The sequence below is a fragment of the Salmo salar genome, chromosome ssa26, assembly GCF_905237065.1.
Source record: "Salmo salar chromosome ssa26, Ssal_v3.1, whole genome shotgun sequence".
Taxonomy (NCBI): domain Eukaryota; kingdom Metazoa; phylum Chordata; class Actinopteri; order Salmoniformes; family Salmonidae; genus Salmo; species Salmo salar.
In genome coordinates, this window is record NC_059467.1 from 10,840,447 (window position 1) to 10,912,535 (window position 72,089).

Consider the following 72,089-nt stretch of genomic DNA (forward strand, 5'->3'; position numbering starts at 1 on the left):
GAAACTGAGCCAACTTTTTAGGGTTTTCTGATCATTGGGTGTGCTTGGTTAGGATAATTGAAAATATATAAAAGTTTGAAGATGTTTCAAAAACCCTAAATATTTCGTTTTGTTAAAGACTCCTACCTTCACCTGTTAAACTGAATTGATAGGGCACTTGGATAGGCGCACATGTCTTAAACCACAGTGTATAAATGGGATGTATAATTAGTTTTTTTATATATTTCAAAAGAGGAGTTCAGAGGAAAACCCTGCCATCAGATGGCACGCTCTTTGAAATGCGATTTGCCGCAATAAGCCACTGTGTGTAATGCTGTGTCATTTTATCCACGCTGCACTCTCTTGATTCACACAAGGCTGATACCTTGCCTCCCCCTTTCCTTTCCGGCTATTGTCACTGGAAGGTTCTTTTATATCTGTGGACGTTGTCGATCAGCGAAATCTCACGATAGGCTCCTTGTAGGATCCAGAAGTTTTTGCAGTCCTCTGTAGGGAGAGCAAAGGTGACGACAACGCCAGGACGAGACCACACTGTTGTCAACGCACCGGCTCTAATCGATGACCACGGCTTCACCAAATCACTTCAGATAAAGAGACTGCGGAGGAGCACTTCTACTTGCCAATGTTTCGTGGGCAGGATCATTGCGTTTTGCCGACACCACAGCAAAGGCAAACGCCAACTCTTTAATGGGACCCCGGATGCCATTTCTATCCATTCTTGCCAGAATCTTACGATATACAGCCATGCCACAATGGTTATAATTCAGCTCCTGTTGTTGCTGAGTTTCTTGGACCAAAGCAAGCAGGATTATCTGTCTCCGAGGCTTGCTAGGACTTCAGTGGCGCCTTGTGCCATTGGCCAGGCGTGTGACCCAAGACAGCGGAGAGATGCTGGGGGACGCGGTGGAGTCTACGAGCACCTCGGAGGAGCACCAAGATGCAGAAAACTTTACTGTGCAACTAAATATCATTTGCAAATACATCCAAGCGGGAAAATAGACGGTTCTCTTGAGGAAAACAACCAATTAAGTAAGTATAGGCTATAATTCATTTTGTATTTCCTTTATATATGTGTAGCCTACAAAAAGAGGTTATGGGTAGAACCAAACATGGTTATATGCTTGCTTCATATATGGCACCCCTTAAGGTTCTACCAAGAACCGAAATTGGTTCCATATAAAACCCTATGGAACCCAAGGGTTCTGATCAAAGAACCCTACAAAAGGGTTATATATATAACCTTGAGGGGTACCATAATACATGAAGCAAGCAATATAACCCTTTTTGGTTCTATCCAGAACCTTTTTTTCCTAAGAGTGTATATATTTTGTTTTATATTGAAGATCTCATGTGGTTAAAGAACAGTCTTTATACGCATTTGAATAACTTAATTATAAAGGAAATATCTGTTGAATTTAATAATGTATGTTTTAATTGTGTGGCGCTGGCAGCATCATTCCATGCGATTTGAACTAGATTTTCATTCATAGCTGTGTTAAGGTAGTAGCCTATAGCCTACATTTGGCTCCCACTTTTTTCATTAAAGATGTAGAAAAGTGTGTGTATATCTTAATACATATAGCTAAAGCTGTGACCGTAAAGTGTATATTTGCCTCTGTGGGACAACATTGGTTTAAAATAGGTTAGGCATGCTCTCTATAAAACAGTATTAGCCTATGGGGTACAGTAGATCATATAGACGACAACACCGGTAGGTAAGCTTGTGAAGCATACTTGTGAAGCAATCTTTACCAAACTGATCACTTCCCACTGTTCCCCACGTAAACTGCCTCCAGACTACTTCATCAGGGTCAAAATTACGGTGTTCACAGATAATTGGTATACTGAATGGGTTTCCTCTTTGACTTGGGCGGTGTAATCATGTTTGTAGATCTTTGAAAACGTGACCAGAGGACACTTGTTCTCTGTTTTATTTAAACACTTAGGCCTAGTCACTTATCAGACAACAGAGCGCCCATTAGCCAAACCCAAACACTAAAATGAGGCCTATTTCCATATGAACGTCAGAATTAACAGACTATGAGAGACACAATAGCTGGGTCGTAGCGGATGTATTTATCCAATCAATGACGATTATCCGAAACCACTAAATACCCTACATAGACTAATCAATGCATGAGGATAGAGCAAATAAACCCAAACGTAATATTTTTCAATCTTCTAAACATCCAATTGGCTTTTAATTTATCAAAATTATTTGCGCGCAAATTGACTTTTGATGACATTTCAACCAACAATTTAAAAAAAGATACACAGTACGGCCTATTTTATTAACATTTCATAGTCGTTGTATTTCTACATCCGACACTTAACCAAAACGCGTATTATCCAGATAAACCCAACGTTTTTCTGTGCGTAATGGGGCCCAAGAACTGCGAAGCCACTGCATGTCATCAAAATGATAGCGTCATGAAGGAGAGTACTACTACTCCTATAGTCTACTATAGCTGGATGTAAATATTCTTCAGAATGCATCAATGCATAACATTTGGTCTCATCTTCTCAGGCATCATGGAGATCACAGCAGTTGATGTTGGAGTGGTAGCGATAAAGGGGATATTTTCCGGGAGATATCTGGCCATGAATGATAAAGGACGTCTATACGCCTCGGTAAGTGTTATGTCACATTTGCCAAGATATCTAGATATGCATTTAGAGGATTCGGGTAACAAGGAGCGGTATTTGATTCCATCTAGCCACTGTGGTGTTTATCTTGCGTAAAACTGCACCAAACTGTAGGGATTTCCCTAAACAACCTCTCTTACCTGAGGCTTGTGCGACTGCTCCAACTAATTGGCCACTGCTCTAGTTCAAGAGTTTGAAGCAGCCCATCATCACTGCAAGGCAATATGATCAATCAAACGGAATGTGTTTGTGTGGGTGTTTGGTTTTACTATCTTTGTGGGGAACAGAAGTCCTCACAAGTGGGGACAAATCACTGGTCCCCACAAGGAAAAATACTTTTTTTATTTTAGGCTTAGGGGTTTGGGTTAGAATTAGGGTTAGGGAAAAATTGTATTTTGAATGGGAATCAATTGTTTGGTCCTCACAAGAATAGCAAAACAAACGCGTGTGTGTGTGTGTGTCAGTGAATCAAGGAGGCCTAATTGAATAGCTTTTGCAGTAATCATGTGAAATTGTGATTTCATAGATTCAGGTCTATTTGAGCATTGGTCCAGGGCCATAAATTAAGGATTAATGAAAGGACTGACTGACAATGATGAAAGGTTGACAATGATGAAAGGTTAATCCATTTTTTTTCTCTTTCAGGATGTGTTCAACCAGGAGTGTGAGTTCCTGGAGCGGATTCATGAGCTGGGCTACAACACCTATGCTTCTAGACACCACTCCACCCTGCAGCCCCCTGCAGGGGGTGGCAGTGGCAAACGACGAGCCAGTGCCAAGAGGCAGTGGTATGTGTCCATCAATGGGAAAGGCCGGCCAAGGAGGGGCTTTAAGACGCGCAGCACTGACAAAGCCTCCCTTTTCCTGCCTCGAGTGCTAGGCAATAAGGACCATGAGATGGTGCGAAAGCTCCGTGACAGCCAGAGGCACCCAACTGGACAGCAGAGTCCCCCTATGGGCCGGGCTGAGCACCGGAGACGGAGACACCGGGCCAGGGGAAGAAAGGGCAGAACCAAGAGGCCTGGTGACTGACTGACACTGGCCACTGTCTGAGAGCAGTAGGCCCCATTTCTCCGCTAAGGAACACTCGTTCACGGCACATGAAACTGACCAAAAACGAACTTACTGAAATATCTGCCTTAGATACTTGGATCAGTCAGTGGCAGCAAACTATACTTTGTTGTACAAGCTCCCGCCAAAATCCTTGCTTGGGATACATGCAACTCGAACCATCCCCCACAACTATTGCAATACCAACACAAGACTTGCCTGGGAATTCGAGTTAGGCACATATATCTGAGGTTAGAGCTACCACTACACAAGTATGAAAGGGATGATACGTTTTGTCTTTGTTTTGTACATACATGTGTGAATGCAACTAAAGTCAATACAGCTGGATATCTTCCTACTGTTGTATTACCTGGAAAAAGACAAGTTGTTTTTGTGTTCTTGTGGAACTTTTTAAAGATCATAAATACTGTATGTTTATATGTGTAGAGTTATTTTTAATATCAGTTTCATTTATCAGCAGCTTTAAATTTGGGAAAATGAGTGAGAGTAAGAACTGGACATCATTCAAGTGCTTACAGATACCAAGGAGGTGGTATGCTCCATCATTCAAGTGCTTACAGATACCAAGGAGGTGGTATGCTCCATCATTCAAGTGCTTACAGATACCAAGGAGGTGGTATGCTCCATCATTCAAGTGCTTACAGATACCAAGGAGGTGGTATGCTCCATCATTCAAGTGCTTACAGATACCAAGGAGGTGGTATGCTCCATCATTCAAGTGCTTACAGATACCAAGGAGGTGGTATGCTCCATCATTCAAGTGCTTACAGATACCAAGGAGGTGGTATGCTCCAGAGAAATAGAAATACAGCAAAGCACTTTTTCATACTAACATAAAAAGAAAAAAGTAAAAACATGAACACATTTATTTAGAAATGTACTTAGGATGTGATAGTCTACTGTCTGTAAACTGCGAGAAGTACTTTGTATATTACTAATGATATGAATATTTATTTGATACCTGTGTTTAAGTTATTGATGAGATTGTTTCTACATTTACCAATGTTATTATTTTTTACTTCGTTGTAACCAACCAGGCGTGCCCCTCACTCAAATGTATGCTAACAAGAGATATTGTCAAAACAAAAACGGTCAATCTGTCTTGTCAAAAATTACCTTGTTTTGTTAATTGGTGTAACTAGCTAGTACAACTGAACAGACAAAATACAATCAAATTTACTTACCGAATCCGCTCTGTCAATTTTTTGGGGGGCATGAGACCACACTCAGCAGACTCCGTTTGGTCCTGCCCATGACCATGTTTTGCACTTCACCCCAGGTTGGGTTCGTCTCTGTCAGTTCTGACCTCACTGTTCCTACACCAGGTAGGCCTAGCTTTGGCCTTCCATGTTACTCATAGATTGGCGTTCTGTTCAGAGCATGGGGGGTGATACAGCTTTGTTCCACTCCATGTTAACACAAATATGTCATTGTCATGATTTTTTCCCCACCACCAATCAATTATTTTATGGTGAATGTTGAGTCATGAGGCTATAGTGAACACTGTAACATGTAAACAATAAACTATTAAGTATTTGGATTAATGTCCTATGGAAATGTTTAACCTGTGAACATTGTGTTTAAAAGGGATTCTGGGGTTAAGAGGGAGGTCTAATTTTAGCATCTGAGTTACTTCTGTCAAGGTAAGGTGATTTTTACACAGTTTCAAAATAATATAGGCTACTGATGGCAACATGTACATTTTAAAAGCTGAATCGTTGTTTATTTTCAAGTACCAGGACCTTGTAGCTTGCCTTCATCAACCCAATAGTGTGATCCCACAGTCCTGAAGTAGAATGGCTCTCATGGCCTTCCAGCAGAATGGAACTCTCTCAGGGGAACCAATCCCTTCTCTGTGCTGTACCCTTCTCACTCATTCAGAGTGACTGCACCCGTTTTAACGAGAGAGAAAGTGTTAGGGATACAGTAAGATGTTTGTTTTTTTCTCCAAATTGAGCGTTTTTTTTTAACTGCAAGCACTGAATCTGGTCATTGAATGTTTAAAGTTTATATGAAAAACTGAACCTAGCAACCAACCACTGTGTGCTGCTAAATCTATAGGAGCATATAAAGAAGTGTTATCCTATACCTTGAGGTTCTGAAAGCTTCCTGAGCATGACAATAGAACGGCTCTGGGGGAACCTGGGAAGCTGTGTCGACCAAAGCCTCAGATCCAATAAACAAGGCAATCCCTCCTGAAAAAGAAACTGTGTGATAGAAAGTGTAACACGTTGCTATAGTTTGTTATGAATGCCAAACTCTAATATTACTTAACAGGAATGTGGGACTTCGGATAAGTGGAAGTACTTGAATTAGCCTTCGTCTTTCCCCGCCCGCTGTCTTATTTTAAACTCTCAGCTGCAGCTCGTCTAATCTGACGGGACAAATAAGCATATCTTCATCTCCACAGCCTAATGACTAGGGCCTAGGCTAAGCGGTCCCCCTACAAATATATGCATTTATTAGCCGGACAATAAAATCTACATTCTGATGTAGCCTAATATCCGCTGGCTGACGAAAATATATATTTCCCAGGAGAGCATTAGATGAGAATTATATATACACTGAACAAAAATATAAAAACGCAACATGCAACAATTTCAACAATTTTATTGAGTTACAGTTCATATAAGGAAATCAGTCAATTGTAATAAATTCATTAGGGCCTAATCTATGGATTTCACATGACTGGGCAGGGGAGCAACCATTGGCCCACCTAATTGGAAGCCAGGCCCACCTACTGGGGAGCCAGGCCCAGCCAATCAGAATTCGTTTTTCCCACAAAAGGGCTTAATGACAGACAAAAATACTCCTCAGTTTCACCAGCTGTCCAGGTGGTTGGTCTCAGACGATCCCACAGGTGAAGAAGCCTGATGTGGAAGTCCTGGGCTGAAATGGTTACATGTGGCCTGTGGTTGTGAGGCTGATTGGACGTACTGCCAAATTCTCTAAAATTACGTTGGAAGCGGCTTATGGTAGAGAAATGATCATTTCATTATCTGGCAACAGCTCTGGTGGACATTCCTGCAGTCAGCATGCCAATTGCATGCACCCTCAAAACTTGAGACGTCTGTGGCATTGTGTTGTGTGACAAAACTGCACATTTTAGAGTGGCCTTTTATTGTACCCAGCACAAGGTGCACCTGTGTAATCATGCTGTTAAATCAGCTTATTGATATGCCACACCTGTTAGGTGGATGGATTTTCTTGGCAAAGGAGAAATGCTCACTAACAGGGATGTATACAAATTTGTGCACAACATTTGAGAGAAGCAAGCTTTTTGTTCATATAGAAGATTTCTGGGATATTTTATTTCAGCTCATGAAACATGGGACCAACACTTTACATGTTGCGTTTATATTTTTGTTCAGTATAATTAACCCATCATAAATGTGTGACCCACTGGCATTTTTTAAGAGGAAAATAAAGTGACAGGATTAATTTAATTTTCATGTAAAGGTTGTAGCCTAGTCTGCCATGATAACTGCAACTGGGTTTTTCGCTAGGCCTATATTTTAGACCCACAATTACACCCGGCCCACAAACAAAGTACAACAATTAAAAATGAATGATTGATACCCTCCAATGAAATGTTGATTTTTCGCTAGGCCTATATTTTAGACCCACAATTACACCCGGCCCACAAACAAAGTACAAAAATTAAAAATGAATGATTGATACCCTCCAATGAAATGTTGATATCGGCTTTATGGGACATGTTCATTCAACTTAATAGGAAGCATACAGAAATCAGGAGTTAAAACTGATTTAGTTCAAACTGATTTAAATTGTAGAAATTGAGGCTACCATGCAGCTTGGCCCCTTCTGCATATTCCCACACAGATCATGTTTTTCTCCTGTTACCCTCCGTGCTCCCGCAGAACATCTATTCAGGCACATGGCGCTCTTATTAGTTCAGTGGCATTAAGCAAGTAAACAATAGCTCAGTAGTTAGTTTGCGTCTCGACCGGGTGACTTCTGTTGACCCGCGCAACACAATGATGTGTCTGGCTGTCGCCATGTCAAGGGGAGATGCTCATTAGCGCGCTAGCAAACTTTCCCTCCCACAGTCGACGCGGTAAAACCTGTAATGACACCCAGAGATTGAAGGCCTTTTATTCCACAACTACGGCGGGATAAGCCATGGGCTATCACAGGTAAGGAAGCACAGACTCCCTTTTCCCATGTATGGAAAGCATCTATTGTGTTAACTTGTAGACACTGCACCCTAGGGGTAGGACGTTAGGCTAGTGGTTTCCTAATAATACAAACGCTTTACAGAAAATTACAAAATATATATTTTTTGCAATTTTGCAATTCATTATTAGGCCAAACGTTTATAACGTGAAACATTAACATTAAACGTTTTACACTTTTCCGCCAAACAACGATTGTAAAAATGAAGCAATGCACATCAGTGTGGCACCAAGTTGGATTTTTCAGCAAATATGGAGTGCAAATACTTTTCCTTTGAAACGTCAAACGCTTATATACGCATATATGACACGAAATGTGACCTATATTAATCAATAATGAGCTTATGAGCAGCAAGTCATAATTTGAGCAAATTCAATATAATAACCAAGCAATCCTCAAAATAATGATAAAAAGAAGAGTGATGAAGATGCAAAGATGAAATCGAAGAATAAGCTACCATTATTGTCGCTGCTATTGTAGTTTGAACATGTAATTTTAACAAAATCAGTGAAAGATGTCCCACCAAATTAAAATATCAGGTATTCATTCTCTCTCCAACAGGAGACAGGCCCTCATGCCTGCCGAATTGGTGTGGCCAGGAATTCCGCCTTCACAGAACCTGTGGGAGGCTTTTGTCTCTGCCCTGTGCAGGCCGTCTGCACTGCTTACCATGACCTCTCAGCCAAAGAGACATTTCACTGTTTTGGTTTTCAAATATTTTATTTGTTGAGCATCTCTTCCCTTAGTGGTCAAATAACTTGACTGAGGAGTGGCATATTGACGTGAACTAAATTGTTCTTATATAAATATAGACCCAATTTCCAAATTGTGTGAGACTCCGTCTCAAATATTTATAAGATGCCGTGAAATAATGAGCAAAAGTTAAAATCACGACTTCTATCACACAAGAGTGATAGGCCTACTTCAAAGACCTATCGATCTATTCACTTTAAAATTCAAGTGACGTGGCCTACTTGGAAAACATCCACCCATGAGTCTATAGGAAAATTGTTATACATTTTTTTTTGGTAAATACATTTTACACAATTAGTGACATTCACTTTAAAATGTTCTTTCACCAGCAGAACTAAAACTATAAAGAAATGATAGTCACTGAAATGGCTAATTTGTTCACCTACTACCAGTTAGCGTGGCTGACGCAAACCCACGTGATATAGGAGGTCCTAGAGTTGGGTATCAGCAGTAACTGCCAGTAGTAAGCGTCAAAGAAGATCAAACCAGGATGATTTCTCCCTTTATAGGCAAAAAGATTGACACTGGCCAAATCAAACTTGAAAATCATCAAGTGGCTGGTATTCAAATTAACAAATGGGGGAAATGCTCAGTTTCAGCACTGAGGAAATATTAAACAAATCGAATACAGCTTTGAATGATTTTACTCATAAAATACATAGTCAAGTATGACTTTAGGTCATGTGCACTATGCAAAATGCATAATCCTAGACCTAGAGCATCTTAAAATGTTGTCATCATGTTCCTTTTAACAAAATAGATTTCAAACTGGGGTATTGCTTCTACGGTTTGTTTTACCACAAATGAGCAGTTATGGATACCAGCAACACCTAAACTCAAAACACAGTGTGACTATCACAGCTTATCAACGCATAGCCTACAATTTGAGTTTATAGATCACAGTTGCATGCAGTTGGGTCAATGTCCTTTAAAGCTCGCACATTTCTATTTATAAATGCCGATTACAACAAAAAGAAAAGCCTTAAAGTTGAGTGAATGGAACTGTGAACAGTTCCTTGCATAATACACACAAGGGGTGGGTTTTCACGTGCAGACTTGAGGGCAATTTAAGTTGACGGTGTCCTTCGAAATCGTCAGGTAAAAGGGCGAAAGCAGAGGACATCATAGACACTTGTCGATTGCCTTGCTGACCAGGAGAGATTGAGCGAAGAGAACAATACATTTGGACCAAAACAGGCTACAACCACCTGCCAATTGATGAAAGTGCTGTCAGATTCAAGGTCTGATGCAAACATCCTCTTTACAAATGAATGGTGTGCTTATTTCACACGTTTAAAAGACATGCTCAAAAGTTACAGGCTTAGATGTGGAGTAGCCTCAAGCTATGAAGACAGCAACGTCGAAACTGTGTTCAGTCAAATATCAGTAAAAAATAATAATATTGAGCAACCGAACAACTAACATTAAGACAGTTAATTAAAAAAAAGTCAAACAAAACGTTACCCTTTGATAGGGAATCCCTATGCAGCGCGATGTGTAGCCTACTTAAAAATGCCGATTCAAATTACAGTACCATGGAGAGCAGCACTACATGAAGGGAAAAACGTCACTTGAAGTATGGCAAATAACTTGCATCTTCAAAAGGACCGTTAGAAACCGTGTAAAGTCCATTATATTTGCTTGAAAAAGTCTGCAAGTTATTAAATCAATTATTAAAACATTTGTTTGGGTTGTCCGATTTTTGTCCAGAAAAGCTTTTTGATGTCTGCTTCATTTACACAATAGTGTATTTCCCATCACTTATAAGGAATTGATCCAAAACGAAACCAAGGGAAAGTATAGGCCTGAAGCTCAGCTGACATGGGGGGGGGGGGGGGAACCTCCAGAGTCGATGCGCAAACGTGTACAAACAGACCAAAGTTGTACTGGATGTGTACAATGGTAACGAGTCACAATCCATGGTGTACCTCAGTGATCGCTGCCAACGCAACAACAAAATGTCACTCCCGATCTTTTTGATGATCCATAAGGCAGAGAACAAACAGCCCACTTGTGAGACAAAGAAAAAGATCAAATGAACCGACTGAAATAGACGCGTCTTCTGTGTCATCAGCAGGCAGCGTATAGTGAACTAGCGAACCCAGGAGAGAGGGGTCGCCAAGCGAAAGGTTGAGCAACTCGGGGTACGGCTCCAAGATCTGACTGCATTCAAAGTTCCAATTTGCAGCATAGAGTGTGGGGGGGGGGAATGTTATTAGCCTATACATTGAGAATTACCCAACCGTGAACATGAGAAGTTTTCATGAGGATCATCAGCTTGTGACTGGGGGAGTTCAGGGTCCACAAGAGCGCCGGTAAACCCACCAACGATTTTCCAAGGGGTAGCCTGTTAGTTTCTTTCTCTAAGCATAGCGATCTCAGTGTGTTATTAGAGATACACGAAAAGGCAAAACATATATATATTTTTTATCAGAGATGAACGAGGGTACTTACTGTTCACAACCCTATTTGGCACCAGTGCGCACTCAAGATGAAACATATTTTACCTAACAGTTTTGACTAGCCTAATGAAAATGTTTCCCCCAATCCATTTCACCAACGTGTAGAGATGTAAGTAACTTATGTATTGTAGAACCAAAATGGGTGGCTTATAGTAGACAGACAGTTCATGCAGACTGCCACTGATGGAATTTGGGCATTATTTGGACACAGACGAACGCAGTAACCGAAAACAAGAAAAACACACTTTCACTGCTTTGGGACACCCTGATATTGGCTATGTAACACAAACCTTTTTCCCCCCCCAAAACATTTACTAAGCGTATGGACCACATGAAACGCGACCAAGCATTCTGCATTGTCCACATTCTCAAACTGATCTTTCTCCTGATGAAGCACCGGCACTGCAAATTAATTCGTAAATTGAATAATAATTGTTTTTATCATTATCAGCGATGTTACAGTCTACACTTTATTGATGTTATTATAACTATGACAGAGCTAGAGCCAGCAAATAGCCTAATGACTCGCATTGTCGCGATATCCTCCACAAGGCAGGCAAAGAAAACGGAATAAGTCGTGAATGGCTTTTCTGTGCCACTATTTTCACTGGGCAGATTATCAATCGGAGCATCTACTTATCATGCTTTTCATATTCTATTTAGTCTCACCATTGTTCTCTTTAAGAACCGGGGTCATTTTTTCCCTGCCAGGCTTAAATTAGTGTTTTCAATTCGTTGAATTCAACTTTTGTTTTTTCCTGTTATTGTTCATTTATAGAACTGTCTCCTGTCTGACACCGCAGTCAGTAAACTTGGCTGTTTCCTATTTTACATCCTCCCATAGATAAATTATTTCATTTCAGTCCGATAATGAAAGAAGCTTTACACAATGAAACCCTATTACAACGTCTTTATTCTAATTTTCAATATTAGATAAGGGCATTATTTGTGTAGACAACTTCCCGCAGTCTTGCTCTTTTCAATATGAGTGAACACTGGCAAATGTCGTTTTGTTATCTGGGCAAGTCTAGTTTTGACATTTGTTAAACGCCCCCCTCCCTCCCCACCCTTGGCACAGCATGTACATTATGAGGGATCCGTCTGTTTAGAGTCGCTTAGAATACTGTCCCGTGATGCAGTAGGTAGTGCGTGATGTAATTTCGCAGCAGATATAAATATCGTCGGCGAGGGAAAAGCGGCATGGCTGAGCCGCGCTTGCCTAGACGGCCAACACTTCCCAACTTCTACTTGGACAAGTTCGACTCGAATCTAGACACGTTACCTCCGAAAGGACAGTCATACCAAGCAATAATAGATGTCGCACCAACGGGAACTCATCTTTGTCTTGGAATGAGCGTCTTTCGTTGCTTTTTTTCATTCGTTCGTTTTTTCTTATTCGGAGTTCAACGTAAAGGCCGGCACTGGGGTGATATTTTTAGTCCCTTAAACTCCCTCAACAAACACTGTAGGCTACTGCAGTGTTGGCAAGGATGGCTTTTCAATCGGCCCTCTTACCAATATTGGTCTTGGGACTGATGACTAGTTTGGTGCGTTGTGCCCCGTTCCCAGGCAGGCTGAATGGCACAGTGGAACGACACTGGGAGACACTCTACTCGCGGTCCTTGGTTCGGATCCCCGGGGAGAAGAGAGAGATAAACCGAGACAGCGACTATCTTATGGGCATTAAACGGCTACGACGTCTTTATTGCAATGTAGGAATTGGTTTTCATATTCAAGTTTCACCCGATGGGAGAATAACAGGAGTGCACAGTGAAAACCGTTACAGTAAGTTCAACGTGATTATTTCGACTTTTTCACGCATTAGACTGCCTTCTCGCGTTCGTTGCATATGCCTCTTGTGCTGTCATTCCCAACCTGATCTCTGGCCTGCCTGGTCATTCCATGCACTTATAGCCCGTTCCCGTGCGAGCCATTGGTATTAGAATAGGCCTAGGCTATTCATAAAATGAAATGCAATATTTCATATAACATATTTCATGCAATCAATTATAAAAGAATATTAGTGACTGACGCCGCCAAAAATGATGTATAAAAACACACGTTTTTATGTGCCACTTGTGTATTCCAATTAGCCTATACTTATTTGAAGTGACTGCTAGATTGTGTCTTCATAAACATATTATCGCGATATGAATATATGGCATATTATGTGATAGTGTCAGTGTCGGGGCAGGGGTCTCTTGGCACGGTTTGAAATGCCTCACCAATGTGTTTAATTTGAAAGTGGAATAGATAGGACTTGATTGCAGGATTAGAATGTGATTCTTATTTCACTGCTGATGAAATATGTTGTCTGTGTGGCATCGGTGACATGCAGTGCTATGCTAGCAATCTAAAAAGCGATGCTCCTATTAAATACATAGGCCTAAGTGTCTTGTGTCAAAGGAGCGAATAAGGTGGGCATGCGTTGGAACATCTGGAGGCTAAAAATGACGTGTGGGTGCTTTCCACTCTGAAACCAGTGTCTGAAATCAGAGATTTCTAGGAACCAAGCCAAGATCCAATACGTCCTAAAGTTAGGACGGAGATAAACCCATATGTTACGGTAAATTAACCCCTTGCGTGTCAAATTAATGTCAGCTCGAGACAAAGTCATATTCGATTACATTTGCAGACACAAATAATAACAAACATTTAATTGTCTAACAGTTGTCATTGCAAATATGACCCTGTATCTTCTCAACGACATAATGTGACAAATACGCCCCTATATTGGTCTGCCTGTGAATTTAAAGGTTGTTTTGTGTTCCCTTGGCCTATTTTGAGACATGACACACAATTCAAGCGAGATACATTACATAGATTCTGTTTGAACTGTTCTAGTCGCCATGAAAACACATTTAAAAAAGGGAGTTAGACATCATTCTGGACTCAAAAGTGACATATGATGCTTCAGTTTGCACACTTTTAACAAAAAGGCACAAGAACAGAATCAGAGGTCCATAGGCGTGCTTGATTGACCTGATCTGTAACAAAAAAAAAAATTGTCAATGTTTGTTAATGCAATGTCAAACATTTCCTGTAAAATGTACAGTAACTTACTGGCAGCAATTGGCCAGTAGGTTACTCTAATTTATTTTACAGAACAGCTACTGTTATCATTTTATGGTACCAACATTTTTACTGTAATATACTTTACAGTATATTACTGGAAATACCCATGCAGCGACACATTACCCAGTATATTACTGGAAATACCCATGCAGCGACACATTACCCAGTGTTCTTTGCAAGTTTTCATTTTTACATTTACCTTTTGTTCATTCAACGGTGCCCTTGTCCTTAACAACTTAGTCAGTGCATTCAACCAAGGTTGATAGCAAGTAACAAGTCATAGCAAGTAAACATTTCTGTAACTGTTACTGAAAATTTTGTTGTAGTTGAGGATACATTGGTCTTCAAAATAATTGTAATTACAACAAGATATCTTGTCAATGCAATACTGAGATATTCATGGTAACTTGATGGCACAGCAATGAAATACAGTGCAAGACATTAAAAGTGACTATTAAACTGTAAGAAAATTATTTCTACAGTATTTTACTGTAATGTCAAGGGATTAGAGCAAGCAAGTTGGCTGTATGCATTAGGCATATTACAGCATATTAATGGTGCTTTCTATCACTTGCACTTCTAGAGACTGAAACAAAGTCTTCCAAACGGGCCGATTACAGGGCAAACGGACCTGGGTAAATATTCAACCATTAAAAGGTTTATAAGACTCGCTACCACTCTGATCTGTTCCCTATATACATTTAAATTGTCAGGGAACTACTACCACATATCAATTAAATTGGTACAGGACGTTCGCTACTGGATGCAACAAATATAGCCACTACAAGGTACACCTTAAAATATGTTAATGAGCCAGCGATTCCTTCTCCTCCCACAATATTTCCCCCACAACGCACAATAATTTACAGTATGCTGCAGCAAATACATAGCAAAACAGCAATACAGTACTTTATTGTTGAATTGCATTGAATATTTAATATTCACAATTGCTAATAGTGAATATTTCTTATATATTACACAATACCAACTGATATTTGGTGTTTATTATCACTTGCCTTTGTTAAGGCCTAAAGTGCTTCTAAATTGACAGTGACTACAAGCCTCTTTCTTGGAGGATGCATGCTTGCACAATTTGAAAAAGGTTTGTTTCTGTCTCCAGACATGAGTGAAATCAACTGATGACGTGATATGAAGTTAGTTGCTTGTGAACCACATACAAGACTATTTGTTTCCTTCTTTCCAGGTCTCCTTGAGATATCCCCAGTAGAGAGAGGAGTTGTGACAATCTTTGGCGTCCAAAGCAGTCTATTCGTGGCCATGAACAGCAAAGGGAAGCTGTACGGATCTGTGAGTGTACGAGATGATTTACGGTCGATTTCCGCCGGTAGATGTTATTATCGGTAGCCTACTCGATGACATGTCACCATTTGAGCTGTAGCAACCACTTCCTCTCCTACACCACAGCACCCCCCCGACAGCCCCTTTCCGCGTCACATTGTCGGACTGGGTTATGGCATGTTTCCAGTGCCTGGCCATGTTTTCATTGTGGGCCGGATAAACCCAGGAATGGTAGTGCAGTAGATCATTCAGACTGCGCATTCCATTCTTAGCATTGCCAGCCACCACATGCACCTACTGTCCTTCTCAGAGTAAAGATGAACTGGCCAAAAAGACCACCCACACACACACTGCCTTTAGACCCCACAACACATTCACGACTGCTCTTGATGGGATAGTTAAATAGTTGGATTGTGGCTCTTACAGAATCCGTTTTAAAATCACCTGACCCGGTTATCCCTACCAAACAAAAGCGTCAACGTCAAAGGCAAAACCAAGCAGTCAAATGGACTAACCTACCCCGCATGTCATTCATTAAAAGGATATGGAATATAACTGTTAGAAACACTATACAATATTTTTGTCAAGTTTCAATTTCCACAAAGTAGGTCACGTCTAGCTCTCGTCTATGCTATTATACTGCTCATACGACACCTATAGCCTATCATTTAAACATCTTTCTAATCTTCTCTGTTTTAGGTTCATTACAACAACGAGTGCAAATTCAAAGAAACTCTCCTGGCAAATAATTACAACGCTTACGAATCGGTGGCATACCCGACGATGTACATTGGACTAAGCAAGACCGGTAAAACAAAAAGAGGAAACCGAGTGTCACCAGCCATGACGGTGACGCATTTCTTGCCAAGAATCTGAGTCACTCAGAAATAGACTTAACCTCAATAAAAAGGTGGGGTGAGGGGGACTCAAAACGATGCACTTTTAACTGGAGTTTTATGCAAGACTAAGTGTATCATCCTGTTTAAAATGTTATGTATAAGTTTGTATATCAGTTTATTTATTATGTAAAACTAATTTTGTATTTGGGGGAAACGGGTCCTCACTTCAGGTGGAATTTCAGAAATCAACACATTTATTTATGTTTTTTTAATTTATCAGAAGTCTGCTGCTATTAAGTGTTTGGGTAAGTGAGATTCCTTTGTTTAATTATGGTTTTCTTTGCACTGTTTATAGACAAAATATTCTACAGCGACAGAGCAAAGGATACTTTTATATGACTTGTTTATCTTCCATGGAATTAACTTTTAAGTCTTAGACCGACGTTCAAACAAGTGAAATGATATCAAAATGATTGGTTTTAGATGCAGAAGCAATTGTCCAATGGAAGGACTCTTTGTAGGCATTGGAGTCTAATTGAAACAGTATCATCTTACTACTGGTTACAGAATGAGCCGCGTTGAAGTCCTATCCTCTCAAATCTGTTTTTAGCTCTGCCAGGGGGTTGAACTTTGAACTTTTCTGCAGTCAATCTTTGTCAGATCTATAAGACTCTGGATAGAGAGAGGCATCTTCTTGACACTGTATAAGCAGAGAATTTGAGAGTTTATAGGCAAGGTCAGCGTGCTGACACAAACGGCAGAAACCATAGCCATGACTCTATAACATACAGCTTTTATGACGGGAAGTAAAAAAAAAAAAAATCAAAGTCCTCAGCTGTGTAGAGGATATATCATCACAAGTTCAGCATCAGGGCTCCTCCCTGAGTGCAAAAAAAGAAGGCACGATTATGTAATGATTGTCACAGGTTGTTTTCCCCAAGTGTGTACACCGAAAAGCTATACATCATTTTTTTTGGGGGGGGGACGACATGCATTGCCTCCCATTGCCCCCACTGTCCTTGTTATCTATCCTCTACCTCACATAATCAACAAACCCCCTCAAAACGTTTCTAGAGTTCGCCCTGAAGTAATTCTGTTGAACCAGTTTGAGATTAGCCCTAATCTTCTCGGAGCACCATGCCATAGGCAGAAGTTCAGGCAGCCATTTTGTCCCAGTTGCGCCTTGTCACGTTTGAGCTATCTTTACCCTGTGATTTACTTTTAGAAAGGATGATCATGGTGGGAATATTTACAGACAGCTGTTAGACTGCACTATATGCTTAACCAGTAACCCTATATTTTTCTTTATATATTTTGTAAATATAACCCCTGGTAACTGGCGGAGCATAGTGTTGCTGCTTCAAAAAGTCTGTTATTCCTCCTTTGGGAACATTCATTCACAGACAAAGGGGGTTGACCAGGAGATAGATGGTCCATGCCAGAGGGTGTCTCTCTCTCTGTCTGTCTATAGTCCCAGTCGGCATTCACGTAATAATAAGTAATTCCCTCGACCACAAATTGGAGGAAACCAACATTCTTTCCTATTGACCCCCATTGTAAAAGAGGCAACTTCGTCGTCGTTTTTTTTTTTTTTACAATGTCGAAAAGCTGCTGTGTTCTTCAATGTAACCAGGTCCAAAAAAAACCTGACCTACGGTTCGCAATGCTCCCACGTAGGGAAATAGAGCCTGCGAGAAGACCCCTGTGTTGTGGCTTCAGGCTATTTGGCGTGGGAGAGCGGGAAATCTGGGGGCCTGGTGTCCAAGATAGGCTACACGTAGCTATGTGTGTGGAAAACATTTCATCACAGCTAAGACATTTAACTTGTTTAGTATAGTCCGTTTGTAACCCCACTCATCACTTGTAGCTGTATAGTCCGTTCGTGTTGTTGGTCTTGGCTAATGTAAGCTAGCTACCACTCACTCACGTTGCTGCTAGCACTGTCATGAAAAGGGGCATGAGGGAAGACCTACAACGTTACGGTTTTTTTCTAAGTAGTGAGAACACTAGGAAGCTGGCAATGTTGAAAAGTTATCTTTAGGCATGTTGTACTTTTCGTAAAATGTTGTTTTGTAATTGACTAAAACACGCAGACAACAAGAAAGTTGCATTTGAAAAAGGTAACGTTTTTACTCTGAGCCAATAGGGCAGCCTATGTAGCCACCGGTTGGTTTCCCCACAAGCGGGCAGGGCTGTAACGTTCTATCTAACACCGACTGGGACTATTAGAATAGTTCTAGATTGTACGGTGGTGTTCATTCTCTTCTGAGAGGGTTCCATCTCAGGTTCAACATTCCACATACCATGGCAGTTTACAATGTACAGTACTGATTTTAGACAACTCAAACTGGAAGCGAAAGGCCCATTGTTTTATATTCAATATGACAAAAGTAACAATAGCGTCCGAATCCTGAGAAATCTAATGAGGCGTAACTTTGACACAGCAAATAGCTTTTCTAAATGCAGCTCACTGGGTAGTAGTAAAAAATAGAATGGCTGAGGCTCCAGCAAATATCTCAGGGTGTTGTTGGTGAACTCTCGGTGTCCATTTCTAAAACACCTGCTGTAGAAGTCTAGGTCTCCCGTAAAACAATCCTAACCTGGATCCCGTTTTGCCCTTCAAAAAGACACGAGCACACGGCAGCCAAAATGAGTCAAGACTATGATGCTCTTGCATACCATCCAGCTCCTGAGACCAACTAGCCAGAGAGCTATCCATTGCTGTACCTAACTTAATATTGTCACATATGACCTGGATGCTCAAAACACCTGTTGGTAATATTATTTAGTCACCCGAGACATCAGTCTGCACTGCCAATCCCATAACTTTTTCCCCCTTTGCCACAGCTGTGCCAAACCTTCCCCAACAGACTGTTTTGCATGGCTCACCATAATGTTTACAAAAAGACAGAAGCCACTGGCAAATATTCTGTGACCTCTCCCATCGACCCCGTTCCAACCCCAGCAGTCACCTCATTTGCTTATACAGCAAGTGGACAAGCAACACAACGCAAGCAACACCAACACAATGATCTCAGAAGTGCACCGTGTAGACAAGACAGCTTGGAACAATCGTTCAGACATGTCATCTATCCCCGAATCTATCTGATGAGACGGCACGGAGACGAGAACTTCAAAACGCAGAATGACAAGCTATCCATTGTCTCCTACGGGTGCTTATTTCTTCCACTGCTGTGCTGTTTCTGCATCCATCGGAGCGCTTTGAGTCCCGTGGTCTTGTTACCCATCGTCCTTATTATCTGTAGTTTTATACAGGTCTTGTTAAAATATCTTGACGTATGTGCTGTGCACATGACTAATGCCTAACTTAAATGTGAAGTTAATAAAACTCACCAATGTTGTAATATGACTCCTTCCTGTCTGAACCCCTTGTTGGAACAAGTCTTCACAGACTAACACTTGTTTCTGACGACAACAGTTGTGCAATAATTTGACTGAACGGTTTTGGAAAGAATTGTGATAACGTAGGAGTTCAGAATTCCAAAATGGCCCTCGAACTCACAGAACTTCAAGTTAAAAGTTACATCAAATACTATTTTATCTATCGTACTACAATACACATTATTCAATGGCGAAACCAGAAATATATTTGTCAAACTGAGGAGAGGAAAGCAAGTTACGTCAATTCCAAGTTATTTCTTTGTTGAACTGTCCATTTTGATAAATGCCTCAAAGAAAAATAGCCTTGGAAGAGTGAGACAGGTGTGGCCACTCAATACACATGTATTTCTGTCCACTGGGTAGCTCGAGCTAAATGGAGCCTTGTCTTTGCCTGAAAGAATGACAGCTTTCTGCTCCAGTAAACTGAGGCTGCAATGTTTAAGGATTGTAAACAATCCCTAAAAATAGTGGCTACACTCCATCTATCTGCCTTGTCTCTATTGTCTGTCAACCAAATAAACATCCATCAACCCATGAGCCAACATGTCTTTCTATTTCAGATGTGCCTTTCAAGTTCTGTAAAACACAAAAAAAGACTTCACAGAGACAGCCAGGGAAACTTGCAACGATTTGTTCACTAACAGGGATGGGTAATTGAATGGTTGTCCGACGGTGCTATGTAAATAGGCAGTGGAGGATAGTGTTGGAGCATTCCAACAAGGTAGGATGAAGGCAGCCATCCTACATTTCCAATGTGATTTTGTCCCTCTGCCACACTGCCCTAACAGAGTTCAGTGAACACGAGGGGTTCGGCACTGGGGAACTGACAAGGCATGTGATGTGAGGTAGAGTATCAAAGTCTTTGTTAAATAAACGGTCAAACTAAAAATGTATTTAGCAACAAAAAAATACGCGAAATGAAAGTGATATTGCGGAATTGTGAACGGCACAAACAATCTCCACAAACTGTTTTTCACTGCCAAAAGCTATTTATGACTGACAACTGCACACATGCACCCCCAACATACACACAAATCAGTCTTTTTCACTCCAAGATCATCAACGGTGTCCAAAGCCATCCGTGTAGATGCCACTTGTGAAGAATGATTAAAGCATCATGCTGCAGCGGGTTGAGGCCAGGCGTGTTGCTGACTGGCAGGGGCACCTTGAGCACTTAGTTATCTAGGCCCCCTCACAGAGTCCCTGGATTCCATGGGTATCGCACCTCCTAATCCCCAGCTTATAGGGTTTTGCTGCTTTATCCAGCCGGCAAACACAAGCGAAGCCTGAGTCTTTAACGCCAGTGAGACTGGATCCTCTCTGGGGGGGGGCAATGAGAGGAGATGGATGAAACGGGACGGGGCTCAATTGTTCTCTACTGTCAAAACAAAATGAGATTGTGTGGGGCTACCTATCCCTCATAAGCGCAGCGGCAGAGAGCATCTAATGGAAATGTTTCTGGTGGTTGTGTTCATTTTTCTAAGGTTGCATTATTCCCTGCTATTCAACCACAATATAGATGCTTCAGATTTACTAACTTCTCTCAAGACATCGACGAGTGGAGTTTTGATCTATGGCACTATGGCACTATGGCACTGTTAATTGGCAAAATAAAACAGCGAGGCGCTGAAGCACATCAGCCAGGCGCAAGGACATTCAAATAGCCACACCTGGCCTAAACCACATGCAAACAACCGTTTGTGTTCATAAACACCTGGCGTACTATCAGGTGACTGGCTCCTCAGTGTAACCCCTTGGTTTAGCTTTATTCAGCCGTGATAATAGGCAGCCTGGCAGACCCGAGTGTGGTTGGCAGAACTTGGCACATAGGAGGGCATCAGAGCCAGGGTGTGTCACGCTGCTGCCCATTTCGTCACATAATGTTTCAGTGTAACACGGTAAAACCTTGATAGTGTCTCACTTGAATGTACTGCGACACTGAGGAATGGAAATTAGTATATTGTTGTTCTAAATGGCTAAATCTATGGATTGAATTAGCCAAAACTCGACTTGAAGTTTGGTAGCTTTCTTCAAGTCGAAATGCATTCCACCCATAATGTTTGCACCGCGGTGATGAGCGCGGGATATGGCTCGAAAACATACCTCAATCCAGGGATGGAAGATGTCACTGTACTCTTAATTATCCCATTATGCAAAATGACAAATCAAGAAGATTAAAATACTCCTTGTTTTTTTATTAAACTGCCTTTTTCGTCCTCGTGCTAGGCTAGCTTTAGCATTCACTAACGCGAGGACGAAAAAATGCCGATTCATAAAAAAAAACGAGCAGTATTTCAATCTTCTTGATTTGTCATTTCGGATAAAGGGATAATTGGATTGAGGTACGTTTTCGAGCCGCATCCCACGCTCGTCACTGCGGTGCAAACATTCTGGGTGGTGTGTGTTTCGACCTGATAGGAATCAGATGTATTTACTGTTGATCCTCAGGTCGGCTAGGATATCGGCTAGGATTAACAGTCCCACAGTATTCCACCTGAAGATAAAACTCAAAACATTACAGAGAAAAACAACCCAACAGGCTTTGGGTCAGAATGCAAAACACCAAATGCATGCATCCCTACCAGAATCTTAACATGTGTGCTTAAAATATGTATGAGAGAAAGAGAGAAAGAAGGGGGTGTCTGTTTGAGATCCTCCAGATGTTTGCCTATGAAGACAAGGTACTTCAAAAGTTGCTGAAAAGACTCTCCCCTCTTTCACTTCCATGCTGTGTAATGCTTTCTGTCCTGGGGAATTTAGGAAATGACGTGGACCTGTAATCATGGTGCCGATGGTCACCATTTCAGCAGAAACAGTGGAGGCCATGGGCCACTTCCCTTATTTCATGCACAAACCAATTTCATTGGAGCTTTAGAAGATGGTTAAGCCTACTTCCTTGGAACTAGAACATGACTCTACGTAACACATGCGTATTATGCAGCCAATGACATCACTCTGTGTGTCAACTTGTTTGCAGTTTTCCCAATGCACTACAATAGCTGTGAACGCTATGCACAAAATCCATCTGCAGTTTATAGAGGGACGATGGTATCCTTTATATGCTCTACTCTTTTCTCTCAGAATATTTATATTGTACGACAGTATTTTTCAATGAGCCCCAAAAGGAGTGGCCTCAATAAATCTTGGGCAACAGGATTAACGCCACATTACACTATGTTACCCTATGTTACAATAAAACTACAATATATGTACAATAACTGATGGAAGTTGCCTGCCAGTGAGTGCATTAGCAGAGGAATCAACTCTCATTTGATGGGGAATCAGGATAACCACATAGGTCAAATAGTACTGTACATCAGTAGGCCTATGAACGTCACATCCTCTGCACTGCGCATCACACAGAAACCACGGATTCATTTCAGCATGACATCACTTTTCTAAAGTCTTTCACCAGACAGTTTGGCCTGGCAAGAGAGCCTAGTTTAAACTGTGACTCAAGCAGCGCAATGAACGTTACTCACTCATCCAAAGCACGAAGGCGTGCTCTCAAATGTCACCATCAGGTCACTGCACAGGATTGCAGTGCAGGCCTTCAATTCACTGTTGCTGAGGCCATTGGTCGAGGCACGCCAACTGACTCTTACTAAGAGGTCTGGAGCAAACATTTCGCGAGGTCTACCACCCAGTAAACACAACGTTTTTGTCGCCATTCGATCATCAGAGGCAAGGAGCCTGTGTGAGACTATGGGCATGATACTGACTGACAAGGCATACTGATCAAAAGTAAAAGACACAACATCTGCATGGCAATATAACTTTTCCTTTTCGGTATGCCTACAATTAAATGTAGCTATAAAAGAGTTAAAGGCCTGCACTGCAATCTCGTTAACCAGCCTAGATTCCCCTACTCACCATCAACCTCTATCACCCTGAACAGACGAGAAGACAGCTAGCCTCCGTGCAAATAACGAAGGCAACTGCGCAGTGCGCAAAAGCAGGCCTTTCCTATCCAACATACTTGTAAATCTTTGAAGACGTCATTAGCGCGAACTTCACCAACCAATTGAATGTGTCAAGATAAGACTCCATGAAGCTCACGAAGACGCTTTTCAATTTAAAATGGATCATGTGGTATTGTGCGCCACCTAGTGAGTATCATGACATGGACCACTGAGTGAAAAATAATCTGGTTTACAGAATTAGTCTATTTATTTTAGGCAGAGCACGGTCTGTAGTGGTTAATCCATGGGTTAGTCAGTAATCTTCAAGTAGTCTCCCCTTTAGTCGGTCAAATCATAATGTTATGAATAAAGTTAGACTTCAGTTTGATTTAAAAAAAAAACAAAACATGTATTTTGACAAATATTGGCCTACTGATATAAAATACTCACCGAGAGATGTCTCGACCGTCCACACAGTTTAATACTACCTGATCTGGCATACTGCGCTTTGAAATGTAGGTCCTCGGCTGCATTTTCATGAATGGGGATATTTGCTCTAAATTACTGTTTAACTTCGATGTGGCCTCCATTTCACAGTCCACTGAGGAGTTCGTCAATTGACCACGAGTGCACACTGAACATCGGAAACCCTCGGTCAAAATCAGATAACAGAGGGGTAAATCTGTTATTTCTGCGAGTTGACCAAGTCCAACAAAGACAGATACGCTCCGGTGCCAGAGCTGGTTTGAATTACACATGACTTGTACCCTTGGCATTTAGTGAAATAATGGAACGCTCCCCCTGATTGAGCAATGGCAAACGGGATTTCATTAGTATAACCTAATTTAAAAAGGTTGTTGTTATATTATAACGACGAGTGGATGGCTATACTTCAATCCAGTAGCCTATAATTCACTTTTAACTTCTCAAGACCTTATGAATTACACAGGGATATAAATGAAATGGAATCTACATGTTTAAACAAAACATATCATTATAATCAATTAGTTATAATACTCTATGATCATCAATGTTTTGACTTCGGTAACTAAAGGGCTAACTGCTCTTATAAAACCTTGGTCGTGGCGTGGGCCACCCAGTCACCTACGATTTCGAGAGAGTGTGTTATGTTGTTCCCAGAATTGGCTTTGGGAAAAGGGTTATCGATCGTACTGATAAGCAGCACATTTAAAACGGCTGGGACGTTGTCTTGCTTGAAAATAACGACAGATACAAAGAAGGGAGACGGTCTGGGATAACAGACAGAGAAAAGCACCAGAAAAGAGAATTTGATATAGTCGAGAGCAAAATGACACTTGCAGTTACTGCAGTATGCATGGTCAGCGTGTGTTTTGCTGTTGGAGTTGTTTGTCTGTCACTGCCAGACTCGGGGCCTCATATAGCCAACGGATGGGGGCAGATTGTCCGGCTCAGACATCTGTATGCGGCCAAACACGGATTGCACTTGCTAATCAACGAGAATGGCAAGGTGCACGGATCTCCTGAGCAGAGCTCTTACAGTAAGTAGGCTACAACTAGAAATAGAGCAGCAATGAAAAAGTAGCATTTTGTTGAGACATAGGGACCCTATTCACTTTGCCATCTTTGAATATCACTGGCAAGGTCATTCACAATATTTATTGGAGACTGCATAACCAGAACTCATATTCTGGATAGGTTGTTTTGATGAAAGAGGTGGTGAACTTTTGGTTGAGCATTGTATTGGCATCCTTTGAGAGAGTAATTTGAAAACGTGTGATTATGAATTTGAAATTTGTGGATTATAAAATGGTAACTCTGTTAGGTTGCTCATAATACTTACATACATCAGAGATATGCCTAATAGTCAATACAATGAATTTAGAAATTGTGTAAACCTGTCTAAACTCCAAAAAGTAATATCCACTTATAACTGCGCTTACTGCAGGAAAAAAAAGGCAATTTTGAAAGCATGGTTTGATCAGGAGGCTCACTTGAACACTCTGTGGATCTAGGCCTTGTTATCTCCTGGAGAGATCCACCGCTAGAATCAACAGAGCTAAAGCCACCACAATATCCACCTGGTTCTCCTTCATAACATCCAAGGAGAGTTAGGAACTTTTTCCATTTCATCCCAAATTTGAGATATTATTCTGATTAGGCACAATATAAACCTGTTTTATATGTTTTGTCTTATCACGTGTTGTGGTTGTCTGTTGGTATGACTATGTATTTCTGTCACTGTTTTATTATTTTGAAATATTTAATTTAAAAACATTGAAAAAAAAGTGAACTGAATGACCTGTTGTGTTGATACAGGTTTGGTGGAAATCCGACCTGTAGACACGGGCTGTGTCGCAATCAAAGGAGTAGCAGCCTCGCAGTATCTCTGCATGGAAGGGAATGGGAGACTGTACGCATCGGTAAGAGCACTCACATTTGACTTTTGATTGTAACATTGATTGAACGTTCACATTGATTGAACAATTTCAGATGCCGCTCCGACTTGTGAATAACAGCAATTCATAGTTTGGAGTTGCATAAAATGTTACATTATATTTCCATACCAGATTTAAAATACGTTTGTCAAATACTGAGAAATATATGGTTTACTATAGGTTATATGTCACTGCAGCAACCTTTGTCCACTGGTATGGTAAAGTTAAATCCTCATTGGAAAGGAACAGGAATAACAGCCTTGGCCTCTAGTGACTCTGTGTACTCTATGCAAATAGCTCTCGAAGAACTCCTGGCAGGAGTCAGTCAGGATGATACACTTTGATGAAGAGGATCTGACAAATGGCCTATGTGTGTCACTCCATATTCACTAAACCTTATTTTCTCCCTCCTCTTCCCATAGAAAACCTATATGAAAGATGACTGCTCCTTCAAGGAAAACATCCTCCCAGACGGCTACAATATTTATGTCTCTGACAAGCATGGGACCCTGGTGAGCCTGGGTGGCAGCAGGCAGAGGCTCCAGGGGCAGGACAGAGGCGTTCCTGCCCTGTCCCAGTTTCTACCAAGGGTGAGCACCCTGCCCCTGGATATAACAACAGATTTGGGGTTGTCAGCCCACCCCGAGCAAGGCCCTCAGTCAGGCCTGGACATGGACACTATGGATGCCTTTGGGAAACTTTCCCAGATCTCAATCCAAAGCCCCAGTTTCAATAAGAGATGAGCGACTGATGGTGCTAACATGCAATCTATACTAAGAAGCTTCTAGATCTACAAGGTGTCTCCAAACTCATCATTTGTTTTTGGCACATGACATTATACACCACTCCAAACATACAGGCCCAAGAAGAACCGGATTGAAATCAATTGTATTATTTATTTCGTTATAATTTTTTTTTACTTTACTTTTAGCCATATTATTTAATGAAAATACTTGATCCATGTATTTTGAAAAACAAATATGGGGCTCTGTATGCACTTTGTCTACATTTCTGTAGATACAGTTGAAGTCAGAAGTTTACACACACTTAGGTTGGAGTCATTAAAACTCGTTTTTCAATCACTCCACAAATTTCTTGTTAACAAACTATAGTTTTGGCAAGTCGGTTAGGACATCAACTTTGTGCATGACACAAATCATTTTTCCAACAATTGTTAACAGAAAGATTATTTCACTGAATCCCAATTCCAGTGTGTCAGAAGTTAACATAAACTAAGTTGACTGTGCCTTTAAACAGCTTGAAAAATTCCAGAAAATTATGTCATGGCTTTAGAAGCTTCCGATAGGCTAATTTACATAATTTCAGCCAATTGAAGGTGTACGTGTGGATGTATTTCAAGGCCTACCTTCGAACTCAGTGCCTCTTTGCTTGACATCATGGGGAAATCAGCCAAGACCTCAGAAAAAAAATGGAGACCTCCACAAGTCTGGTTCATCATTGGGAGCAATTTCCAAACGCCTGACGATACCATGTTCATCTGTACAAACGATAGTATGCAAGTATAAACACTATGGGATCACGCAGCCGTCATACCACTCAGGAAGGAGACGTGTTCTATCTCCTAGAGATGAACGTACTTTGGTGCGAAAAGTGCAAATCAATCCCAGAACAACACCAACGGACCTTATGAAGATGCTGGAGGAAACAGGTACAAAAGTATCTATATCCACAGTAAAACGAGTCCTATATAGACTTAACCTCAGCAAGGAAGAAGCCACTGCTACAAAACCGCCATAAAAAAAAAGCCGTTCTACGGTTTGCAACTGCACATGGGGACAAAGATCGTACTTTTTGGAGAAATGTCCTCTGGTCTGATGAAACCAAAATAATGACCATCGTTATGTTTGGAGGAAATAAGTGGAAGCTTGCAAGCCGAAGAACACCATCCCAACCATGAAGCACGGGGGTGGCAGCATCATGTTGTGGGGGTGCTTTGCTGCAGGAGGGACTGGTACACTTCACAAAATAGATGGCATCACAAGGAAGGGAAATGATGTGGATATATTGAAGCAACATCTCAAGACATCAGTCAGGAAGTTAAAGCTTGGTCGCAAATGGGTCTTCCAAATGGACATTGACCCCAAGCATACTTCCAAAGTTGTGGCAAAATAGCTTAAGGACAACAAAGTCAATGTATTGGAGTGGCCATCACAAAGCCCTGACCTCAATCCTAGAGAAAATTTGTGGGCAGAACTGAAAAAGTGCGTACAAGCAGGGAGGCCTACAAACCTGACTCAGTTACACCAGCTTTGTCAGGAGGAATGGGCCAACATTCACCCAACTTATTGTGGGAAGCTTGCGGAAGGCTACCTGAATTGTTTGACCCAAGTTAAACAATTTCAATGCAATGCTACCAAATACTAATTGAGTGACCCACAGGGAATGTGATGAAAGAAATAGAAGCTGAAATAAATCATTCTCTCTACTATTATTCTGACATTTTACATTCTTAAAATAAAGTGGTGATCCTAACTGACCTAAGACAGGGAATTTTTACTAGGATTAAATGTATTTGGCTGAGGTGTATGTAAACCTCCGACTTCAACTGTATTTGTAAATACTTATATATTTGTACAGTTTTTTTTTAAATAATTAGGCCTTAATTTTAACTCATGTGTTTGCATTTACATTTTAAAATTTACTAAAGACACCATGTGAAATAATTTGTCCAAATGTGTAATTGTTGGCACCCCATGTTATTGGAATGCATTTTGATCATTCAATCAGTCATCAGATCTAGAAAGCCATATTGATGATTCGTTTCTCACAGCAGTTTTAGGTTCAACAAGACTAACACATGCAAAAAAGGTGTTTATTAATGGCACACAATTCTTTATCAGTTTTGGAACTCTAACAAACATCATTGTCATCCATTCCTCTTGCACGCTCTTGAGTTTGTCCAGAGTAGCTTTGATGGTTCCGTGTATGTGTCACGCCCTGACCATAGAGAGCCCTCTGGGTTCTCTATGGTGTAATAGGTCAGGGCGTGACTAGGGGTTTCTAGGTATTATATTTCTACGTTGGTGTGTGTGTATGGTTCCCAATTGGAGGCAGCTGATAATCGTTGCCTCTAATTGGGGATCATACTTAGTGTGTCCTTTTTTCCACCTGTGATGTGGGATATTGTTTTGTTTGAGTGCCTATGTGTGTTACAGTTTTCACGATCATTATAACGTTGTTGTTTTGGAAGTTTCACTATCATTAAAATGTGGCACTCTACTCACGCTGCGCCTTTCCAAATATTCATACGACAGGTGTGACAGTATGGGCTTATTGTACACTGAAACGACTATCATTCATACAACAGTATCACACATGTAATCTGTGATAGTATTTGATTATGATTATTTCCAATATGACTTGTCACAGGGGGTTGTTTGTACATTTGACATTTTAGTAATTTAGCACTCTTCCCGAGCGACTTACAGTTAGTGCATTCATCTTAAGATTGATAGGTGGGACAAGCATAGTAAGTACATTTTTCCTCTATACAATAGCTATCAGCAAAGTCAAACATTGGTTTCCTTACCCTGTAAATCAAATCAAAATAACATTTTATTTGTCATATGCGCTGAATACAACAAGTGTATTTTATTTAACTAGGCAAGGCAAATAAAGAACAAATTCTTAGCTACAATGACAGCCTACCCCGGCCAAACCCTAACCCGGACGACGCTGGGCCAATTGTGCGCCACCCTATGGGACTCCCAATCACGGCCGGATGTGATACAGCCTGGAATCGAACCAGGGTGTGTAGGGATGCCTCTAACACTGAGATGCAGTGCCTTAGACCGCTGCCCCACTCAGTAGACCTTATCTTGAAATGCTTGCTTACAAGCCTTTAACCAACAATGCAGTTAAGAAAACAGAGTTCAGGAAAAATATTTACTAAATAAACTAAAGTAAAAATAGTAACACAATAAAATAACAACATGGCTATATACAGGGGGTACCGGTACTGAGTCAATGTGCGGGGGTACAGGTTAGTTGAGGTAATTTGTACATGTAGGCAGGGGTAAAGTGACGATGCATAGATAATAAACAGCGAGTAGCAGCAGTGGGTGGGGGGTGGGGTGCTCAATACAAATAGTCCGGGTGGCCATTTGATTAATTATTCAGCAGTCTTATCGCTTGGGGGTAGATGCTGTTAAGGAGCCTCTTGGATCTAGACTTGGCGCTCCAGTGCTGTGCAGTAGCAGGGAGAACAGTTTATGACTTGGGTAACTGGAGTCTTTGACAATTTTTGGGACCTTCCTTTGACACCGCCTAGTATCGAGGTCCTGGATAGCAGGAAGCTTGGCCCCAGTGATGTACTGGGCCGTATGCACAGCCCTCTGTAGAGCCTTACGGTCAGATGCCGAGCAATTGCCATACCAGGCTCATCAGGATGCTCTCGATGGTGCAGCTGTATAACTTTTTGAGGATCTGACGACCCATGCCAAATCTTTTCAGTCTCCTGAGGGGGAATGGACCATGATAGTTTGTTGATGATGTGGACACCAAGGAACTTGAAGCTCTCAACCCGCTCCACTAAAGCCCCATCGATGTGAATGGGGGAGTCTTCGGCCCTCCTTGTCCTGTAGTCCACGATCAGCTCCTTTGTCTTGATCACGTTGAGGGAGAGGTTGTTGTTCTGGCACCACACGGCTAGGTCTCTGACCTCTTCCCTATAGGCTGTCTCGTTGTTGTCGGTGATCAGGCCTACCACTGTTGTCATCGGCAAACTTAATGATGGTGTTGCAGTTGTGCCTGGCTGTGCAGTCATGAGTAAACATGGTATACAGGAGGGGACTGATCATGCACCCCTGAGGGGCCCCAGTGTTGACGATCAGCGTGGCAGATGTTGTTGCCTACCCTTACCACCTGGGGGCGGCCCGTCAGGAAGTCCAGGATCCAGTTGCAGAGGGATGTGTTTAGTCCCAGGGTCCTTAGCTTAGTGATGAGCTTTGTGGGCACTATGGTGTTGAACGCTGAGCTGTAGTCGATGAACAGCATTTTCACATAGGTGTTCCTTTTGTGCAGGTGGGAAAGGGCAGTGTGGAGTGGAATTGAGATTGCGTCATGTATGGATTTGTTGGGGCGGTATGCAAATTGGAGTGGGTCTAGGGTTTCCAGGATGATGTTAATGTGAGCCATGAACAGCCTTTCAAAGCTCTTCATGGCTACCAACATGAGTGCTACGGGGTGGTAGTCATTTAGGCAGGTTACCTTGGCGTTCTTGGGCACAGTGACTATGCTGGTCTGCTTGAAACATGTAGGTATCACAGACTCAGTCAGGGAGAGGTTGAAAATGTCAGTGAAGACACTTGCCAGTTGATCCACGCATGCTCTGAGTACACGTCCTGGTAATCCGACTGGCCTTGCAGCCTTGTGAATGTTGACCTGTTTAAAGGTCTTGCTCACATCGGCAACGGACAGCGTGATCACAGTCGTCTGGAACAGCTGGTGCTCTCATGCATGCTTCAGTGTTGCTTGCCTTGAAGCGAGCATAAAAGGCATTTAGCCCATCTGGTAGGCTTGCGTCACTGGGCAGCTCGCGGCTGGGTTTCCCTTTGTAGCTCATAATAGTTTGAGCCCTGCCACAGCCAAGAGACCATAAGTGGCAGAACGGAGTGCTCGGGTTGGGGTGTAGTGTTTGCGCATAGCCTGAAGGTAGGGTTGGGGCAGTAGCCTACTAAAGATATAACACATTAAATATACCGCCATAGGGAAAGTACTAAGTCAGTATGATAACTGATAGGCCTACCCATCCATGGACAGAAATGCAGCGAATGCTAATGTTATTTTTTAAACAACATTTTGTCATTCATATAAACAAATAAATATGTTTGTTTTCTGTATTTTCAAGCAGCTTTCATCTCCTGGTAGGCCTTTTTAGGGTAAAGAAAATGTGGACTTTCCTTGCACTCAGTGGTGGAAAAAGTACAAAATTGTCATACTTAAAAGTAAAGATACCTTAATAGAAAATGACTCAAGTAAAAGTGAAAGTCACCCAGTAAAATAATACTTGAGTAAAAGCCTAGAAGTATTTGGTTTTAAATATACTTAAGCATCAAAAGTAAATGGAATTGCTAAAATGTACTTAAGTATCAAAAGTAAACGCATAAATCATTTCAAATTCATTATACACTGCTCAACAAAAATAAAGGGAACACTTAAACAACACAATGTAACTCCAAGTCAATCACACGTCTGTGAAATCAAACTGTCCACTTAGGAAGCAACACTGATTGACAATACATTTCACATGCTGTTGTGCAAATGGAATAGACAACAGGTGGAAATTATAGGCAATTAGCAAGACACCCCCAATAAAGGAGTGGTTGTGCAGGTGGTGACCACAGACCACTTCTCAGTTCCTATGCTTCCTGGCTGATGTTTTGGTCACTTTTGAATGCTGGCGGTGCTTTCACTCTAGTGGTAGCATGAGACGGAGTCTACAACCCACACAAGTGGCTCAGGTAGTGCAGCTCATCCAGGATGGCACATCAATGCGAGCTGTGGCAAGAAGGTTTGCTGTGTCTGTCAGTGTAGTGTCCAGAGCATGGAGGCGCTACCAGGAGACAGGCCAGTACATCAGGAGACGTGGAGGAGGCCGTAGGAGGGCAACAACCCAGCAGCAGGACCGCTACCTCCGCCTTTGTGCAAGGAGGAGCAGGAGGAGCACTGCCAGAGCCCTGCAAAATGACCTCCAGCAGGCCACAAATGTGCATGTGTCTGCTCAAACGGGCAGAAACAGTCTCCATGAGGGTGGTATGAGGGCCCGACGTCCACAGGTGGGGGTTGTGCTTACAGCCCAACACCGTGCAGGACGTTTGGCATTTGCCAGAGAACACCAAGATTGACAAATTCGCTACTGGCGCTCTGTGCTCTTCACAGATGAAAGCAGGTTCACACTGAGCACATGTGACAGACGTGACAGAGTCTGGAGACGCCGTGGAGAACGTTCTGCTGCCTGCAACATCCTCCAGCATGACCGGTTTGGCGGTGGGTCAGTCATGGTGTGGGGTGGCATTTCTTTGGGGGGCCGCACAGCCCTCCATGTGCTCGCCAGAGGTAGCCTGACTGCCATTAGGTACCGAGATGAGATCCTCAGACCCCTTGTGAGACCATATGCTGGTGCGGTTGGCCCTGGGTTCCTCCTAATGCAAGACAATGCTAGACCTCATGTGGCTGGAGTGTGTCAGCAGTTCCTGCAAGAGGAAGGCATTGATGCTATGGACTGGCCCGCCCGTTCCCCAGACCTGAATCCAATTGAGCACATCTGGGACATCATGTCTCGCTCCATCCACCAACGCCACGTTGCACCACAGACTGTCCAGGAGTTGGCGGATGCTTTAGTCCAGGTCTGGGAGGAGATCCCTCAGGAGACCATCCGCCACCTCATCAGGAGCATGCCCAGGCATTGTAGGGAGGTCATACAGGCACGTGGAGGCCACACACACTACTGAGCCTCATTTTGACTTGTTTTAAGGACATTACATCAAAGTTGGATCAGCCTGTAGTATGGTTTTCCACTTTAATTTTGTGTGACTCCAAATCCAGACCTCCATGGGTTGATAAATTGTATTTCCATTGAATATTTTTGTGTGATTTTTGTTGTCAGCACAGTCAACTATGTAAAGAAAAAAGTATTTAATACGATTTATTTAATTCATTCAGATCTAGGATGTGTTATTTTAGTGTTCCCTTTATTTTTTTGAGCAGTGTATTAAGCAAGCCAGACAGCACAATTTGATTAGATTTTTTTATTGAAGGATAGCCAGAGGCACACTCCAACACTCAGACATAATTTACAAAATAAGCATGCGTGTTTAATGAATCTGCCAGATCAGAGGCAGTAGGGATGACCAGGGATGTGCTCTTAAGTGCGTGATTTGGACCATTTTCCTGTCAAAATGTAACAACTACTTTTGGGTGTCAGGGAAAATGTATGGAGTAAAATTATATAATTATCTTTAGGAATGTAGTGAAGTAAAAGTTAACCTAAATAAATAGTAAAGTACAGATTCCCCAAAACACTACTTAAGTAGTACTCTAAAGTATTTTTACGTAAGTACTTTACACCACTGCTTGCACTAGGTGCTGCTAGAGCACTATAGTCATTGAGATGCATCCATTGGCTATTAATTAAGTGGCAATGTCCATGGTGTTAGTCATCATGTTCATTGTGAGATGTGACAATATAGCGCTAAATGTAATGTTTATTTTCAACACTAGCATCTCTTTACTGCTTTTAACTGTAACCTCAGCTCCAACAAACTCCAACTTAGTAGATGGCAGTGATGGGCGAGCTAACTGTTGGGCTATCCAAAGCAATGTTGTAGCCACAAATTGATGTTTGCAGAAGTGAGAGCTGTTGGCTAGGCTAGATAGCTAACCAAGTAATCCTTTTAATAGCCGATACTCTTTTAATTCTCTTCGAAAATGGCCCACAAAAGTGAAGATAGCCTAAACACTGCCTTGCTCTAGTTTATTTAGCTAGCTAGCATGATGCCTGTCAGTTTATAGTTCGCTGGTTAGCTAGCTAGAGTTGTAGCAATGTTCCGTGATTACCGTATGAGTTTTTAATGATTTCAGGTTCCATGTAGAGGGGTACCACGAGGGGTTCGATGAAGGCACGCAACAAGGAATGATTGATGGTTGGAAACATGAAGCATCACATGGCACCAAGCTTTCAATGGAGGCAAGTTGAGAATCACTCAGCCAGGGTTATGTCTATATTGATGTCAAAAGTTGATATTTTTTTGCACTTGAGCTAAACCTAACCTGCTACGTTAATTAACCTAACCTACTGCGTAAGTTCTAACATGCTACAACGAGTAAATTCTGACAAACTGTAAATCATCTAGTCAAAGCTATTAAGGGGATAGTTTACCCAAATTACACATTGTTTTCCTTACCCTTTAAGCACTCAGAACATGGTACGACAGCAATCCATGCTTTGGTTTAGTTTCGCTGGCACTGTTTCCACATGCTAACATTTTAGCATTTGTCACAAATCCCATTCATCATGTGACTGATATATTGTAATTTTTCACACCTCATGTTCAAATCATCCAAAAGTATCTCAAATGGATTGTGAAGTGCAACAAAATCACTTATGATTTGAACTTGATAAACAAAAAATGCTAAGATCGGTCCCATGACTTGAATGGGATTTATGCCACAAATTAGCATGTGGAAACAGTGCCAGAGAAACTAAACCTATACATGAATTGCTGTCATACCTTGTCCATAGACTGCTTACAGGGTAAGGAAACCAAAATTACATTTTATCATTTGGGTGAACTATCCCTTTAAAAAGAATCACCTACTCAGACCATTATTACTGTTCCAGCTGCCTGATAAATGTTATTAGGTAGGTAATGCTAAACGTAGCACAGATAATTGTCAACCAACCTTTACTTACACAATTTCCAACTTGGAAGGCAACAAATGTATTCTAAACTTCCATGTACAGTTGTAGGGGTTCATTTGCATTTAGAACATTATTAAATTAAATCCTTTTTTGCTCCATGAAGTAATCCAACAATGTGTACGCAGCCATTTGTCTATTTCAAATCTTCTCTCATTGATTGAGACAGATTAGGGTCATCATGACATGCAGCGCTTTGTGATGGGCAGCCACCTGTCTCAATCTATGAGGGGGTCCATTAATTTCGCCTCCTGGTTATGAGCCAGGTGTCCCACTCTGTTAGACGCCGAAGTCAGTTTAAAACAAAAGTGACGTAATTAAGCTTTTGTAGTAATTAGTAGGATTCTGTGTTTTCCCATACAAAAGTGATTGCTTTTGATAAAAATGCTTTATCTACCTTCCCAAGGAAATCTACTTAAAAAAAAACTATCAAAAAATGTATTTTGTGGAAAAGAGATGCATGTTTCTGGATGATGCACCATACTGCCTTGTTGACAACATGACTGAGCAGCACAGATTACTGTTCGATTTTAGAAGGGCGCTCCTCCCTCCCCGCTTTCTCCCAAATGACGTGACGTGCCATTACCCGGTTTAACCTGGGCCAGCATAAAATAACTCTCAAGGAAAGAAGATTTTAAATAAAATGGTGTCGTACACATTGATTACTTCCGGGAGCAAAACATTTAACTTTACAACGGGGCATTTTCTAAATTCAAACGAACTCCCTATAACTAGACATGAACATTTAGAAGACATTTGTTGTCTTCCTAGTCGGGAATTGAGGAAGTAGCCTATCGCCAGGTAAAGGTTGGTTGAAAGTTCTCTGTGCTATGCTTATCATGACCTAACTAATAACGCCTACAGTGCCTTGAAAAAGTTCACACCCCATTGGCGTTTTTCATATTTTGTTGCATTACAACCTGGAATTTAAATTGATTTTATTTGGATTTCATGTAATGGACATACGCAAAATAATCCAAATTGGTGAAGTGAAAAATAACTTGTTTAAATTTTTTTTTTAAATCAACAAAAAAACTACGGAAAAGTGGTGCATGCATATGTATTCACCCCTTTGCTATGAAGCCCCTAAATAAGATCTGGTGCAACCAATTACCTCCAGAAGTCACTTAAATAAAGTCCACCTGTGTGCAATCTAAGTGTCATATGATCTCAATATATATAAAATACCTGTTCTGAAAGGCCCCAGAGTCTGCAAAACCACTAAGGGGCACCACCAAGCAAGCGGCACCATGAAGACCAAGGATCTCTTGGTTGTGGAGAAGTACTCAGGGTTGGGTTATACATTTATTTTGATTTTTTTAAATATCCAAAACTTTGAACATCCCATGGAGCACCATTAAATCCATTATTAAAAAATGTAAAGAATATGGCACCAGCAAACCTTCCAACCTGTGACGATTGTCGAAAGGAGTAGACCAAGGTGCAGCGTGGAAAGTGCTCATATTTATATTTATTGTAACTCACAACACTAAATCAAAACAACAGGAAACCGACCGTCACATTCTGAAGGCTTTACTGAGCTGTACAAAAACAAGATCCCACACTGAAGGAGGGGAAAAAGGGCTGCCTAAGTATGATTCCTAATCAGAGACAACGATAGACAGCTGCCTCTGATTAGGAACCACACTCGGCTCAACACAAAGAAATAGAAAACTTAGAATGGAACATAGAAATACAACAACCTAGATTGCCCACCCCATATCACACCCTGACCTAACCAAACTAGAGGAAATAAAACGTCTCTCTAAGGTCAGGGAGTGACACAACCAAAACTCACGGACCAGGCAAGGAGGGCATTAATCAGAGAGGCAACAAAGAGACCAAAGATAACCCTGAAGGAGCTGCAAAGCTCCACAGCAGAGATTGGAGTATCTGTCCATAGGACCACTTTAAGTCATACACTCCACAGAGCTGGGCATTACGGAAGAGTGGCCAGAAAAAAGCCATTACTTAAAGAAAAAATAAGCAAACACGTTTGGTGTTCGCCAAAAGGCATGTGGGAGACTCCCCAAACATATGGAAGAAGGTACTCTGGTCCGATGAGACTAAAATTGAGCTTTTTGGCCATCAAGGAAAACGCTATGTCTGGCACAAACCCAGCACCTCTCATCACCCCGCGGACACCATCCCCACAGTGAAGCATGGTGGTGGCAGCATCATGCTGTGGGGATGTTTTTCATCAGCAGGGTCTGGGAAACTGGTCAGAATTGAAGAAATGATGGATGGTGCTAAATACAGGGAAATTCTTGAGGGAAACCTGTTTGTCTTCCAGAGATTTGAGACTGGGATGGAGGTTCACCTTCCAGCAGGACAATGATCCTAAGCATACTGCTAAAGCGACACTCGAGGGGTTTAAGGGGAAACATTTAAATGTCTTGGAATGGCCTAGTCAAAGCCCATACCTCAATCCAATTGACAATCTGTGGTATGACTTAAAGATTGCTGTACACCAGCGGAACCCATCCAACTTGAAGGAGCTGGAGCAGTTTTGCCTTTGAAGAATGGGCAAAAATTCCAGTGGCTAGATGTGCCAAGCTTATAGAGACATACCCCAAGAGACTTGCAGCTGTAATTGCTGCAAAAGGTGGCTCTACAAAGTATTGACTTTGGGGGGGTGAATAGTTATGCATGCTCAACTTTTCTGTTTTTTTGGTCTTATTTCTTGTTTGTTTCACAATAAAACATATTTTGCATCTTCAAAGTGGTAGGCATGTTGTGTAAATCAAATGATACAAACCCCCGAAAAGCCTATTTTAATTCCAGGTTGTAAGGCAACAAAATAGGAAAAATGCAAGGGGGGTGAATACTTTCACAAGGTACTGTATCATCCAGCTGGAACAGTAATAATGGTCTGACTAGCCACTATTTTTGAATAGCTATTCAAAACCCCAGGGCAGGCATGGCAAGCCAGTGTTGTTACAGCAGCTGATTTGTTGCTCAGCTATAGTCGTACATATGATTTTGTTACATGCACATTACATGAATAGGCTTACTGGTTTGTTAAATAAGTGTGATTTGAGTTTTACAACTAATTTCTCCCCAACTACAGATAACTTTCTAAACTACACTCACTTCTTTTTATAGGTTTCCTTCTATTATGGATTTGGAGTCACTTGGCAATGCCTTCTTCAAAACAACACACATGTGAAAGCCAGGTTTGACCTCTCATCTGCAGTAATAAAATGCCTTTAGCTTATTTACTCATCGGTCACTTGTTCCTGTTGACTTTCATGCAAATAATATGATCTTCAGTTTGTCTATTTTATGTTTCAGAAAAAGGCTGAATGCCTTGTAATCTATACTTGGGTTGATTCTGAAGTTTCCCCATGAAGAACCTCAATATGAAAATCTACAGGAAAACATGGAGAAGGTTTGGGCCAAGTTTAGACTGGTAGGACCATCTCACTGAAACCACATGTCAATTGTGTGAAGAAGCTCTTAGAAACCAACAAATAATTAACTCAACTGTTTTTCAATGTAAGGGTCATGGCCTTTAGATTATCCATGACCTAAACTGGCCACTGGTTAGCAGTGTTTTTCATGCTCTTATTTTGATGTCTAAACTAATGTCTACTGAAAAAGTAGGTACTGATCTTTAGCTCTCCTTAATCTCTTTCACCTTCAGGTCTGCTCTCTGTTAAATGTGCCAACAGACTTCAGTGATTATGTGAAGTCTGGAGGGTCTGGGGGGGATATCCTTCTGAAGGGAACTGGCAACCCTCAGCTTGAGGATCTGAAGGGGGTTCCTTGAATGCAATCTTTCCTGTGAAGCATTGTGGCTCTGAAGACGAGAAGATAGGAGAACAGTTGAGGAGGAGGAACCTGGAGGTGGGCCTGCTCTTATGTAAACAGGAGGTCCTGAGTTGGTCTGTAGTGTAGTTAACTGACTTTTAAGGGTGGAGTATAAAGTATGCTATCAGTTGATACTATGAAGAATTTGTGTTTTTCGAATGACAAATATTATGATATCAATTGGTGGGGCATCAGTCTAGTTTTGAAATATGGAATGCCACTGAGGACACAAAGTGAACTGCAAGTGCTACATAGGCCTAACTGGTGTTATATAGACCAGGGTTTCCCAAACTCTGTCCTTGGGACCCCAAGGGGTGCACATTTTGTTTTTTTGCCCTAGCACTACACAGCTGATAAAAATAATCAATTTATCATCAAGCTTTGATAATTTGAATCAGCTGTGGTGTTAGGGCAAAAAACAGAATGGTCACGTCTTGGGGTCCTCGGCTGATATAGACCATAGTCCTGGATGTTTAGTGCTTTGTCTGGGTGGTAAGAGAGCTGAGTTTCATCAATTATTTTGTAATTCCAAGGATTCTATATAAAAGGAGTGAATATAAAAAAAATCTACACAAGGTTCCCAATGGAACCAATAAGGGTTCTATTGCTTGCGTCATATATATATACAGTAACACCCCTAAAAGTTCTATACAGAACCCCAATGAACACTTTTTTTCTAATAGTGTAGATCAATTTTGAGTGACCTGGTTGAGAATGAGTGCTGTGAGATTGCTAAAGCTACTGGTTGATGTGAAATAATAATAATAATTAATAATAAAAAGCTATTTCTTTCAAATACTTGTGTGAAGTATGTATGTTAGCATATTCCAATACATTTGTTTCCTTTTGTATTCACACTTGCTAAAACATTTTGAAATGGTCACGTGGCTATACGTCATTTCAGCGGTTGAAATGATTAGCAAGTAGTAGGAAGTTTTATGGATAGCCAGAAACTTCAACTCTACTACAACATCCCCACCGTGTGGTCAGTGAAAAATATCACACGCATGTTTTAGTGATCTGGCTGAGATAACGTGGAAGAGTACTGAGACGGATCTCCTCCATCAGCTGTGGTGTATTAGTTCACTTAAACTCACAATTATATGAAATAAGCGATCAAAACCACAATTCTTTACTATGCGACACACACTGAGGTGGTATGTGTTTCTAAAACACTTTTTTTCTTCATAAAATGACTTCATATACAGTATGACAAATGACAGGAGAGTTGATTCACCTGCCAGAGGCACAAAGCAATCACGGTCTGTTGGTTTTGTTCACCCAACTCCATCCCCATGAAATTCCACCACTGGGCCTTTCAGCCTAATTTCATGGGTGGCCAGCAGTCAGTTCATGTTCGGCCCCTTCTCCTGGGTCATGTGTGGGATTGGCCTCTGGCTGTAACAATGGTATCAAGAGGCTCCAGCGATGGCAGGGGCTGCGGAGTGCTTGTTTTTCCGTTCGTGGCCCCCCTTTCCATTCAATGTACGGATAAAAATTCAGACAACCAGATGGGGAGGTGTGGGGGGGGGCAACGGTGGTGGGGGCCAGTGGCAGCTGGTTGATGCACTGTGCAGCAGCAGGTGAACACTGCCCCGCGGCACCTTCTGAGGGGGACAGATGAAGCCCAAATGAGCTGGAGGGAAGAAGGAACTGCTTATCTTTGTGCAGTCTGACCTGATTCGTAGTTACTTGTGTGTGCCTGAGTCCAATGCAACAACAAAAAAAGAACAGAGAGAGAGAGAGGGTAAGCCAGTGAATGAAAGCTGTAGCAGCACTGTTTCTTTGATTCCCTGTGTTGGGCAAGCAGAGTGGATGGGGCCAAGGAAAGGGAGGAGGCAGAGAGGGCTATGGGGGCACTGGAGGGTTTAGAGAATGTTCTGGAATTTCTGGAGCAGGTGGCGAGTGGTGACATGAAAAGGAGACGTGACAAATGCAACCGCCAGGCATTTCGAGGAAGAAAAAAAGAAGAAAAAAATTAAACGGTGGCAGAGTTTTTCACTGCCTTAGTGCCTCATGCCCCCCCCCCCACATATTTCATGCGATCATCAGAGCACGTAGATCTGAAGGATGACAGTATCTATTTTCATGCTTTCGTTTTTTTTTTTTACATTCACTTACGGTTAATCTTGGCACCTAGAATCAGCTACTCAATTTAATATTTTAATGTTGATATGTATCACGGTGAAAGTCAGGAGATTTCAGAACTTTTTAAAAGACCTTGATCCATGATGTTGCCACAAGCTGCTCAAAGGCAAGGAAGCGATCAGGTCAGCACGGCATTCTCCTATGTGGCTGCCTGGCATAGAAACTGTTTACCAATGGCATTAGTGAGAAATGCCTAATTCTCAGTTGTGAAGGATTGCACTGCATCATAGCTACAGACATGGGTAACAATGTTGAAAGGATACCACACTGAGGTAGCATGTCCTGACGAGTCCATCCCTGTACCCTTTGATGGCACTTGGGGAGCAATGTTGATCCTTCCTCTGAAACTGCAAGTGCTAAGATGTCAGAGGCTGAGGACACTGTATAATCCAAACCTCAGATGGCCACAGGTTTATGTGAAATACTCAAGAGTTCCTTCGCAAATACCCAGGGCCTTAGAGCAGTGGGTACCGTCTTATCTTTACTCTGGCTCATCTGAAAGCCTTTGACATTTTATTGTGACCTACCCAACAATCAGTTGCTTTTACGCAGTGGTGTAAAGTACTTAAGAAAAAATACCTTAAAGTACTACTTAAGTCGTTTTTGTTGGGGTGTCTTTATTTATATTTTTGTCAACTTTTACTTCACTACATTCCTAATGAAAAGAATGCTTTATACTCCATACATTTTCCCTGACACCTAAAAGTCCTCATTACATTTTGACAAGAAAATCGTCCAATTGACGCACTTATCAAGAGAACACCCCTAGTCTTCCCTGCTGCCTCTGATCTGGCAGACTCACTAAACACAAATGCTTCCCTTGCTAATTGTGTTGGAGTGTGCCCCTAGCTATCCGTAAATGACTTATATTTATACAGGGTGGGTCACCAATGAGACCAGGCTCTCATTTGCAAGGGAGCCCTGTGAACATGTTGTGAAAAGTGTTATTAAAATGTAATGTCATGTAATATTTTAAATTGTATATATAACTGCCTTAATGTTGCTGGACCCCAGGAAGAGTAGCTGCTAATGGGGATCCTTAATAAATACAAAACATTAAAATACAATAAATAATATCAATACAATAAATACTACAAGATGAATCAAAACAACACAACTCTCTCACATATCACCTCCCTTAAACTCAATCTATACTGTCCAAAAGAGACAAGCAAGTCTAATTTCAACGTGGCCTGAAGAAGATTCCATGAGCTGGGGGCATAAAAATTAAAAGCATTTTTTCCCAGGTCCGTGGAGACCCACGGGACCTCCAGAACCAGCCAGTACAGTGAGCGGGTCTGGAATTTGCTGGATCTCCAGTTAATATGTGAGCTGAGGTCATGCAGGAGTCTCTGAAGAACAACTTTATTTACAAAAAGTAGCCAGTGCTGGGCCCTTCTGGTAGTCAGGGACTCCCAGCCAACAGAACTATACAAAACAGAGTGATGTGTACAAAAATGGTCCCCAGTGATAAAATGCAGTGCTGATTATTGGCAAAAGAGCTGATCTGACTGGTCAGATACGGATGCAAAAGGTTTATGATACAATCAACAACAGGTTAAAGCTAGGGCTAGGATTAATAAATTATTAGTGAAACAGTTATAACCCAGGGCTAGGGTTAGATTAAACATTTTATGATAGTTGTTTTGGTGCTTGTTAAATAGTGAGCATTATGGCTGCATTTTTTATTTTAATCCTTTAGTTTACAAATGCTATAAGATGCATTATGTGGCATGATGATGAGAGAGATGTCTGCGTGCCAGCAGGGATTTGGTGCCGCATTGCCTTATGTACTGAAACCCTTTATCCACTGTTTGTCCAGCTCACGATTGCAGGGCTGTGGGAAAGGATTAGAATTTCACGCCTTTTTCTTTATAGAAAACCCCGATCAAAGGAATTCCTTGCATAATAAATCAATGAGTACTGTCACACACATGCTTTAACCAATAGCATGGGTAATCATTAGCCCCACTAAAGCATTTGTACTTTAGATTTTGGAAAATGTCCCCAATGTCATTATGTATATCAATGTTGCTTTTTGAAAAACTATTCTGTCACTGTCAGTAATCTATAACTTCCTATTCAAAATGGATGATTACTGATCATTTTTTAAATTTATTTTTTATTTAACCTTTATTTAACTAGGCAAGTCAATTTGCAATGACGGCCTACCCTGAACGACGCTGGGCTAATTGTGCGCCGCCGTGTGGGACTCCCAATCATGTGATTCAGCCTGGATTCGAACCAGGGACTGTAGTGACACCTTTTGCACTGAGATGCAGTGCCTTAGACCGCTGCACCACTCGGGAGCCCCCCAAAAGATAACAAAAATCATAACTGAGGTAGGATTATGTAATTAGGTATGTATGGAATACAATAACTGTTTTAGAAAGAAATATGTGACATTGCAAAAGACATCAGCATTCTTTTTTGTTTTCCCATCAAGAAAAGACAAAACACTTCCACTTTTAATTTTAGTTTAGTTTGATGTTCAAATCATGTTTCTAGAATGGATCTGCAAGTAAAATGTTGTGCATTTCAGACCAGCGACTGTTAGACAAAACAGACATATAAAGCAGACATTTCAGTATCTTTGCTTTATTTTTCTTGGACCCCCAGATGACCTTTGACCCATTGCAATGAACACAGATCCTGACCCACAGTTCAGTAAGAGGGGCGAACTACCTGACGGTCATTAACAATAGAAGCAATGGTAAAAAGCTAAAACGCTGACCACTTAGCTTTTTTTTGGGGGGGGGTGGCCGAGCAATGTAGCACATTCTGTTGAAAAGTTCGGACAAAGATCTCCACCCCTTCTGTTTTCTTTTTTTATTAATATGACAAAAATATGTAATGTCATCTTTAGTTGAGCACAGGGGCATCAACATGTATTTTTTTTTCTCCATTTTTTGAGGTAACAAGTATTCCTTACACTAGACAGAAAAACAATATCTCCATCCTGGGTCCTGTGTTAGCTAGTAGAAATTTGAGCAGCTTGCAGCAACATCATTTGTCAAATACTAGGCAACAACTAGGCCTACCTCACATCTACAACCAGAACATTTAGCAGCATCATGTCTATGGCTAAGTGAACCACTGTTGGCTCTCACACTCATTAACTCTGATTGAAGGATGTCTGGGTCAAATGGAAGTGTGCCTAACAATATCTGTAGCCCATTATTTTGGCTTCAATGTTCTAGTAGTGGTTCAGTTAAGAAGAAAAAAACTGCAGTGTTCCAAGATTTAAATCTATTTACCATTTATTGTGCAGTTGACACAAATACGAATATGCTATGCTTCCTGGTGGAGGACAAGATATCTAGAAAAGCATGAACTGAACTGTGTGGAATAACGGCATGATGATTTGAACATAATTCTATGGCTTGGTATTTAACAAACTCAAACTCATTACGGGCTTTAACTTGAGCAAATGCTTTATAATTTTTTTTAAATATAGGAGGGCCTTCAGGAGCTTAAAGGGGATAAAGACTCTTTCAATGAGACAGCTTAACACTCAAAAGAGTTATATAATCCAGTCTGTTATGGCACCAGATTCAATCAATGCTCTCTACTTGCTCACATCAGGACCCATTTGGATAATGATCAATGCATTACCATTAGCAGTTGAAAAACAGGACAATCAGCCACTGAACAAACAAGTAAAATTCAAAAATTCAAACTAAATTAAAAGATAAATCTTGACTGTAATATGAGGTATTGTTGATAAAAACCATGTCTATTGTCTAATTTTTTTATCTTTTTGGAATAGCACTGAAATCATATTAAGTAAAACTGATGACAAAACTACAAAAACAAAAGATGTCAATAATAATCTTCTCATAGAAAATTAAAAACCTATTACATGGCAGTATATTGACATTTATATGTATAAAATATATAGCAGCAAACAATAGGAGAAAAAGCATTGTTTTTTTCTTGTTGTTTTACACTTTGCTGGAAATTCCTCCATAGCAGCTCAAAAGGAGGAGTGTGGTCTCCCATGATCCTGTTTTCTCATCTCTTTTACTCAATGTACAATCAAACACCTTAATGCAGCAATTCAACAAAAACTTGTTGCTGTCAAGCTGTCACCCTTTTCCCCACTCCCACTTTTCAACGTTACCCATCCCATCTTAGTGATCCACTTCTCTTAGGCAAGCCACAAAAACATAGCCTATGTCTTCAGGTTTGTGCAAAATCATCTCTAAACCAAATTTTTTTTGTTTGTATTTTTATCCCCTCAACTACACATATTCTAAACAGCATTTTAACTATGGTGTTTTCTTTCCGTTTTGTGTTGAGAAAACACTGTCATACATGATTTGGAGGGCAGGCATGTGTTTAGCACTATATTAAATAGTTGTGTACAAAATGTTACGTACAGACAGACTTTGGCATCCTGTTTCTAATCTGCACTGGCTCCAAGAGGATAATATGCAATAATAAACACTGTTAATCTTTGTTTTAGCTTTCAAGTTTGATACTTTAGTGTTTCAAATGCTCTGGATGCCGTTCAAGCGATGGGATACAGGATGCAGAAACATGCCCCACCCAATGCTCGTCTCAGTATAGACCCCTCCTGTAAGAACTGTGGCATAACAATCTCCAAAATAATACCCTTCTACATCAAGGGTACACTGGATTGCTGTTGGGCTGCGTTGACTTGTACCCAAAATTGTAACACATAACACCATAGTTAAAAGAGACCTGCTCCACTCCATACCATTTTTTCAAATTTTTGTGATTTTTCTTTCATGAGTCAGAAAAAAAACTGACTAAAAGTGCTTTTAAAAATGGAATGGTATTAGAAAGTAAGATATAACCACAAAAAAATTAACTATGGATCGCATGGTAAAGGTTTGCAACTAATGCTAGATTTTAGCTTATTGTATCATAGCTAGCTGTTGATATATGTACATATGTGGCAATGAGGACAAAATAAATCACAAATCAACAGCCAAACAATGCTGGTTCATTCAATTTACTCCTAATTGAATATAAAGTAATTGTCCTTATATTGAAGAATGAATTAACTTATTTGCCAAACCTCAGCACCAGCAATCCACAATCTAAACAATAAAACAGAGCAATATATACTAAAAGTATACTGTTGAGTTATACAACTCAGTTAAAAAGAGAAGAGGCCAAAACTAGGGGCTCAGAATTTCTTTAGAAGTCTAGACAATATAATAAAGTGATTAAACGCATAAGCAAGCAGGGATATACAGACGACTAGACTGGGGGGAAAAAAATGGGAGCTTTGATAGCAAGCAAAATGCCTAATAGATAACAAAAATGCCCCTTCTCTTTTATAAATGAATTTATACTTCAAATAAAAACCTAGACACAAAGACAGACAAAAAATACCTACTTGTTGTTATTTTGAATGTTTTAAGTAAGCATGTAAAGTCAGTCTATGGTATTTAAAAATCCTAGTTCAACATTGGGTGGTAACAAATGTATATTTCTGTGGCTTAATCTTGCACATAAACTATAATGTTTTTTTGTTTCATCCATATAGTTGTGTATCTTTCACAATAATTCATTTTTGCTATCATCCTTGTCTATGTCTTGAGCCAAACAGGATGGGAGAGTGAGAGGGAATATGACTGATGGTCTCAGAAAAGTGAGGTGTTCAGTCCTTTCTTGACAGCCCTGGCTGAGGGCGGCCACACGTCACTGGGAGGCCATACAGGCCGGGGCACCGTAACAGGTGTGGCACATTAGCGTTTGCCAGAGTGTGTTCAGAGGGTGACGACTCGAGGGTGCGCTGGTGTCCTCTTTTCCCAGATGGCCTCTTGGTAAGGCCAGAGCCTCAAAAATATTTCCAAAAAAAATGGGGAGGATGCCACTCAAATGTTAATGTCCCTCACGTCTGTAGGGGTGCAGGACAGGTCCACATCCTCCTCTACCCTTTTTGTTTCTGTGGAGACATTATGTTGCTGTGCCTGTCTCAGACTAGACTCAAGCAGAGACTCAATCTGTTCCTGACACGACTTCAGGCAGTCCTGTGAGGAGAGAGAGATACCGTCAGCATAATGAAGCAAAATACCTGAAAGACAATAGTAGCGAAAGGGTTTGTGAGAAATAGTCAACGCAAGCATGTGTGTGGTGCAATGTAAAGGCCTGGAGAACTGTGTTTGACATACCGGGTCACTCCTGATGACTTGGGACAGAAAGTCAGTTAGGTTCTGGGATGACAGTGCACCATCTTTGCTCTTTAGGTACAGCCCCTGGACCGCTGCTGCCACACTGCCCGCTGCGATCATGGAGGGAGGGTTGGCGATGAATTTGACATCTACAGGGAAGACAAAATAAGAAAGACGGTAAGTACTTGAGTTGTAAAGCGAAACATCTGAAACAGATCATTGTCCAAATGGTACACCTGAGCTTTCAATAGGATTAATGTGGTAAATAAAACAGGCAGAGCTATCAAGTACTGTACGCAGGGGTAGAAAGAGACCACGGCAGATGGAGGGTATGTGAGGGAGGCCATTCTAGGCTGTGGCAGAATGAGGTACTGTAGGGGACAATGGAAATCCTGTTGCTCCTTTCCACTCACAATATTCTGAATGTGCTTTATTTCACGACCGGCTACTGACAGGACACCGGTGCTCATGCACACAGACTTCCAAGAACAATACATCTAGCTCATCGACAAAAATAGGACAGGTACAAAAGTACTTCCAGCACACCACTTCAAAACTTTTTCCAAGAAGAAAGGAAATACCACTCCTTCCTACCCGTTTCCCCCACATAAATTATAGTTTTAAACCCCATTGAGCTGATCTCCTCTGAAGAGGTTAGCACCCCACTTCCTACTCCAAGTGCATGAAAGGTGACCATGAATCTAGAGGAGTGTCCATCCCCCAACTGACCCCCCCCCCCCAATGCATGCAGTAGATATAATTTCACAAATAAATGCATTAACAGCACAACCGGTTTCATTTTCCACAATAGCCCTAAAACACACCCCAGCGACAACTCATTCAAAATCTACTGAGTAAACCCTGACTTTGGGGAGAAACACCACGCAAACAAACCAACTTGGTGAGAAGCAAACTCATACTCATATAAAACTGATCTGGAGAAAAGAGATAGCACTGACTCCATTCCAGTATCTCCTCTACTTGTCCACACTACACAGTGACTGAGACACCTTCCATAAAACATGTTAGGCCTTGTACACTCAAACATTCCTGCACCAGAGCCCATACCCCCAATCATTTACATTGACCATTGGCCACTTGGGGGCTTTCAAGGAAGAAGAGGTATCCTCACAAGTGGTAAAAATGCTAACAAAAAAATCTATATCTTGCATCGAAACACATATCTTAGCCATTGGTCCCTGAAAAAGTGGTTATGGAGCAGCGACAGGAAAAAGCTCACACTAAAACAGACAATGGTTCCGGTGTGGGCCTACCTGTTGCACAGAGAGCCACGAATGTCTGGGCATGCTTGCGCAGAATCTGCTTCGTGTTCTGATGGATTGGTAGCTTGGAGAGGAAATGGTCTATGAAATCGTGAGGTGTTACCGATGCTAGATCCCACTTCAACTTGTTTAGAGTCAGTAGTTCCATTTGCTACAAAGAAAGACAAACAAGACGTGCGCAATGAGACAATCGAACTTCACAAGTGCCTTCACATAATTGATTCTACATTTTACGTTATCCACTAGAGGGAGATGTCGCCCTCGTCATGTCATTGCGCTACACTGGCCTAACCGCTGTAGGATATCATGTGAAATGTACAAGAATCCAAACTCTTTCTTTGATGCAAACTTTCTTTGAAATGAACACCAAAAAAATTATGCAATAATGATTTAGATCCAGTCGAAGAGAAACTAAGAGCCAATAGGCCTACAAACTGGATGCATTGTAGTAGGCTACCTGTAGGCATATGCCTATATGCTACCATTGCATTATGAGATAGCCTACTATGGAAATGCTCAATAAAATTGCCTATCCGATATTAAATGGATTATAACTACAGCCATATACAGAGTGTATATGTAGAAGATTGACATTGCTCATTTACCAATAGATCGCTGGGCCGGATGGAGTTGTCGGTGTAAATGCACAACTTCTCTGCAGTTAAAGGGACCGTTTCCTTCATCTTTGAGGCCAAAAACATACAAGTAGCTCCCAGGAGTTGTAATCTGGTTTTATTTGTGGGCTCCACAGACAAAAATCTATCCAAGTAGTTCATAGCCAGGGGAAAAACCTCCTCCTCGCATTTCTGTTCCTCGCAGACCTAGAAGTGAAAACAGCAATTTAGCCTATATCCCCAAATTACAGTAGCCTTTAATATAGGACTATAAGTGCATTCAGGTCGATTGTATATACCAATAAATAGGCCTGTCCATAAGTGAAAACGAAATACTGTAATGACAACACTACGCATTTAAAAAAAAAAATTATCCTTCCATTCCATAAGGCTGTCCTTAATACAATAGCTATGGCCTAATTATAGGCTTTAGCTGGCGCAAAGTAGGCTATAGTCTGCCAATGCAATTAACATAAAATCATGCATTTCGAAAAACTGAAACAGTTGCTTAAGCCTAATTAAAACGGAAATTGAAATAGTTGAGAATTTAGGCTGTTTTCAGTCGCTTCTTACTAAGACACAAAGGTGGCGTCAATGCAACTTTCCCCTGAAATTTCTAGTTCGTCATCTTTTCAAAAAAGAATAAAAAATATGTAAAAATTGTCCCGGTTTGTGAAATTAGCATGTAAATGATCCTTATGGTATACCTTATCGGATAGTTTTAAGATGTGTCGAATTTTCATATAGTAAACATATAAAAACCATTTAATTTACAGGACACCGCTCTTTCTCGTGGAGCGTGCGACATTTAGATCTTGTGCGGACTCACAATTTCTGAAATTAATAAAAAATGTATGTCAACATAAGACTCCATCTCTAACTACATGTAAATGTTGATTAATCGATATAGTATCATATCCGACCATTGAAAATGCATTCTTATTTAACATTTTTGTGAAAATGATCATGTTTCCAGAGCGACCTTCAGAAACTGCAGGAACAGCAGCCTGATAAGTAAGCCGAAACAAAACTTTATGGTTTTATATAATCATTTTTCGCTATCTGTGCGACAGGATTATAAGTGCATACCCAAGATATACTTTTCGACTTGCTGATTGAGTTACTGTCATTGCCGACATTATTAAAGATTTTTAATGATATTAAAAACCTACGCATACGACAACAAAGATGGCGCATAATACTGGCAAGAGTAAGACTGCATACGTGTACATTGCTATTAATTTGGAACATTTTTTCAATCTAAATACATTTCCTAAGTCCCGACAAAGAAAAGAATCGAGCAGCTACATTGCAAGTGTTGTAATTAATAAACACACACAATACCTGGGAAATAGCCTAATAGGCTACAACAGTGTTCCAAATCTATTTTAGCCTACTTGGACAACCGTTACAAATGAAGCATTAGCCCACTACATGTCAGTATGTTTACATAATATGAATGATCATGCTTGGAAAGAATAAACGTACGATGCATAAAACGACCAATTCAATACATTGCGTCCAGAGGGCATGGTTAGTGTTAGAACACAAAAGTTTAAGCAATGCATCTAGGCATCATAAATGTACACACCTCTAACATCCATGTAGCCACAATTTTCCTCATTTTAGGTATTATTTCTTTCTGGACACACTTGAAGTAATTCGGAGACGGAAGGTAATTTTCCTCTGCTTTGAGCATTGTCTGTAGAACTCGGTCATTTAGTAAGTTGGCGTCTTGGTAAGCTCTTCTGATGGTTTCCACTTCACAGCACAACAGCTGGTGTTCCATATCTTTTGCGGTAGTAGCTTGCGTTTTCTGGGCTGAATAAATAGTCAAAATGTGTGCTTCTTGTTAAGAGTGAGTGAGGCTCCGTGGATGCTGCTTGCTGCTCCTACAGTGTAAGCCCTCTGAGAGCTCCAACGCTTCACCCTTCTAGACAAAACTCCCCTTCAGAGGGCTATGCGATGACGTTAACTGTTGTTAAGGAGGAGATCAAAGCAACAGCGAGTCTGAGAGAGCGGAGCTAAGGAGTCTATAGAGAGAGGAGGATAACTCTAAAGAACTACCCCTCTAAAGTTTCCAAGTCCTTCCAATCGCTGCTTATCCACTCCTATAGGTATGGAAATGGGAGGTCCCAGTATTCTGGGTGGCGTAGCCTATACAGCGGGGAGTCAGGAGGGGGTGAAGAGAACGTACACTGAGTGGTGGGGTTTCGAGGGAGGAGGGATGTAGGGCTAGTGTCGGTATAGGGAAGTTGGTTATGCAGAGATTAATGTGAATTGGTTCAATTTTGATAGGGGGCGGTATAGACACATTCATGAAACCTCCTTGTTAAAACAAGCTCTGAGAATAGCTCCGGCTTCTCTTCTCGTCACCCAGTCGAACATGAGGTGAGCACATGGGCAAGCTTCTAACACACAAAGACATTTAACAGTGGGAGATGTATTTTTTAAATCACTTTAACATAATCATTATGCAGCAATTCATATACTTGTTCAGATTGCAGGCATATTCAATAGACCTATACATCACAAAACCCGTAAAAAAGCATATAAAACTATCAGAGCCATTCAATAAGGCAGGCAATTGAATATTTCAAGACTAAAACACGATGTGCAAAGTCGTTTACGTTAAAGCCTAACCTAATAATAATTTCATTATAAACATCTATAATTTAGACAAATTAGCCTATTATCAATATTGATTTCAGGTTTCAGTTTAACTTTACGGCATTAAACTTGGCACAACAAAAGTGCACTACCTCACTTTACAGTGCTGTGTGTGTGTGGAAATAGTAATGTACAAGATGAATAACGTGGTGACTGAAATAAAAGTTTAAAAACGTGACCCCCCCCCTCTCTTATCTCTCTCAATTCAATTCAAGGGGCTTCATTGGCATGGAAAACATTTGTTTACATTGCCAAAGCAAGTGAAATGGATAAACAAAAGTGAAATGAACAATAAAAAGTGAACAGTAAATATTACACTCACACAAGTTCTCTCTCTCTCTCTGACTGGGGAGGAGACCGAAATTAGTCTAAACCAATAGGAGGAATTGCTGTTACCAGGCAGAAGACGACCAAGCACTTCTGGTGAGAGTGTTGAAATGTTGTATTCAAATTAAAGTTACCGATAATAATGTGATGGGTTAAAATACCATTGGCAGTAGGCCAAATAAAAACGTGTTGAACTGTTCTGTTATCTAACATTCTAAAAATAACAAAAAAGTACAGTTTGAAAAGTAAGGTAGGTATGTTTTTTTTGCCTTTAGAGCAGTTGCAAGTCATGGGAGCGGAATATCAATATAATTGTTGTTGTGTGGAAGAGGATCTAAATAAGGGATCAATTCTGTGAATAGTCCAAATCAGATTTGTCATAATTGTTCTACGAGTCGCAATAACATTTAATCTCAGTCTTATCAAGAGGAATAGGAGCTTTCGCATTCTTAACATTCCTCTCCATAGGCTATTGAATAGCTTCCTAAAACTCCCGAAAGAGGCTTTCTTTTTGTCAAGACTTGCTATTGCTGACTGAATGTGGGTGACTCATTCACCTTTACACGTTTTTAAACTAAGCTTATTTTCAATCAAAATCGATGTTAGCTTCTTTGTGATTTTTATCATTACCCATATGGCCTATAAGGTTGGCCTAGTATTCTTATCACCCAAGTTCCACATTATTACACTCTTTTCAACTCTTCTCATATTTTTAGAACATTATGCAAACCATGTGCCAAAATCCCTACATATTTTCTGCAGGGGCTACAGCTAAACTTAGGGTATGGCAAAGTTACAGTGGGGTATTTTCTACCACAGCCATCTTCCACCTCTGCACTGTTTTGAGAGAAAAGTAATGCTGTTCCCTGCAGCGGTGTCAATCCACTCTCCATCGATGGGTTGGCTGACAAAGTCACAAAATAATGCATACGCATGGATAGGGCCACAAGCCCTGCTTCGCTGTGATTCTAAATGGTCAGATAGCTAGCAACAATGACAAGAAGCTGCCATGTGGGGAATGGTAGGCGTCTCATTTCAGCTAGTTTTATCTTGTTCTTGATACCTGTCCCCAATTGTCATACTTGAGTAAAAGTAAAGCTACTGTAATATAAAATGACTAAAGTAAAAGTAAAAGTCACCCAGTAAAATTCCACTTGAGTAAAAGTCTAAAAGTATTTGTTTTTAAATATACTTAAGTATCAAAAGTAAATGTAATTGCTAAAATATACTTAAGTATCAAAAGTAAAACTATAAATCATTTACAATTCCTTATATTAAGCAAACCAGATGGCACCATTTTATTGTTTTCTTTAATTTACAGATAGCTAGGGGCACACTCCAATACTCAGACATAATTTACAAATGAAGCATGTGTGTTTAGTGAGTCTGCCAGATCAGAGGCAGTAGGGATGGCTAGGGATGTTCGCTTGATAAGTAAATCTTTGGGTGTCAAGGAAAATATATGGAGTAAAAAGTACATTATTGTCTTAAGGAATGCAGTGAAGTAAAATTAAAGGTTGTCAAAAATATAAATACTAAAGTACAGACACCCCAAAAACTACTTGTAGTACTTTAAAGTATTTGTGCTGAAGTACTTTACACCACTGCCTGATGGGTGTCCTACGAAGCAAGCTAGATCTGCTCAGGGTTTTCTAAAGCTAATCAGCTCCAGTTAGCTTCACATTCCAGCCCAGTCTTCGTCCGTACTACAATGGTGGATATTGCTCGTCTGCCTGCCGCTAACTCTAGCAGGCTTGTAACTGCGCATGCATGTCGCACATGGCTAGTCGAACGCCAAACTCTTCATTGAGACAATGCTGAAACATAAATCCGTGGCGAGTCAGTGCCACATTTTCATTTGTACCAAAATAAAAATGTAAGCGAAGTTATCTTGCAAATTCAGCAGGCTATGGTGTTAAATAGGCTTTTAGAATGGCCTTCTTTATTTTATTACTTATCGTTAATGCCGACTTCGGTGTGCTTTGGTGTGCTTATCAATGCACAACCACAAGCAATTTTTTCCCCCACACCTATTGATAAAATAATTGTATTAAGTCATACTGTGCGTGACATAACACATTTTTAACACATAAAAAAAACATTGAATTAATAAAATATTTAATCAGTCGTCTTCCTAAAATTAAAGGGACGAGGACGCAATCTTTGCAAGAAGGATGGAATCTGATTTAATTGGTCCCCAACTCGTGGCTCAGTCATTTGAATTCAGGGTAAGTGGAGTTGCATGCTGACCAGACCGGACTCGTCGCATGCGTGAGCGTTGCAAAAGAAATGTACACATACATGTTATTCAATCATTGCACCCACACTGCTCGCGAGCGTCTGCATGGTTAGGCACTAAAATAGAACTTGGTTCAATTTGTTACACTCGACGCGGTGCAAGTCCTGCCTCTCCTATCTCCTCATTGGTTTTTAGGAGCATATACCCATGTGGGTGATTGAAAGATGAACTGAGGTCCACACTCCAGTCGGTTGTGGTAATGCACCTTAAAGTTGGTTGCCAACCACCATATAAAGTCGAAAGAAGAAGAAGCCTGAAGGAGGAGATTACTAGTAAACAAACGTTTACCCTTTTATCTGTGGATTAATTGTTGGAGTAAAGGACCTTGTGCATTTTCAGGTAAAATAACAACGCAATATTTATATCCCAGGACAAATTAGCTAGCAACAGCAAGCTAGCTAGCTAAGTTGACATAAATGTTTAATACTTTTCGACCTGTTCCAAAATTAATATAATTGGTTTAGTGTTTGTTTTGATATTTCAACCTGAGTGTCCTGATCACGTCTGGTGTGGGCGAACAAAATCAACATGCGCGCGATGGCGCACGCAGACGCACACGTGCGTGTGGTCTGGTCAGCATGTTAGCCATGAGTTAGCCTGCTCCGGAGCAAGTTGGTTCTGAAGGATTCGCTACCATAGAAATGTACCTGGCTAAAAAGTGAGCCAATTTCATATGGCCGGTTATCCGAGTTGAACTCAGTTGACCAAAGTTACCATGCTAACGCCTTAAAACTGCTTCATAGGATACCCCTCTGGTATTGTTTTGCAATGTTTTGACTGATTTCATGTCTGCTAATATGGCAAGCTAGCTAGTTAACCAACAACTGTAACAATGTGTTTGAGGGACAGCAAGTGCTCATTGTGCAAATGTATTTATTTTTTCAATAAACATTTGGAGACTAAATATACACTGAACAAAAATATAAACGCAACATGCAACAATTTCAAAGATTTTACTGAGTTACAGTTCATATAAGGAAATCAGTCAATTGAAATAAATTAATAAAATCTATGGATTTCACTTGACTGGGAATACAGTTATGCATCTGTTGGTCACAGACACCTTAAAAAAAGGGATGTGGATCAGAGAACCAGTCAGTTTCTGGTGTGACCACCATTTGCCTCAAGCAGCGTGACACATCTCCTTCTAATAGAGTTGATCAGGCTGTTGATTGTGGACTGTGGAATGTTGTCCTACTCCTTTTCAATGGCTGTGCAAAGTGGATGAGTATTGGCGGGAACTAGAACACGCTGTCGTACACATCGATCCAGAGCATCCCAAACATGCTCAATGGGTGACATGTCTGGTGAGTATGCAGGTCATGCTTAAACATGAGGTGATGGCCATGGATGAATGGCACGACAATGGGCATCAGGATCTCGTTACTGTATCACTGTGCATTGAAATTGCCATTGATAAAATGCAATTGTGTTTGTTGTCCGTAGCTTATGCCTGCCCATACCATAACCCCACCACCACCATGGGGCACTCTGTTCACAACGTTGACATCAGCAAACCGCTCCCCAAACGACACCATACATGCTGTCTGCTATCTGCCTGATACAGTTAAAACTGGGATTCATCCGTGAATTGCACACTTCTCCAGCATGCCAGTGGCCATCGAAGGTGAGCATTTACCCACTGAAGTCGGTTACGACGCTGAACCGCAATCAGGTCAAGGCTCTGGTGAGGACGACAAGTACGCAGATGAGCTTCCCTGAGAAGGTTTCTGACAGTTTGTGCAGAAATTATTTGGTTGTGCAAACCCACAGTTTCATCAGCTGTCGTTGTGGCTGATTTCAGATGATCCCACAGGTTAAGACATCGGCTGTGGAGGTCCTGGGCTGGTGTGGTTACACGTGGTCTGTGGTTGTGAGGCCGGTTGGACGTACTGCCAAATTCTCTAAAATGATGTTGGAGGCACCTTATGGTAGAGAAATTCACATTAAATTCCCTGGCAACAGCTCTGGTGGACATTCCTGCAGTCAGCATGCCAAATGCACGCTCCTTCAAAACTTGAGACATCTGTGGCATTGTGTTGTGTGACAAAGCTGCACATTTTAGAGTGGCCTTTTATTGTCCCAAGCACAAGGTGCACCTGTGTAATGATCATGCTGTTTAATCAGCTTCTTGCTATGCCACACCTGTCAGGTGGATGGATTATCTTGGCAAAGGAGAAATGCTCACTAACAGGGATGTAAACAAATGTGTGCACCAAATTTGAGAGAAATAACCTGTGCTGCTGCATATCCCAAAACAAATAGTTGCCTAATGAGAGGATTATAGGTTGTCATCACTTAACATAACGCCCACCTGACCACCTCCCACCATCTCCCAGCCACTGCCTCCTCCCACTTCTCTGTTTGTCTTTGATGATTGCTCCACGTTGACACTCGTCAAGCCCCCCACTTTTTGTGCATATGGAACATTTCTGGGATCTTTTATTTCAGCTCATGAAACATGGGAACAACACTTTACATATTGCGTTTATATTTTTGTTCAGTGTAGTTTACATGTTGTCAACATAAGCCAACCCCGTCTGTTTTGCTCCATAGTTGAGCACACGTCGGTTTTGTTGCTACACAACCAACTCATCTATAAAACAGCCTGCTCGTCAGCTCTGATCCAGCATGGTCCTAAAGCCAGCCTGTTAAACTGCATTTTTGAATTGGGATTGGCAGGAGTTTAATTTGAATTGCTGGTATTGAACTAGGGTATACTCTGCCATACCCAATTGACACCCCTGCTTTTCAGTGACTTCTATAACAACTCAATGTGTTAGTTGCACACAGTAAGCCTATTGTATTGGGTAAGCCTATTTTATGTTGCATGTAAACTAAAGGTATATTATTTTCAATGTTGTACAAAGGTTGTCAGTCTACTAAGTGATCCCTGGACTGATTAAAGTGAGAACTCTATATAATCAATTGCAATTCAGTTAGGAAGGACGCCTGTATCTTTGTAGTGACTGGATGTGTTGATACACCATTGAAAACCTAATTAATAACTTCACCCCGCTCAAAGGGATATTTAGCGTCTGCTTTTTTAAAATGTTTGCACATTTACCAATCGGTGCCCTTCTTTGCGAGATATTGAAAAACCTTTGGTCTTTGTGGTTGAATCTGCACTTGAAATTCACCACTTGATTGAGGGACCCTAAAGATAATTGTATGTGTGCGGTACAGAGATGGGGTAGTCATTCAAAAAGAATGTTAACCACTATTATTGAACACAGAATGAGTCCACGTGATTTGTTAAGCACAACTTAGACTTGCTCTAACAAAGGGGTTGAATACTTATTGATTCAAGACATTTTTGCTTTTTGTTTGTTATACAAACAAAATTCCACTTTGACATTATGGGGTATTGGGTGTGGATCAGTAACACAAAATGTCAATTTAATCCATTATAAATTCAGGCTGTAACACAATAACATGTGGAAAAAGTAAAGGGATGTGAATACATTTTACTACCACATAAATGCACTTGTTGTAAAATGGGATGCATCATTGGGTAAGTTTCAGATTCATGAATGATCATGACGTCCATAGGTAACTCTAGTTCATTCCTTCTGCAGCTGCAGCACACACCACCACTCCTTCTACCCTTTGTTAGTGTGATCTCACACTGGTTGAACATGCATCCTTCTTTTTCACATGTCAGAGCTTTGTGGTAGATTATTGCATGGCCCTTTTATTGTTTTAAAAAATATTTATCTTCTTTATTTAACTAGGCAAGTCAGTTAAGCACAAATTCTTATTTACAATGACTTAAGAACAAATTCTTCTTTACAATGACGGCCTAGGAATAGTGGGTGAACTGCCTTGTTCGGGGGCAGAACGACAGATTTTTGCCTTCTCAGCTCAAGGATTTGATCAAGCGACCCTTCAGTTACTGGCCCAACGCTCTAACCACTAGGCTACCTGCCGGTTTAATGCTTCATGAGCACTAGGAATTCACTCCTTTCCCATTCTTTGCGATAGCAAAGCTACAATTATGTGCCTTTCCCCTTCTGAAAGGGATGCCGTTTTTATAGCCGTAGAAGTGAGATGATGTGTAGTCTTGAAGTTCTGCTTTGTTAGTAACATACAATACGAGTGGTGTTCCGTGTTAGTGGAGGGTGGGTGGTATTATCTACTGTATATAGCTAGAACTGTTTTTTTTGGTATTGTGTTTATGTTAATATATGAAGTGTATGTGTGTTTTAAAGAGTACATGCTCACTGTCTGAATGGACCTCAGTTATTTATCAGAGAGAGAGAGAGAGAGAGAGTACACAGAATGATTTTCTAGGAATTAAAATGCTGCTCTATAGTGGAGGGTGGCCCGACTGAGTGTCCCGAGGCCCTGCTGCTGTTGCAACCCTCTCACACAGGTGTGCAGTAAATCAGCTGTAGGCTGGGTGACGAGTGCTGGTGTCTTGCCACCAACCTGTGCTGTTGCATATCCCAAAACAAATAGCTGCCTAATGAGAGGATTACAGGTTGTCAGTCACTTAACATAACGCCCACCTGACCACCTCCCACCACCTCTCAGCCACTGCCTCCTCCCACTTCTCTTTGTCTTTTGAGGATTGCTCCACGTTGACACTTTGTCTCCACTCCGCCATGGACTCAGATGCATTGAGCTCACTTTCTTTCCTCAGCGGGTGTCATGCATGCACCCTATGCTAATACAGGGTCATCCCTCCGGACATCCTAGACCTATAGAGGTTAACGACCTAAGGGCGGGGCGGCATTTTCAGTATAGCCTGTGGTTTGGGAAATGAGCTTCGGTAAACTTATGCAAAAGTTTGCTGGTCATGACGTTTCAGTTTTAGCAATGTGGGTTAAAGTGTAGCTGTGTTCGTCTGTTGTATGTTACAGAGCGAGATTCCTGCCCAGTTGATAATTGCACACCTATTGAGCTGTGAAAATGGAAGACTTTACGCTAATAGGCAACTGTTAGTTAAAGGCTCTGTTGTATGAATATGTGAATTTGAGTAGATGGTTTATTTCCATTGATGGATCAACTCCCTCAGTGCCTTACTCTTCATGGAGTAATAGTTTAGTATGGGGACCTTGGTACTACAGAGTTCAGAACCATCTGGTCCATGGAGGTCCAGGCCTCTCTCCTTCATTAGAGGGGTTGGTCCTATGTTACGACGTCTCTCAAAGTATAAATCGTTGGCCCTTGGAAGAAGACCACCTCAGGGACCCCCTGATGCCACAATAAATCACAGACCTATAATGGAAAGCCAACTACACAAGGAGTGCTAAAGTACTGTGTAACAGGTATCAAAGATTAATGGGCAGCATTCTCAGTCTATGGGCTATGGTAGTGCCCGACCCCCACGACCCCTGCTGTAAATCAAAAGAACAGCTCTGAAGTCTGCACAAAAACAAAACCTGAATGGGGAATCTGAATATCTTCCACATAACACTGTTAATAAGTGAAAGCTCAATTTAAGAGGTCATAATAAATCATTTGTCATAAATTGGGTCTGGTTAGGAGAACTTTTGCCACCATCATTATAAACTAAACACACGTTTTGTATGTTGATGGTGATCTGGTTTGGCTGCCACAGAGCTAAGCCACCATGTTTAGTTAAGTACTTGTTAGATATTAATTCACTGATGGAGCTAGGAACACCAGCATTTCGCTACACCCTCAATAACATCTGCTAAATATGTGTATGCGACCAAAAACATTTGATTTGATTTGTACATACATCTCTCTTTTTCTTTCTCACTCTCCACTGTTTTTCACTTACACATAATGTATTAACATGCATGGCCCCTCGATTATTGAAATAACATTTATTCCACACCAATTACATCATCACTTTTGCATGCAATTAGACAAAGATTGAATCTCATTGTGAGGGGCCCTACACTCCCCCACACCACTGTCTCTGTGATCCATCTCTCCACCACTCCCAAAGACGCTCGCTCCTCAAAGCCACCTTTTATTTGGCTTATGGTGATCAAGATTAATTTGGTGTCAAAGGAAGTCAAAAGGATTCCCAGTTCACCGCCAGTAGAGGCCAAACCCTAGGCAGGCCCCTTTCTTTCTGCAGAGATCAATGGAGACGTGGCAGATTGTCTGTCTGTCTGTCTGTCTGTCTGTCTGTCTGTCTGTCTGTCTGTCTGTCTGTCTGTCTGTCTGTCTGTCTGTCTGTCTGTCTAAGGAGGCCCATAGCCCTTGTCAGGTCAGATGTTTCTCATCCATTTCTCTACAACTCAAAGAAAAAAAGAGTAAAACTCAAATGTTTGGTTAGACATCAAACTCACTGAGTAGGTGGGACACTGGCTTTGCCTGGTTCTATCTGACTGACCAATAATAGTAAATATCGGTCTACCATAGTAAGAATTACAGTTCTGCAAAATGATGTTTCTCAGAAGTGTGGTTGCTTGAATGGTTCAATGAGTTTTAAGATGCTCTAACTCCATGCATCAGACTGAGAAAGACAGGAATCTCTGTTCTCGACCAGGGGCTCTGGCAAAAAGGCCACAGGGAACACATTTGATAGTCAGTAGGTCCATTCATACAGAGCATGGTTGACACCAGAAGTATCTCTGCGTTCAAGAGTCAGAGGCAGTTTGCATGCCTGACATAACTGCTTTATGTTGGCCATCTCATGTGGTCAACTCGTGCTGATGTAAAACTATATTGTACACTGTAAAGGGGTTGCATTGAATTTGACTGTAAATTACAGGCAGCTCATTGGCAAGTTACTGTATTTCATATTGCAGTACACCTACTGTAATCTAAATACAGTATCAATGCATGTACTCTGTAATGACACACAGTACACTAGTGGAGAATTTACTGTATTATACTGTAAAAAAATAAATTCTACTGTAATCGTAATGAATGTGTGAATAAATGGATGAATGAAATTCATTGTGGGGAGGTGGGGTTTGTATTTCACAGTATTTTACTGTAATTACATGGGATTGGTGCCAGCAGGTTGGTTGCTAGGTAATGTGTTTACACATACAGCACATCAATTAATATTTTGTGTTTTATATCACTTGCTCTTCTAGAGTAGCCTGATGACTCACACTAAATTCTTCCGCTCCTCTGTCGTTCGCTATATACTTTAGTCTGAGACTGCAGACATTGAAGTTGTTTGTGGTGAGAAGGGGCACGAGGGGCATTGTACAAATCAAAGTCATCAGCGATGGAATTGTCTAACCAGAGTATCAAAGCAAATTACGGATTTCCAAACTGCCGCTTTACCCTCGTGATTTCTGGCTCTAGGCCAACCCATCGGTTTCGGGACCAATCAGAGTGCCCCAAATGTGTTCACATTTTGTGAAGGGTCGGGGAAGTACTCAGATCCAGACTCATTTTGGAGAAGAAACTAACGTCTTTGGGCGTGGCGTAGCATTTGGCCAGAACAAGGACTCTGGGTAGCCAGGCAACTTCTAGAGGCCTTAACAAAGACTTCTAAGCTGGCAGTGACTCCGGGGCAAAACAGACCAATCCGGGGCAAAACAGACCAAAAGCACATGGCAAAATGCTAAACCATTAAAGGAGGACTACACTTCCTGATTTGGCCTCATTTTAGATTTGGTTCATTAAGAAATGCTAGTGGCCATGACGTGATTGAATTCAAACATTAGTTGGTTTCTGGGTGTGGTTAAATGTGGGTGTCTCTTGTGTGTGTTCACAGGTGGGAAAAGTTAGCCAAATATCTTTAGCTGGCTGGTGTTTTACCGTGGCAAAGTTGGTTTGTCTTTGGATAGCGTATCTCTCAGGTTGCACATATTTTAGTTGGCTCATTAAATGCTTTCAATATTTGTATATGAATTTCTACAATTTATAGTTGGTGAGGTTTAAGTCATTGAAATTTGGAGCTATTGACCTTTTAAAATATTGTCCCATGTACATTGTGTAATTTACTGATGGTCCCTAACTAACCCCATAGGGATATCAAATGTCAAACCAAATTGACCATGGGCATTATGCAGCAGCGCTAGGAATTGATTATTACTTACATTTACATTTTAGTCATTTAGCAGACGCTCTTATCCAGAGCGACTTACAGTAGTGAATGCATACATTTCATACATCTTTTTCCCCGTACTGGTCCCCCGTGGGAATCAAACCCACAACCCTGGCGTTGCAAACACCATGCTCTACCAACTGAGCCACACACTTGAGTGCTGCCAGCTGTGGGCAGGATTAAAATAAACCCAACCCACGGAAAACTGTTACGGTATCCTTCGTTCCGTGACAAACAATATTTACCTATCTTTCAAATCTCAGTTTTGGATGACATTGATTTTATGACCAAAATTATTCTATTTACACTTTGTAGTCAATTTTGACACTAGAATAAATGTTTCTGACTCATATCGATGTCACATATGCTATTTTCAAAACGAGAAGTTGCTTTTTTAGGGGCAGTTGCACTTGAAAGGTTTAAGATTTGCTGCCACTCCAGTCTGTCCCCTACATTTTTAAAAAAATTGATGGGGCACTACTACCACATACCAACTAACTACTACAGCACTCTCACTAACGGATGCAACAAATTTAGCCTCTTACAATGCACACCTCAAAATATGTTAATGAGCCAGAAACAACAATACCGTGCAACCACTAATGGTCAAAAGGTTTTTGGCACTCCATAAATACAGTACGGTACTGTGTTCTGTGGGATGGAATTACAGTACCATTCGAAATACAGCAATTCTTTCCCTGCCAACAAAATATATTTCAGTTTTTTTTACTGTTGATAACACCCATAATTACTATTATAAATTACAGTTTTCTGTTACAGTGTGTCGCATAAGTGGTGAAATAGATAGGGAGTGTGTTGTGATAGAAGTGTGTGCGATTTTGAACTGCAAAACTAGAAATATGCCCTTAAATAGTGCTTATCTACCTTGATCATCTCACTCAGGATTTAGCAGATAATCTGGTCTCATATTGTTGGAACTTGCCTTTAAATTAAGGGTCTGGAGTGGGTAGGTGCTCTTTTCTTTGCACACCAGTATCTCAACATGCACATCTTCATATGCTCATTTATCACTCCAGTGTTAATCTGCTAAATTGTAATTATTTGCTCCTATGGCCTATTTATTGCCTACCTCCTCATGCCTTTTGCACACACACTGTATATAGACTTTCTTTTTTTCTACTGTATCATTGACTTGTTTATTGTGTTATTGGCTTGTTTGTTTACTCCATGTGTAACTCTGTTGTTGTCTGTGTCACACTGCTTTGCTTTATCTTGGCCAGGTCGCAGTAGTAAATGAGAACTTGTTCTCAACTTGCCTACCTGGTTAAATAAAGGTGAAATAAAAAAAATAAAAAATAAATAAAAAGGTGGCTCATTCAAGTTCTTGTTTAGTGAGTCATGAAATTGGCCTCAAATTCTAATAATCTGTTAGTGACATTTTGATGAATAATTGCCCACTACTGTCAGTACAGTTTTGTGTCATGTCTGTCAATTTAAGCAACAATATTGTCCTCCCACATTATGGGTGTAACGGTGCTGAAACACTATCATTGGAAGATTTACTCACGATTTTCAGGGAAACTTCAGTTACTGGAAGCACATGTGGCATTCTTAAATTATAATGACTTTGCATAGACCAATGAATGAAATTTGAGTGAATCGGTCAGCTGATTTAAATTGAATAACTTTATATTTATGTAGATCTGTCACAACAACCGTCTGTTGGTTTACATATCATGGAATATAATTTGTCTCTGACAACTCTACCAAAGTTGTTTTTACTTGCTTTACGTAAGATATCATTATTAAAATGTAATAGGATCATTTCATCAAATTTGACAAGTTTCTATTGATAACTGACTACTGATTAATGTCCTGAAATAACTTTAAAGGGGCAATCTGCAATTGGTACATACATTTTTAGACTTTAAAATGTATGATTCTCTAAGAAAACAACTTAGAAATGCCTCATGAGATTAATTCAACTGTCGTACTCCATAACCCAAAATATAAACTTTTACTCCATTGTTTGAAAACAATGTATAGCTTCAAAACATGGTTAACACTATAATGTTGATATCATGGATGGTCAGTCCTTGCATCCATAGCTCTGTCTATGAATTTAAGAGTTGTTACATTTCTCCAGCCCCATCCCTCAGCTGTTTACCAAAACAGTGACCAGTTGTTACATAAAACATCCTCCATTCAGGCTGCAAAGACGTCTGTTTCCTCCTTAACTCAATTTAATGGCCCGCCGGCCTAAAACAAAACTGGGAAAATATGCGTACTGTCTTAATAACTGTCTTAACATCACTTCTCTGGACGGTTCTAACTTAGAATTTGTGGACAACTACAAATACCTAGGTGTCTGGTTAGACTGTAAACTCTCCTTCCAGACTCACATCAATCATCTCCAATCCAAAGTGAAATCTCGAATTGGCTTCCTATTTCGCAACAAAGCATCCTTCACTCATGCTGCCAAACATACCCTCGTAAAACTGACCATCCTACCAATCCTCGACTTCGGCGATGTCATTTACAAAATAGCTTCCAATACCCTACTCAACAAGCTGGATGCAGTCTATCACAGTGCCATCCGTTTTGTCACCAAAGCCCCATATACTACCCACCACTGCGACCTGTACGCTCTCGTTGGCTGGCCTTCGCTTCATAATCGTCGCCAAACACATTGGCTCCAGGTCATCTACAAGACTCTGCTAGGTAAAGTCCCCCCTTATCTCCGCTCACTGGTCACCATAGCAGCACCTACCTGTAGCACGCGCTCCAGCAGGTATATCTCTCTGGTCACCCCTAAAGCCAACTCCTCCTTTGGTCGTCTCTCCTTCCAGTTCTCTGCTGCCAATGACTGGAACGAACTACAAAAATCTCTGAAACTGGAAACACTTATCTCCCTCACTAGCTTTAAGCACCAGCTGTCAGAGCAGCTCACAGATCACTGCACCTGTACATAGCCCATCTATAATTTAGCCCAAACTACTACCTCTTCCCCTACTGTATTTATTTATTTTATTTATTTTGCTCCTTTGCACCATATTATTTATATTTTATCTTTGAACTTTCTTCAAACTACAAATCTACCATTCCAGTGTTTTTCTTGCTATACTTTATTTACTTTGCCACCATGGCATTTTTTTGCCTTTACCTCCCTTATCTCACATCATTTGCTCACATTGTATATAGTCTTATTTTTTTTATTATATATTTTTTTTTCTTATTTTTATTTTATTTTTTTTTTTTTATTCTACTGCATCATTGATTGTATGTTGTTTTACTCCATGTGTAACTCTGTGTTTTTGTATGTTGTCGAACTGCTTTGCTTTATCTTGGCCAGGTCGCAATTGTAAATGAGAACTTGTTCTCAACTTGCCTACCTGGTTAAATAAAGGTGAAATAAAAATAAAATAAATAAAAATAAAACACCGTCACCACCATGCGAGAGTGACTAATGCTACTTCCTGATGTTGCGCACCATGTTCAGCCATGGGTAAAAAATAGACTGCTGTAACCTGATTGGCTGAACGTGATGTGCAACATCAAAATGGTGGTGTACAAACATTTTCATATTTTTTTTTTTTAGGCCAGCGGGCCATTAAATCAAATTAAGGAGGAAACTGACGCCTTTGCAGACTGAATAGAGGACGTTTTATTTAAGAACCGGTCGCTGGGGGACACCAGTGCATTACCGGTTGTGCCGCTTAAAGATGCAATATGCAGAAATCGCTCCACCATTTCCTGGTTGCAAGAATTCTAATAGTTTGCCTAATTTCAGTTTATGTGCCAAACCAACAGGCAGTCACTGTGTAGAGAATCATTGTACCATCTAAACCGCTGTGAAATATATTTTCCATAAACAAAAATACTGTATTTTCAGCTGCTTGAAGCTGGTGTACAAAACCGAAAGTAAAAGATGCAAAAACGAAACTCAAGAACAAGAAGCATAGAAATAGATAACATAGAACTAGCTTCTTAGACTTGCATTCAATGAGAATGACAGATCTGCAATACACGCCTAAAAAGTTAGATATTGTAGCTTTAATGCAGGAAGTCAATAGCAATGACAAATCTGGTGGAAGCAGGGCTATGATTTCCCTAATAATCCTGTTTACATGGACACATCTGAAATCAGGCTACCTGATGGGGCTTTGATAAATGCATAAAATCCCCAGTCAAAATAAACATTCTACCACATCACATCGACCATATAAAGTTTGTTTGAGTTCGGACATGTAAAGTTTGTATGTGAAAACTATTTCTGAGATGCATGGTTTCAATTTTTTCCAAACTCACTTCACTCGCGCAAAAGAGGGAGTCTTGGTCTGCTGGTGCCAGCACGTGCACAGCTCAAATACACCTTATGCCGATTAAGATAAGTAGAGTAAGGTGTTTACATGACTAATGCCATATTCTGCCTACTGCCATAATCAGTTTAATATTGAATTGTCAGTGTGCATGTAAATGTACTCCTTGATAGGTATATTGACAGTTGGTTTGAATATTGATGATGGGGGGGGGGGCTAGGCATTCTCACGCTCAGATCTCCAGCTTTGATGTCCTGATTCCTCTTCATATCCTGGATGTGTGCTCCGAAAAGGGAGAAGGCCTTGCAATAAAAGACACATAGTCTGAGAGCTTTTCTTTTAACCATCCGCAAACCCAGACAAGCATAATGAAAAAAAGAGAGAAAAGTTTCCCCCACTGAATGAAGCCCCTTTCTCAACTCTAGGCAGCTCCACAATGCCCCCTGAAAAGATGGATAGAGTGATTGTCCTGTTTAGTGATCCGCAAACTGAGAGAGGTGGGGGTCCAGTCTGGAGGGCACGCCTGCACCGTGCCTGACCTGACACCACTGGCTCGGGTGGGTGGTTGGGGGCCATGTCCGGCCAAGGGCAGCAATGAGAGGAAAGGTCCCCTGAACAATGGAGGCCCTTGGGAAAGAGAAGGACCTCGTCCCTGTCATGCGGGGCCCTACAGAGCCACGGAGCATGGCGGACTCCAGACAAGGAATGGGATAAGCATAATGAAGGAAAAACTTCTACTTATATGGACCATATCTGCTATGGAGGAAAGTTGGAGCCTGTGCTATGATTTCAGGCCACAACGGATTGCAAAATCATTCACGAGCGTGCATGTACGCGTACACATATACTGTACATACTGTACACACCACACAGTCATAGTTTTTGGTTTGGATGGAAATAAACTCCTCCAACAATCTGTAGTCAGTTGGTTGCTCTTTTGACAATTATGTGTCAATAAGCCCCCATCCTGACAGCCATTCGTAAAGTCCATGGTGCTGATGGCAGGATTGTCTTGTAGAAGCTTCTGGTGGCTTAAGGAGGATTCCAGGTCCTTTCTGTCTGATGGTCTCAGAGCTGTAAGAGTGACGCTTATTTGCTTCTGAATAACTCTCCTTTCTTCCCTATTTTCCTATCTTGTTATAGACAAAGCAATGCATACTGTGGGTGGGGTGGGTAGGGTGTGTGTGTTTGTGTGTGTAGATGGGGAGGGATCTCTTGCTTGACTCATGAAATAATCATAATCATGAACACCTTGAAATATGCATGTGCTATTTATCCTTAAACAAATACTTACAGTATCTCGATATCTAAGAACACCATTCACACCCCTCAAAAGAGCATAGACCTTGAACATTGAGAATGGAAAAGTACTAGAGTAGTTGAGTAATAATCGAAAGAGTAAAATAGTGATCCAGAATTGGGAAAGTTTTGATATTGACTTGGATCCCTCTCACTCGAAATACAACACCTCCCTCAAGGGTGCGTGCTTAGTCCCCTCCTGTATTCCCTGTTCACCCACGACTGCTTGGCCACACACAACTCCAATACCTTCATCTAGTTTGTTGACAACACGACAGTGGTAGGCCTGATCACCAACAGCAATGAGACAGCGTACAGGGAGGAGACTTGGCAGTGTGGTGCCAGGACAACAACCTCTCCCTCAATGTCAGTAAGACCAAGGAGCTGATCGTGGACTACAGGAGAAAGAGGGGAGAGCACGCCCCCATTCACATCGACGGTGCTGTTGTGGAACACGTTGAAGAGCTTCAAGTACCTTGGCGTCCGCATCACTAAGGACTTAACACGGTCCACAAACACCCGCACAGTCATTAAGAGGGCACGACAGCACGTCTTCCCCCACAACAGGCTGAAAAGATTTGGCATGGGCGCTCGGATACTCAAAAAGTTATACAGGTGCACCATCGAGAGCATCTTGACTGGCTGCATCAACGCTTGGTATGGCAAATGCACCGCCCTAGACCGCAAAGAGCTACAGAGGTTGGGTCCGAGACAGCTTTTAACCCAAGCCATAAAATAAATAGTGCGGGTAACAATTTAATTAACTATCTGCATTGACCCTATCTTGCACTGACTCTATGCACACTCACAAGACTAGATATACACACTATATACACTCTCACTCTCACACACTAGGCTGACACTCACACAAAACCCACACACATTCACATACACTACACACACACACACACACACACACACACTTTAGCACTCATCATATGCTGCTGCTACTCAGTTCTTTATTCTTACTCGTATTATTATCTATCCTGATGCCTAGTCACTTTACCCTGCCTTCATGTACATATCTACCAAAAATACCTCGTACCCCTGCACATTGATCTGGTACTCCCTGTATATAGCTTCATTCTTGTGTATTTTATTCCTTTTTATTTGTATAACTGCATCATTCAGAAGGGCTCATAAGCAAGCATTTCATGGTAAAGTCCACACCCTTTGTATTAGGCGCATGTGACAAATACCATTTGATTTGAAATAGTGTTATTGAATCTTTCAGGACAATGTAGTGTCAGCAAATAGAAGAACATCAACATTGCAGGTCCTTGTCAATCTGAGGCCAGCTCAGAAAAGCAGTAAGGCTCATGAAAACCTTCCCAGGCAAAGAACTCCGAGGACACAGACTCCCAGAAATAGTCAAATGAGATGCAGTCTTACAGGCATCTTTCATTATGATTCAACTGAAAACTAGATTGGATTTCACCTTTTGGATCAGGAAACTCCACGGGCAAAACCAGAAAGGGAAACGTGTTCGTTCAGGGATTCTTTTGAGCTTTCATGAAAATGTTGGTCTGGATGTGACATGTTCCACATTTGCATAACTTTGAATGACTTTTGCATTGGCTGTCTATATTCCTGTTGATATGTGACTCGGGTCAAGGATAATTGTTTGAATTGTTCAAATGTACGGAAAAGTACTGGGAATCCCATTATTACAGCATAATTTAGCCATTAAAAATTACTTTTGCATTTTGTGGTTTTTGATGCATAAGTACTGCATAATCATGTGTAGGCTATGTGGTCTAACATTGAAGAGGGAATGGGGTTTAAAATAAGTCTGTGAATAAATCATTTAACTTGGGAATTCAGTCATCTCAAGCATGTACAGTGCTTTCGATTTAGTGTACATGAGTAATCGACAAGGCTTTTAGTATGCTATTGATTTCATTGTCAACACTGTTATAAAACATGATGATGAATAGTTGGAAATAGAAGGAATAAGAGAATGCATAGTCAGCATTATACAGTGCCTTTGGAAAGTATTCAGACCCCTTGACTTTTTCCACATTTTGTTACGTTACAGCCTTATTCTGAAATTGATTCAATTGTTTTTTTCCCCTCATCAATCTACACACGATACCCCATAATGACAAAGTGAAAACAGGGTTTTAGACATTCAGACCCTTTCCTCAGTACTTTGTTGAAGCAACTTTGGCAGCAATTACAGCATCGAATTTTCCTGGGTATGACGCTACAAGCTTGGCACACCTGTATTTGGGGAGTTTCTCCCATACTTCTCTGCAGATCCTCTCAAGCTCTGTCAAGTTGGATGGGGAGTGTTGCTGCACAACTATTTTCAGGTCTCTCCAGAGATGTTCGATCGCGTTCAAGTCCGGACTCTGGCTGGGCTACTCAAGGACATTCAGAGACTTGCCCCGAAGCCACTCCTGCGCTGTCTTGGCTGTGTGCTTAGGGTCGTTGTCCTGTTGGAAGGTGAACCTTTGCCCCAGGCTGGAGCAGATTTTCATAAAAGGATCTCTCTGTACCTTGCTCCGTTCATCTTTGCCTCGATCCTGACTAGTCTCCCAGTCCCTGCCGCTGAAAAACATCCCCACAGCGTGATGCTGCCACTACCATGCTTCACCAAAGGGATGGTGCCAGGTTTCCTCCAGACATGACACTTGGCATTTAAGCCAAAGAGTTCAATCTTGGTTTCATCAGACCAGAGAATCTTGTTTCTCATGGTCTGAGAGTCTTTAGGTGCCTTTTGGCAAACTCCAAACGGGCTGTCATGTGCCTTTTACTGAGGAGTGGCTTCCATCTGGCCACTCTACCATAAAGGCCTGATTGGTAGAGTGCTGCAGAGATGGTTATCCTTCTGCAAGTTTCTCCCATCTCCACAGAGGAACTCTAGAGCTCTCTGAGTAACCATTGGGTTCTTGGTCACCTCCCTGACCAATGCCCTTCTGCCCCGATTGCTCAGTTTGGCTGGGCGGCCAGCTCTAGGAAGAGTCTTGTTGGTTCCAAATGTCTTCCATTGAAGAATGATGGCAGCGACTGTGTTCTTGGGGACCTTCAATGCTGCAGACATTTTTCGGTACCCTTCCCAAGATCTGTGGTTTGACACAATCCTGTCTCGGAGTTCTACGGGTAATTCCTTCGACCTCATGGCTTGGTTTTTGCTCTGACATGCACTGTCAACTGTGGGACCTTATATAGACAGGTGTGTGCCTTTCCAAATCATGTCCAATCAATTGAATTTACTACAGGTGGACTCCAATCAAGTTGTAGAAACATATCAAGGATGATCAATGGAAACAGGCTGCACCTGAGCTCAATTTCGAGTCTCATAGCAAAGGGTCTGAATACTTATGTAAATAAGGTATTTCTGTTTTTTATTTGTAATAGATTTGCGAAAATTTCTAAAAAACAGTTTTTGCTTTGTCATTATGGGGTATTGTGTGTAGATTGATGAGGATTTCAAAAAAAATCCATTTTAGAATAAGGCTGTAAGGTAACAAAATGTGGAAAAAGTGAAGGGGTCTGAATACTTTTCGAAGGCGTTGTAATTGTTATTACGGTTTAAGTGGTATGTTAATTAGTGTGTTAAACATCAAAAGTTGGTCATAACAAAATACCTAGAACTGAAAGAACGGGGTTCTGTTTTGACACTAACACATTTTATTGTCTACAAAACAGGACTGAAGCTTTCAACTGTTTTGTTTGCTTTTACGCTTTAAAGGGATAGTTCGAGATT

At 41.1% G+C, this 72,089-nt stretch overlaps 4 protein-coding genes across 5 annotated transcripts in view; 3 read left to right on the forward strand and 1 right to left on the reverse strand.

Annotated features, from left to right (window-relative positions):
• The window catches only part of LOC106587135 (fibroblast growth factor 3-like), a 6,290-nt gene extending 1,033 nt beyond the window's left edge, over positions 1 to 5,257 (forward strand). Inside the window, exons 1-4 of one of the 2 annotated variants that reach the window (XR_001324375.2) lie at positions 1 to 1,029; positions 2,528 to 2,631; positions 3,292 to 4,456; positions 4,499 to 5,257. The exon at positions 1 to 1,029 is cut by the window's left edge and continues 1,033 nt beyond it. Coding sequence is in view for 1 of the 2 variants with exons in the window: in XM_014175181.2 (XP_014030656.1) it covers positions 753 to 1,029; positions 2,528 to 2,631; positions 3,292 to 3,678 (768 nt within the window). In the remaining variant the exon portion in view is untranslated. Of the gene's footprint in view, positions 1,030 to 2,527; positions 2,632 to 3,291 lie in introns of both variants that reach the window. The other variant, XM_014175181.2, reaches the window with a different exon arrangement.
• A 7,033-nt stretch (positions 5,258 to 12,290) lies between these two features.
• On the forward strand, positions 12,291 to 17,320 carry LOC106587136 (fibroblast growth factor 4B). Its single transcript, XM_014175182.2, has 3 exons — positions 12,291 to 12,914; positions 15,409 to 15,512; positions 16,203 to 17,320. Exons 1-3 carry the CDS (start codon positions 12,620 to 12,622, stop codon positions 16,377 to 16,379), a joined length of 576 nt encoding a protein of 191 aa, XP_014030657.1. The 5' UTR covers positions 12,291 to 12,619; the 3' UTR covers positions 16,380 to 17,320.
• Positions 17,321 to 24,693: 7,373 nt separating this feature from the next.
• LOC106586997 (fibroblast growth factor 19-like) lies at positions 24,694 to 27,220 on the forward strand. Its single transcript, XM_014174782.2, has 3 exons — positions 24,694 to 25,166; positions 25,945 to 26,048; positions 26,486 to 27,220. Exons 1-3 carry the CDS (start codon positions 24,956 to 24,958, stop codon positions 26,804 to 26,806), a joined length of 636 nt encoding a protein of 211 aa, XP_014030257.1. The 5' UTR covers positions 24,694 to 24,955; the 3' UTR covers positions 26,807 to 27,220.
• A 16,825-nt stretch (positions 27,221 to 44,045) lies between these two features.
• LOC106587137 (G1/S-specific cyclin-D1) lies at positions 44,046 to 51,618 on the reverse strand. The gene is made up of 5 exons (XM_014175183.2): positions 51,101 to 51,618; positions 49,501 to 49,716; positions 48,887 to 49,046; positions 47,613 to 47,761; positions 44,046 to 47,471 (listed from the first exon to the last, which is right to left on the reverse strand). The coding sequence occupies exons 1-5, from the start codon at positions 51,296 to 51,298 to the stop codon at positions 47,316 to 47,318; spliced, it is 879 nt and encodes a 292-aa protein (XP_014030658.1). The 5' UTR covers positions 51,299 to 51,618; the 3' UTR covers positions 44,046 to 47,315.
• Positions 51,619 to 72,089: the final 20,471 nt, after the last annotated feature.

What these genes read in the sequence shown, in the direction of transcription:
- LOC106587136 (XM_014175182.2), top strand. Translation starts at nt 12,620, where the DNA reads ATGGCTTTTCAATCGGCCCTCTTACCAATATTGGTCTTGGGACTGATG. An exon ending in GCACAGTGAAAACCGTTACA is followed by an intron (nt 12,915 to 15,408) that starts GTAAGTTCAACG and finishes CCTTCTTTCCAG; the next exon opens with GTCTCCTTGAGATATCCCCA. An exon ending in AAGGGAAGCTGTACGGATCT is followed by an intron (nt 15,513 to 16,202) that starts GTGAGTGTACGA and finishes TCTCTGTTTTAG; the next exon opens with GTTCATTACAACAACGAGTG.
- LOC106586997 (XM_014174782.2), top strand. Translation starts at nt 24,956, where the DNA reads ATGACACTTGCAGTTACTGCAGTATGCATGGTCAGCGTGTGTTTTGCT. An exon ending in TCCTGAGCAGAGCTCTTACA is followed by an intron (nt 25,167 to 25,944) that starts GTAAGTAGGCTA and finishes GTGTTGATACAG; the next exon opens with GTTTGGTGGAAATCCGACCT. An exon ending in ATGGGAGACTGTACGCATCG is followed by an intron (nt 26,049 to 26,485) that starts GTAAGAGCACTC and finishes CTCTTCCCATAG; the next exon opens with AAAACCTATATGAAAGATGA.
- LOC106587137 (XM_014175183.2), bottom strand. Translation starts at nt 51,298, where the DNA reads ATGGAACACCAGCTGTTGTGCTGTGAAGTGGAAACCATCAGAAGAGCT. An exon ending in TGGCTACATGGATGTTAGAG is followed by an intron (nt 49,717 to 51,100) that starts GTGTGTACATTT and finishes TTTCACTTCTAG; the next exon opens with GTCTGCGAGGAACAGAAATG. An exon ending in AAGTCATCAGGAGTGACCCG is followed by an intron (nt 47,472 to 47,612) that starts GTATGTCAAACA and finishes CTCTCCTCACAG; the next exon opens with GACTGCCTGAAGTCGTGTCA.